Below are 72,089 nucleotides of genomic sequence, written 5' to 3' on the forward strand. Positions count from 1 at the left end.
AGCCTCCTAGGCCCACGGGAACAACGGAGCACAGCCTGGGTGCTAGAAGAGCTGCGATGTATCCTCTCCCAGTGCAGGGAGCTGGACAGCTGAATGCAAGGGGGCAGCAGGGCTGGTTGCTGCTGAGGGTGAGCCTGTTCCATGCCTCTCTCTGGGCTTCTGATGATGTCCAGAAATCCTTGCTGTTCCTTGGTTTCTGAATGCATCACTCCAATCTCTGCTCTGTCCCTTTCTTCCCCAAGCCTTCACGGGAGCCTGCGCTTAGGGTGGATGGAAACCTAGTGAATGTATGAAAGCCTCTTTAAAAATCTCTCTAGGACCCTGTTCTGATTATTTTCTGGCTTCAGGACGTCTATTTTCGAGCACTGAACTACAATTCAGGCCCATCTTCCCCTGCCTGGCCCTTTATTGAGGGCAGGAAACCAGGCAAAAAGGGATGCTGTCACTGCCTTTCCACACCAAACAGCAGAAATAGCTCCCTAATCCAGAGAGTTAGGAGATTTTCCTGCATCCTACGCTGTCTTGTTCCCAGGAAGGATTTTCTTAACCAAATACAAAACCTGACAAGTAGTTCTCCCAAATGAATCAGTGGGGAGGAGCTGAAGTGATTTTTATTTTATTTAAAGAATTGTAATATTTAAAGACAGTTTTCTACTCCCCCACCACCACCCTGGGGAAGGGAGCCCTTAATATTCCCATCAACGTTGACACGTGTGAATCCCAGCCCTTTGGTTCCTGTAAAAGCAATGTGATTCATCACGAACCCCACCAGCTGTGGGCTGCCCAGTACCGTCCTGCCAATGCAGGCTTTCCCCAGAGAAGGGCTCAAGCACACCACTCCCAGCTGCGCGTTATCAGGAGCCAGCCTGCTGTTTACTTCTTTTCAGACATCGGGGATGGCCTGGGATAACCTTAAGGCCGCTTTGAGTTTGTGACACATTCAGAGGGCTCTGCAGTAGGGCCGCTCTCTCCTCACCCCACGAACCAGGTCACCTTGGCTGAGAACGCAAACTGCATTTTGGTTTCTATTTCAAATTCTGTGCATAAAGAAAAAATGTATTATTTTTTTAATAGACTTTACTGAAGTATAATTTTCACACAGTCAGCTACACCCATTTTATGCATAGTTTGAGTTTCGATAAATGGGTGCACCTGTATCACCATCACCCTAATTAAAACACAAGGCATTTCCACCACCCCCAGAAGCTCCCCCATGCCCATCTGCAGTTAGTCTCTCCCATTTCCACCCCACACGACCACTGAGCTGCTTTCTGTCACTGTCGGTCACATTTGCTTATTATAGAATTTCATGCAAGAGAAATCATATAGTGTGTATTTTTTTTGAGTACTTTGGCAGGTAAACATTTGACCACCATTCCTGATTACTTCCCTTAGATAAAGTTTCAGAATCTTTATATATTAAAGCTCTTAAGCCCATATGCAACTTTTTTCCAAGTCTTTATTTTAATTTTTACATTTTAAGCATATTTTATTGATTCTGCTATTACAGTTGTCCCAACTTTTTTCCGTTTGCTTCCCTCTGCCCAGTACCCACCTTCCCTCCAGCAATCCCACCAACCTTAGTGCATGTCCATGGGTCATGTATAAAAGTTCTTTGGCTTCACCCTTTCCTGTACTATTCTTACCTGGTGTGTATTCTTTTGTGTCTGCCTTCTTTAACGAGCCCATTACCTTCTGGAACTGCTGTAAAATGAAAGTACATCAGGTCCTCAAATAACATCCTTTCATTGAATGTCGCTTCAATATGTTAATGCGATACCATAGAAACTTAACTCATTTATATTGATCTATGGTAAGATTGGTTCCTTATACATTGTTTCACTTAAAGTCGTAGAACCTATCGACAATGTTAATTGAGGACTTACTGCAATAAGAGCTGATCCTCACTTCACTGCACTTTTAGGTCATCTCTTAGAAAATGTGTGGGTCCTTTAAGAGAACTGGAGCTATAAAAAGCCAAGGTGACATACATTGTACTTATAAATATGGACTGAGTGTGGGAGGTCAGGCACAAAACAGACATGTGGTGGGAACTGTTGGCGAAATAAAACTAAAGCCAAAATCTTCTCCCAGTCCAGAAATCCTCTCCACAAAGGTGGCAGAGAACAAAATCAGTTTTCTTATTGAATAAGCACTAAATCAGTGCTCAGTGGCATAGGCAATCCAGTAAGAATTGCAGAGACAGGAAGGGATCTCACCCTCTTATAGAGCCAAGCAGATACAGCCCAGTACAGACATGTTCTCAAGACAAACCATCGCCAGACTTCAAATGAGAGGACTTGGTGGCATCATTTGTCACACAGAGTCCATCCTAACTTTACCTGTTAAGTGGGGTGACCACCTATTAGCTAACTGGCTTGATCCAGAGAAAAACAAACTTCTACTTTACAAGAGGAGGTCGTAGCTGCTTGGAGGAGGCACCCACTGAAGTTAGGCTCCACCCCTCCCTCCAAGGCTGGGAGGCAGAGATGCTGTCTCCCTCCACATTTCTGTTTCAAAGAGATGGCTCTCAAGTTTCTGAGGAAGACATTCCTGGGTCATGCAGCTGACAAAATGCCAATTCAGTGTTGAAAAGGATTTATACATCCTTCGAAGAGTGGAGAAGGCACTTATAATGACAAGTTTTCCAATGTCAATGCCCAAAGAAAAAGGAAAGAAAGGAAATTTTTATTTTCAACATGGGGAGTAAACCTCTTCTTAATTTACATTTGTCCTGATAGTTCACAATGAATGTTCCTTAAAATCATGCACACAAAACAAATAATTTGGGGGCCCAGATCCCAACCTTGAGCCTCCAGCTTTGGGATGAGCAGAGGTGAAGGATGGGAGTGAGCTCCAACCCCCTGCAGCCTGTGGCTCATGCAGTAGACTCTGTGCTCAGCCTCCTTCCAGTCCAGCCCCTTCCAGCTCCACTTGTTCCTATTCATGAGGCAGCTGCTCCTAACAAACCACCCTCCTCTCTCCTTCCACTGCCAGCTCCAAGGCTTTCAGTTTCGCTTCAGTCTCTGAAGGTAGAAGCCCCAGCAAAGTCCTGAATAGACCCCTCACCTCTGGAGGCCCCTGGGGTCAAGGACAACACAAGACTCACAGGGCGGCTAGCACCACCTGTGCGCCAGTCACAGGAAAACTCTAGATTCAAACCGGCCCAAGGCTTGTGCCCTTCTTCCTCGGCTGATTCCTCTATTGTTCTGTCTGAAAAGGGACAACACCTGTAAGCTACCAGACCCAATGACTGCAGATTCTCTTTAAAACGCTACCAAATTCTAGATGTTTTTAAATGAAATTGGGTGGCTTCCCTTTCTAATTAACTCAACTGGCCTCTTCATTGATGGTGGCAGCTATAATTATGTCCCACTTCACTCAGGGAGGAGTGTTTAAGATTTGGGGATGTACAAGGTGATCTTTCTGTCACCCCTTGTTTATCTGGGCTTGGTTTCTGGGGACGAGACGGACATTGCTCGACAGATGGGCTCTGTTTTTCCCGCTGGCTCAGAGGGCTGTGCTGTGATGTGCAGGTGCCATTCCCTTCATTTCAGCCCTTAGAGCCGCTGACTCAGGGTGCCTGCCGAGACTGTGAGTTCAGTGATGCGTGACACCGCGGGAGGAGGAAGCCGGTTGATACTGTCATTATTTAAAATCCCTGCCACCCACGGGGCTGAGTCACAGGAACGTCACTGCTTTGGGGGTGGCATCCGTCTCAGAAATACACCTCGGTGGAGCTTTCCACTCTCGGTTGTGTGCCAGGGCCCTGGCTCTGCCCCTTGAGAGGGAGGCTGTGAGGATCTTCTGCCCAGCTTCCCCCTCAGGCGCCTGCGTAGTCGTCCGCAGCTTCCTGACGACAGCGATGCCCACCTGAGCTCTGGTTGGCAGTGCGACCCCACGTCACACAAGGAAACTGAGATTTCAGGAGGATGAGGGACTTAACCCCAGGCAGCCAGAGGGGCAGCCTGGGCCCAAAACCAGGTGTCCTGCCTCCTAGCCTCATCTTGGACCCACAAGAGAAGAAAAAGGACTTTTGGGTCTGAAAACAGGACACCTGTTCTCCAATTAACCTGCCGCAGGCCAAGTGAGCAGAGACAAAAGGCCACTTTGGCTGAAATGATTTCAACACCTGACATTTGGTTTCAGATTTCAGGACAAATGAGACCATTTCCTTATTTTCCTTATACCTCAGGTTATGATAAATATTCCCTCCCTGCCCCTCAAAGTCCAAAACAAGAATATACTTACAAAAGACTTGGCTGGTTTCCAGAACACTTCATGACTATCCAAAAGGGAAAGAATGGTTTCCCAAGCAGTGAGTTCTAGTGGTTCCGGGAAGACAACTCCAGGCCAGGCAGGCTTGGGAAGAGCCCTGTGTGACCTCGGGCAGGTGATCACGTCAGGTGCCTTCATGATGTGATCTCTGATCCCGTGAGTCAGAGAGGAGCACTGTAGGCCACTCGAGAACAAAGGGGCTACATGCCAACGGCACAGTCCTCCGGAGTGACTGAGTCAGGATGCAGCCTATGGTATGTGACTTCCCAGAGCCCGTATTTCTTCCACCACGTCACACTCAGCAGGGGAAGGAGAAACCCAAAATCAGCTAAGACAGCACACATAGCAAAACAGAGGCCCACCAACCCACTGCAGGGGCCAAGGACACCGAGAGGCAGAGAGGGAGAAGGCTCCGCAGAAAAAGAGACAGCGCCTTGAGCTGGTCTGCAAGGAGCAGGCACTTCCTAGCAAAGGAGGAAACTCAGAGACAAGAAGGGGGTAGGGGCAGTGAATCCATCAGAGAGAGGGAGGGAGGGAGGGAAGAGTGTGTTGTAGGGAGGTGGGTGAGTGGATGGAGCAGGTAGACAGACATCTTGGAAAACTAGATCTGAATTATATTTCCCAAGAGCTTCATAGGCCATGCTACAGACTTTAAGTTAACTGCATGTCCGGTAGGGATACATGAAGATTCCCACGCACAGCGACCTGGCCTGGCTGCGTTTTACAAGCTCCTTCCGCAGGGAACCAAAGCAAGGGCTGGGCGCAAAGACGGGAGCAGGAAGAGGACAGCGCAGTTGTCTAGGGTAGAAACTATCCAGCCTACCTCATTAGTGTCAGGGGAAACTGCTCCACGCGTCTAACTCCTAATCTTCACATAACCCAGCAGAGGAGATCTGACCTGCTTTTTCACAGATCAGAGAAAAGGAGACTCAGAGAGGTTAGTTAGCTTGCCTAAGGTTACACGGTTACTAAATGGCCAATTTGGGATTTTAAATTGTACTTCTCTCAAGGAGCCAGACTTTAAAACCTGTGCTTTTAACTACACTATGTGTAATGCAAAGGAGGGAACGGAGTTAAGAGCTATTTTAGGAATTAATGGATGGTGACCAGTTAAAAGTTAGGAGGGCTGAGTAGGCGGGAGGGGCAGCTGCTTGAGTGACTAGGTGTGTCCCAGGGTGGGGGAACCGTGGAGGAATCCAGTGCTTCTCAACCAGAGGCAACACCATCCCACTGGGGCATTTAGAAATGGGGGGGGGGGTTGTTTTGGTTGTTCCAGTGAGCAGGCAGGACCAACCATCCTTCAAGGCACAGGGACAGTCCACTCAACAGAGAAATGTCAAATCCCAAATGCCAAACGTGCCCCTTCTGAGAGATGCTGAACACAATCTCAAAGGACATCCACCTGCCGGACTGGAGAGATGTGGGGATGCATGACAAACTTTCAGAAAAGAGAGGATACCAGACAGCATGACACAAAGGAGAACTCACAATACAGAACATTCTGAAAGCCCAGCACTGTCAACGTCGATGTCAAAGTGGGGTCTCTGCAGCAGCCCCACGTGGGCTCCATCAGCATCACCTGGGGCCAGTGAGACGCTAAACCACAGGCCCCACCCTAGACCAGCTGAATCAGAAGCACGAGGGTGGGGCCAACAACCTGCGATGTGACAAGCCCTCCAGGTGATTCTGAGGAGCAATCGAGTGTGAGAACCACGGGTGGAAGGGTTGGCCAGGAAATGGAGGGAAGCCATGCAAGAAAGGAGAAGAAATGAGTTTCTGAAAAATAAAAAAGGAGTGATAAAAAAAGTGGCCAATGCTATGGAGTCAAGCAGAGCAGCCACTACATTTGATTAAACAGGATGCTTTCAGTGACTTTACCAAGATTTAGTTCCTGTGGATGGACTGACAGTGGCTTTCAAAAGGCTGACGGCTTATTTGGAGTTAAAAAGAATAAAGAATAGGGTCCAGGGAGAGTTTATAGAATGAAAGAACAGATTTATGCATATATAAGACAAATGTAAAGAAGAAACATAAATAGGGAAGAGGAGAAAATTATAGGAGTAAAAACAGTGCCAGAGACCGGTGCGCCAAGAGGTAGGTGCTGGCCGGTAAGATCGGAGCAGAGCATTGCATCCGGAAGGAGCAGGGAAACAGCGATTGGAGCAGAACCTATCTTTCCAGAAATGGGGGGTGGGGGTGGGGAGGGGCATGGATCAGTCTGGAGGTGCTGGAAAACATGTGGCATGAGCACTCAGTAGGTTCCTGGAACTAACAAGCCCTATTGCTTCCAGTCGAGGGCGAATCTTAAGGGGATAGCAGAGGAGCAGGAGTTGGGACAGGACTTTTGAGAAATGGGGAAACTTGGAACAATTCCTCCTGGGAATGGGAGGCAATTGACCAGAGACCCATAAAAAGAGCACATACAAAACATGGCAGAAGATACGTGACCAGAATGCAGGAACAGAGTGGTGTAAACTTAAAAACTGATGTTACAGCTCTGAACTGAGATTTCAGGGTTTTTTTCCTCTTGGTTCAGCTTCTGTATATATCAAACAACAAATAACCCCAAATCCAGGATTGTGTGGTTACTGAGAAAGCAAGAGCTGCCTGTGTGGTGGTTAATTTGATGTGTCAATTTGACTGGGCTATGCAGTGCCCAGATAGGTGGTCAAACATTATTCTGGATGTTTCTGGGAGGTGTTTTGGGGGGAGATCAACATTTAAATTGGTGGACTTGAGTAAACAGATTGCCCTCCCTAATGTGGGTGGGCTTCATCCAATCAGTTAAAAGCCTAACTAGACCAAAAAGCTGACCTCCCCCAAGTACGAGAGACTTCTCCAGCCCTATGGCTTCCAACTGGGACATGAACTCTTCCTGGTTCCGTAGCAGCTTCTGGCCTTTGGACTCTAACCGGGACATTGGCTCTGGAGATTTTAGACTTTCCATCCTCCATAACCCAGTGAGTCAATTCATTATAAAAATCCTGTTCTGCAAATGTATAAACTGGTTCAGAACCCAGGATGTCAGGCTGCCCAAGATCACGCTCAGAGAGCACAGACCTGCACCTGGCAGGGGCCGGAGAGAAAAGCAGACCAACCTTTGGAACACTCCTCACAAACAACCCCATGATCTAGTTACCCCATCAAAGAGACTCAGGTTAAATTTTTTTAAAAACCAAACATTAAACAATATTCTGCTTTTAGAAAAGACAGAGAGCAAATTAAATTAAAAAGAAAAAAATTCCAATGTGAACAAAGGGACTTTGAGTGAATGAGGCGCTCTTCAGAATTTGTGAGCAGTGACTTGACATTGTTCTGGCACTGGTGCTAGAGTGTTAGTAGGCAGCTAGTTAGTTATTAACAAAAGAGAAAGGAGCTAAACTGGTTAAGCCTGATTGACTAGGAAGCTACAGCTTCCAGACACTCCAGGGGATAGCAGCATTGCCCTGCCAAGGGGATTAACATCCCTCCCCCTGCCCTACCCCCCCCCGCCCCCCATCCCTGGACTGGGGATGGGGGTGAGGGGAGCAGGAGAGAGTAAAAGGGAAAGTCAAGATGGCATAGGGAGAGGGCCCAGCACAAGCCTGCAAAGAGCCAGGAAAGGGATTGGATAGTTTGAAAGAAAGTTTACTCCCTCCCAAACCCAAGGAGATATAATTAAAGCTTAACAAAGGCAAGGGATTTGCTTGTTCCTTTGCTCATTTTCTCTCTCCCCTATAGCAGTTGCACGGTCATGACCCCAGTGCCATCAAGCCTTGGCAGCAGAGGTACATATAAGGAGATGAGACTAAGCTAGACTACAGAAGCTGGCCCAGCAACCCTAGGCCTTGGCCCTTCTCCTGGGACTGGTGAGGACAAGTATATACGGGCCTGTGGCTCCAGAGGCTGGACTTTTTTTCAGAGCGTGACGGAACTGAGCCATCTGGTTGTGGATGAAACATAGGACACCTGGGGACAGTCCTTTATTTTCACTCCAATAAATCTTGCCACAATACCGCCCCTCCTCCTATGGGTATACCCTTGAAATGTGTTTCCTGTGATGCTGTGAAAGAATCCTGTTTCCACCAGCAACAGGGGGAGCTGAAGGTGAGCAGAGAGGGGGACAAGAAGGTCACTTGGAGGTTGTCAATAGATTGGAGAAGGAGGGCCCCTGAATGCTGGAGGGCCTGAATGCGAAGGGTGAGAGACAAACCAAGAGCAAAGAGCAGAGGTGGGAGCAACAGCTAGAAGGGAGAAGAGTGAGCACCAAGTACATGCCTTCCTCCCTGGCCAGTTGTCCTGTGGACTGGTGCCAATGGACTCCAGAAAGGGGCAAGATCCATGCCAACATATCACTGATGAGGACCACCCGCAGACAAGGTGCTATCCCTTCTGTATACAACTTGTCTCTTACCAAGGGCTCCCTGTAACTTGCTAGTCTTCTTACTAGAGACCTGAACTGTTCACTATTTTATGAACCTCTGAAGCTCCTGAGAGTCAGTAGACAAATAATGTTCAAGAACATGTGCTGAGCGTCTCCTTGCTGTCTCCCTACAGAGCCAGACATAGCAAATGCCCTGCACACAATGAGCTCTCAGTGAGCACTGATTGACAGCAGAAATTATATTCCCAGCAGAACCACACAGCTGTGTTTTTGATCCCGCTGATTCAGTATTTCCCATCAGAAACAGCTTTTGGTCTTTCAATATTGCAATCGGTTTACCCTCATGCACATAAAGGCACAAAGTATGTGTTGTTGTCTTTTGTGATCAAAGAGAAAGAAAACTGTCTGTCTAGCAATCTGAGGCACATCAACAATAATTCAGAAAGCAATCCTTTCCTTGTTTCTCAGAGTCATGGGGGGAGGTCTGTCATTCAAAGTGAACAGAAGATAGGTTGGCTCTTCCAGTTATGGGGGGGCGGGGAACTAAAGGATATGGGACATACTGGGAACTCAAGAGCAAAAGGGTTCATTACTCAAATATAACCAACTACACCTGCACTATCTAATGCAGTAGGCACCAGCCACATGCAGCTACTTACATTAATTCAAGTTAAATTAAGATTTAAAGTGCAGTTCTTAGACCAGCCACACACATTTCAAGGGATCTACAGCCACATGTGACAGAAGCTACCACACTCTTGACAGACAGACAATGTCCATCATCACAGAAGTCTTTTGGACAATGCTGAACCGGACCAACTGTGTAGTCATATTTGAAAAGAAAAAATATGGGTCTATTCTGTATCCATATCCTTAAGTATGTTTTCAGACTTTGGATTTCACAGATCAGCAAAATACTCTAATTTTGGGTTGCCAAGTTTATTTTTTGTCAAGTAAGGCTGCCACCGGATTACTAGGCTACAAGGCCCATCAAGGCAGGCAGGCAGGAAGGCAGGCACTGTGCCCTCTTGCTGCTCAGCACCATATCTCAATGCCTGGTTCATAGTATATGCTCAATAACTATTTGCTGAATATGTGCTTATGTATCTACACACACATATATGTACACCTATACATATATCTTTATTTTTTCACTATACCTTTGACAAGTGAAAACTGTCACTAGCTGGCACCAGTCACCTGAAAAGTGTTTTGGTTCTATACACACATACACACACGCACGCACACGCTGGGTTAAGTCACCAAATGAATGAGTCATCTAATATTTTCTGAGAACTTGATGTTAATAAACACTTCTAACAAAATATTTCAAATCAAAATAGGCTTCTCTAAATTGCCTGTGCTTCATAACCACCATGAAGGGGAGTGAGGGGGAAGAAACTACCTGTTCACTTTTCAGTGGCACCAGAGTGCCCTCTAGTGGTAAAATTAGTACCTGTGTACACAAGTCAACTTTAATTTTAAAAACCAAGTTACTTTGTTTCTAGTAATATTAAAACCTGTACTAACGTGTAATTACTCTGAGAATCAGCCCAAATATGTACCTATATACTTAAATATGAAATCTGGCAGGTTGCATTGGTGAAAGATAAATTAAGGAGGATCTGTCACAGAACTATCCAATAAAGTCACCATCCATATACCTGGGAATTGGTGAAATATGAGAGCTGCTCTTTGGACTTAATATTCTGCATAGTTTCTGTTCATCCTCTGGCGTAAAAAAAAATACACTACTTTCAAGTTCAGGTACTGTTGTACACACAGTTTATTCCGGTGTGTGTGTGTGTGTGTGTCTAAAACCAACAATCTTTGCTGCATTCAACACCGTTTTTCAATTTTAATATCCTTATTTTTGTTTCCTCATACACAGCCTTCCTTGAGGATCTGTGTTTTGATTGTTCTTTTAAACTTTACAAGCAGTGATAAATCATTCCAAAGTGGGTTTTGAATTAAAAGATAAAAATGTGACCTTGATCATTTTAGGCAATTTTTGCAAATTTCAATTTTATATACTATAGCCTTGAAAGGGTAGCTATTCTGTATTTGGGTATATGGTTTTTAACATTCTGGGTGTTATTTCGTTTTGGTTTTTTTTAAAGGCAGCTGAGACTTCTGGACAAGATGAAGGCGTAGGTAGGCAGGCTTCACCTTCTTACCCAACCATAGAAAGAATTACAATTTGATCTCAAAACAAATAACACCCAGAACCATTAGAAAATCGAGCTATATGGAAATCCCACAACCAAGGATTTAAAGAAGCCACATTCATCCAGACGGGCAGAAGGAGTGGAGTCGCAGAGACCTGCAGAGTGGCACAGAGACACAGTGTGGTGCAGAGCCAGCAGCGATGGAACAGACCATCCCACATCCACTCACATTATGGTGGATGAAAATCAGGAGAGGTACCTTGGGGGCAAGCAATCTCAGGCCCAGGCCAGACTATGCAGCCCAGCGTTCCAGTGCCAGCAAGATAAATCCCCACAACTTCTGGCTGCAAAAACCAGTGAGGGTTGGGGCAGCAGAAGAAACTGTCACATTTTCAGGGGACTTGGCTTAAAGGGCTGGTTAAAAGAATGAGGTAGATCCAGATATATTGACATGTAAGGATGTCTTAGGCACACTGGTAAACAGCAAGGTGACCGAGTATGTGCAATATGTTCTTCTTTTCATTTAAAAATAAACTTTGTGTGCATGTGTGATATAGGCTGTGGAGACAGAGAAAGGCCTGGGAGAATACAGAAACCTCCTTGGGAAGAATTGTGCTGGGGAGTGGGAGGAGGGAGCAGGAATCACCTCTTATGTTTTACCTTTACAAGTCTCTATTGTTTGAAGTTAACAATTACTTGTGAAGTAAAAAGGATTCTGGAGACTAGTTTTCTAAAGAATATAGAATAGTTTATAAATGCCCTTAAAATAAAATGTAAACTTCTTTCTCCCACTTGCAAGGCAGTGAGGGCACAGGAAGGGCAGCACTGCCACAAAACCCTCATTTAAAAGCCCGCTCAGGCTGCTCAACTAAGACATCACTTCAGAGGTTTTAAAGGCTGGCAATGTTTCCATTTTCAGACTATGTCATAGATGTTAAAATAAAGGCTTTTATAATTATACATCTTAAAAATGTGTAAAATACTTAAGACAAAACAAATGACTAAAGCTGCATTATTTTGCTATAGTTTATTCAAAATTGGCCCTACTTCCTAATTATTGGGTTGGCCAAATAGTCTGTATGGTTTTTTTCCATAAAATAAGACACATTTTTCATTTTCATCAATAACTTTATTGATTTGGATATTAAGAGTATGTCAGCCATCTCCTGTGTGGTATTAACATTGATTGTTCACAATTAATGTCTCCATCTGATCGCTATCAACCTCACTGGTCTACCTGACCATGGAGCATCATCCAGCGAAAAATCTCCAGCATGAAACTTTGCAAACCACTTCTGACATGTTCGATCAGTCACAGCACCTTCTCCATACACTGCACAAATTGCTTTGTGTTTTGGCTGCATTTTTACCTTCCTTGAAATAATAAAGCATAATATGCCGAAAATATGCAACATTTTCGTCCATCTTCAATATTAAAATGGCTACACAAAAATTCACCAATTCTGATGCTTTTTTCAAATGCACACTGATATGACAGCTGTCACAATACAATCTAACAAAATTGTTTCAAATGAAGTTAAAGACAACTAAGTGCTACCAGAGCCATCTTACCAAAGAAAACCAAACTAACTTTTTGGCCAACCCAATATTTAAGAACTGTGTGTCTGGTGTCCAAATGTAAATACCTGTCACACGTGGAAAAATAATCTTCAAATTTGTGCTCTGATCCAAATTTGACACACTTAAATCATAACACAAGTCAGACACCTCATATAACAACAAAATCCTGAAAGTGGGACTTCCGGCCAAGATGGAGGCTTAGACGGACGCGCTAGGTCTCCCTCTACAACTAGAGAGGAATACAACTACTTCAAAACAAAGGATAACTAGAAATTCCAGAAAATAAAACTACACGGAAGCCCAACATATGAAGTTATAAACCAGCGGCGCCCTTTGGGCAGGTAAGGGGAGCGAAAGGGGGTGGTGCTGTTTGTGGTCGCACCAGGGACAGTGGCAGGGAGAACAATCCCAGTGGCAGGGAGGACAATCCCGGCTGCAGTCAAACCCCGGCGGCTCGCGACCCCAACGCTGGGGAAAGCAGCCACCACATCGCCTTGAACAGTGAGGCCCAGGGGGGCGGGAGGACGGATCCCGGTCTCCTAGCGCAATAACTGTGTGAATCCATCTTGGACCCCCGCCCCCAAAGAAAGCGCCACAGGGCTGCGAAATAGGTCGCGGACAGGCACCGGTCGCTGGATTGTGACGACAAAGCACCACGGCACAGCAAGAAAGGCTGCCGAACGGCGCCGGTCGCTGGGTCATTACGAGTACACAGGCACTGCCCCCTACAGCCAGCCCAAGAAAACAAAACGCATCTGTCAAAATGAGGCAGACAACTATAGAAATCCCGGTGGCACAGCTCACCAGGCAACAGATGGAGAACCTGACAGATTAACAGATAAGAAACCTGTCAGATGCTCAGTTCTGGGCCATTGTTATCAGGTGGCTTACAGAATTCACAAAAGATCTGGAAAAAGATGAGAAAGAAGCGAAAAACACTTATAACGAAAGGAACAAAACCACATACGAGACAGAGGGTGAGGAAAAAAAATCCAGAGTTCATTTCAACAAACTGGAATATGGAGAAGGAACAAGCAGTCAACCAGTGCAGCGAGAGGAAATGGGAAGCAACGATGAGAGGATCAGAAACCTCTGGGACAGCTATAAAAGGCCCAACATAAGAATCATTGGTTTGCCAGAGAGCGAGGAAGATGAACTAGAACTTGAAAAATTGAGTGAAAATATAATAAAGGAGAACTTCCCAGACTTGGGGAAGGAAATAGACTTACAGGTCCAGGAAGCACAGAGAGTTCCAAAAAAACTGGACCCAGGGAGAACCACTCCAAGACACATTATAATCAAAATGTCAAAAATTAAAGATAAAGAGAGAATCTTAAAAGCAGCAAGAGAGAAGAAAAGAATTATGTACAAAGGGGTCCCAATTAGACTATCAGCTGACTTCTCAAGGGAGACCCTGCAGGCAAGAAGGGACTGGCAAGAAATATTCAAAGTAATGAAAATCCAAAACCTACAACCACGAATACTCTATCCAGCGAAATTGTCATTCAGAATAGAAGGACAGAGAAAGTGTTTCCAGGACAAAATAAAACTGAAAGAGTTCATTAGATCCAAACCACTGTTATATGAGATGTTAAAGGGACTGGTTTAGAAAAAGGAGGATCAAGACAATGAAATCTAAAATGAAAACTGCATCACAAGAAACAACAGAAGCTAGGGAATTGAAACAAAGGCAAACTAAACAGGCAACGAGAGTGGAAAAAGAACTATAGGTACGGGGAACATATTGGGGGGAGGTCAACAGGGAGGGGGAATGGGGAGAGGGAGGGAGATGATATAGGAATTAAGGATCATGGTAGGAGGGAATGGAATAGACAGAGAGAGGTTGAGAAGAACTGTATGCACAACTAATGGACATGATCTAAAAGGGGAGGACAACTGGAGGGAGGGGGGCCACCGGGTGGAGGGGAGCAGAGGGAAGGGAAATTGGCACAAATGTAATATTATAATCAATAAAACACATTAAAAAAAAAATTCCTGAAAGTGGCAGAGCAAGTTAGCTGCAATGCATTTATTAAACTCTCAAGCTGAACTGTAAACTTCTGAAGTCACACACACCACAACAGACCTTTGCACAGGTAATTTTATTCTCTTCTGTGGGTGTCAACAAAGCTCATAGATTATAATTTAAAACATTCAGAAAGCACATATCTGAATATTGTCACATTTTTTTACATCACGATCCAGTAACTATTCAACAGTTATGTCTACTAAATACAGTGAACAAATGGTATAAATGTTTACACCATTCCCTTGTAAACAAGGCTTTTGTGCACAATAGTTACAAATGGAATTATGCCTATCACAACATTGATGAGGAAAGACCTCTTTAAATAAACTATTCTGTTTATAAATAGAATCTGATTTTTTTTCATACACATTTACAGACCTGACCAATAAAAAGAAATAAGACATACATTTTCCTTTAAAAAGAAAGGGTTCAGAAATGGACCACAATGGGAGATTCACCTAGGAAGAGGGGTCAGAAGCAAGCACAGGATAATAGAGTTAAGAGTACTGTCATACGTCAGCCTATTTCTGTTAGCACACACCAACACAAGGACAGGATTGTCTTGGAGGAGCTCATCTTTACTTGAATTCCAGCAAGTTGCAATCAATCTTGTAGTATACATAGGGGTAGTATTCCTGTTGACTCAGGTTTAAGCCTGGAATATCCATAGGCGCCTGTGAAAAATTAGACAAATTTTTCAATTATGTCCTTACAGAAAGCAAACAAAGAAATAAAGTATTGTCATTTACCTTCTATTAAACACCTACACAGGACTAAGTTTGTGCATTTATGCTAATTTAATCTGAGATACACATTATTATCTCCATTTCACAAATGAGGAAACAAGCTCAGAAAGGGTGACTTGCCCGAGGACACACAGACAGTGAGCAGTGAGGGGCAGCTTCAAGCCTGTTCTGACTCCAAAGCCTGTGTGTTTACCATGATCTTACCCCTTTTTATGTACTCTGTAAAAAAATTATTATTTTTTGAGTACTGAGTATATGGGATATAAGGCTTATAAAATATTGGATAAAAGTAAACCAAATATGGTTTTAAAGATATCATATATATACATGTTGTAAGAATTTACTGGTAGGAAATATGTACCAAATATTTAAACCTTATATTTTATCAACAATTCCATGAAAATGCAGAAGGTCATATTTTGCATTTTTTTTCTATTAAAAACCCTGATATTTCATGGTTTCTAACACACATGTGAGATATACCATCCTTAACTAAAGAAGAAAAAAATTAACATATTTGAAATCAAAAATATAAAATAAAGTCCACTACAAATTTAAACAGCAATGACAAAAAAACATATACTTTGTTTATATTTTCTGTTTAAAAGAAGATATGAATACATACCATTTTAGAAAAACAATTTACTTTATAATGCTCATCTGTTTAACTCATTACTCCTACCAAGTAAAGTGAAAACAACTACTACTTTTCTTCTCTGCAATTTATAATTTTTGTAAACAACTAGTATTACTGATTGGTTCTGTATTTCTGCAACTATAAACATCTGACTTATAGCAAGATAATAACTGGCTTTTAGAAATCCCCGCTCTGGGGCAGGCGCTCTATCAGACTCTCTGCCTCGACGGTGCCTGGATGACCGCGCAGCAGCCGCCTGCATTTTCCAACCGACGGCATTTTAGGTGGGAAGGAACTCTGGGTGCAGCTTAGGATCGGGCTGGCCTGGCAGTGCATGGCAGGATGTTTCTTCTTTGGGTGTTCTAGAAGGGACAAGCTCTAAGGCAGAAGCCTGCCATTCTTCCAGAATTGTGTAGCTTCTGTATCTTATGTTGTTTTAGTTTGTAAACTAACCCTATAGAAATAAGATAATTAAAACTAACACAGGAATGATAGAATTCAGGTGTTACAGCGTTTAGCCTTAGTTACAGCGTTTAGCCTTAATTGACAGGCTTAAGTGACTGATGCATCTGGAAAGCTGTTATTTCAAATTTGTGAAGCTTTTGATAAAGACTCCTTTCCTTTATCACCAAACCTTTGCCTCTGGAATTTTGCCTAGAGGGAGGCGGCAAGCAGCAGGGACACCAATTGCTGTTGGTAACACATGTACATATATATGCATTCTTATTCATGCATGAGGATAAAAAGTGATAGTAGTTGGCCCCAGGGATGAAGAGAGAGCGATGGGAGAAAATTATATCTTAATTTCAATTACTATATTCTTCTCTGAAAGTTGTAAGCTTTTAAATGATTGCCAGTCACTGAACACCTGTCATGTATCAGGTAATGTGTAAGATAGGTGCTTTATATATTATACTTCACATCTTTTACTCCTCATAATAAATACATATTGTAGATATTAGTTCCTTTCAATAGGTGAATAAATTGTGTCTCTGATTCAAAAAAAAAAAAGAAAGAAATCCCAGCTCTAACTAGCATAAAACAGGGTAAACAAAGAAAATTACTTGCTATATTTATCTAACAAGCTAATTGAGAATTTCAATAATAAAAACAAAATGGGTATCCTGATATTCACTATCCCTTTTCTATCTTTTCCAATAATTTTTTTTCCTGAAATTCATTTCAGTTCCTATTCTACAAGGCTATCTAACAAGTACTTACATCAATAATAGCTGCCGCACTGCTATCTAGATGTTTGTACAATTCATATAATACTTCTCTTAGTTTCTTCATTGTTTTCTTATTGGGCTGAAGTAGCATTGCTTGAAAGTTCACCGGCAGGCCATATCTTACAAGGAAGCAAAAATATAGTATGTAACACTAGCAAATACACAGACTTTTATTTTCAAAGCAAATATTCTCATACTCTTCCTGAAGCACAGCTAATGAATAGGTGGAACCTCATTTTAATGAGCATCTTTACAAGTTCAACTAATATACATAGACACTCAAGCCTTCTCTGATCCTCACTGTCCACTAGGTACTTTTCTTTAAAATTAGACGATCTGTCTACCGGGAATTACTTTAATTACTCTTCAATACTTAAGGGAATCCATGAATAAAATAGTGCTAATATGTAAACTTAGTAAATACTTCCACAATAAACAATATGAAGTTACCCACATCTACTTTAAAAATTCAAAGTAATTTAAAAATAGTGAGCATAGCTGCAGATAAGTCTTTAACAATTTCTAATATGAGTCACAAGTACAGAGGATCACGAGATAATTTAGATTTTAAGTATGTCAAATATTAACTATTTAAGGTTAAATAAAACAATGATTTCAAATAAGTCATGAGTACAATGTGTACCAAACTACATGTAAATATCTGAAAGATCTTCCTTTTAAACAAACATCGACTAATATTTTCTGATCTACTTTTAACCTAAATAAATATATAAGAAAAGAATCAGAGAGTACAGCAGCATGGATCTCTTTTTCTGAACCTGGTGTTAAGGGACATGACAAATATGCACGTGACAAGCTATATGACACTGACAGTCTCTCCTCATGACTGGCCCTTTGTTCTCTACAAACTAATCTCCTATTACTGTGTAATATAATAGAGGTCCAATATAAATGCACTTATGAACTCTTCAGATGGATCTGACTTTACCTTAAAACAGACTCAACAAAAACCCTCAATGCTTTCACATGAATCCACGCAATAAAGGCTTCACTGAAATTCACTTTCAGCCACCGCACAAGTGGTCCCTATAAAAAGAAGGGAAAAAAATCACCACAGGCTTGGTCTTGAAAAATGGCAATTAGGAACTATATGTATCAATTGGCTTTACAAGATTTCTCCCAACTGAGATAGTATAGTATATAAAGTAGTTAGAAATAACTTAAAATGAAATTTGCCTTTATTTTCTTTTTCATTACAAGAGAAACACCTTTGCGCTAAACACATCTCCCCTTCTATACAATCTTTTGGTCTTTACAATAATCCTACAATTGAAGATGGCAAAAAAATAGACACCAAATCCATTCCTGTTCCCCATTTTGCCCAGAACATAATCATTCTCCAAAGGCTTAAATGCAAACTGTTTCAATAAAACACTGTGGCATTAAAAAAATTTGCTTCAAGAAAATGAAAATTGTTACTGGAGAGAGAAAACTACTACTTAAATAATCCCTTCCTCTACAGAGGCTTTAACTAACACACTGCATTTAAAATGAACTTCTGGCCCTGGCTGGTGTGGCTCAGTGGACTGAGCACCAGCCTGCAAACAAAACAGTCGCTGGTTCGATTTTCAGCCAGGGCACGTGTCTGGGTTGCGGGCCAGGTCCTCAGTTGGGGGCTTGCGAAAAGCAACCAATCTATGTTTCTCTTGCACGTCAATGTATCTGTCTCCTTCTCCCTTCCTTTCCCTCTCCCTAAAGGTAGATAAATAAAATCTTAAAATAAAATAAAATAAAATGAACTTCTAATATGACTTTAGATGGGGTAATTAATTTTAGGTATGTATTTTAAGATAACTGTTCACAAAGCTAAACTTGTTTAGAGAAAATTCCTTCTGATTATTTACTAGAAAAATAATTAAAATCCAATGAATTAAAAGCAAAATCAGAGTATTGTTTTCTTTTAAATCAAATAAAAGCAACACCAGTTTTTCTTCTGCTTAACACTGATAATACTAAATATTAAGAACACATACAAATTGCTTTTTCTTGTCAGTAGAAAGCCTGTTCATTTCTTCTTTATCTGCTTTCATCTCCTCTTCATTATACTGGAAATCACGAACAATGAATCTACATTTGGGGTGAGAAAACAAAATTGTCCATACCATGGATAGGTGATTTAACAAGTTAAAAAACAAACAAAAATAATAATAATCTTACTTGTTTTCCCTGGCTTTGTGTCTGAAGTCATCAACTGCCTTCCTAAACAAGGTGACATTACAAAGGTAACTATCTTGGTCCTCTGAAAGAACACTGTGGAAAAAAGACAAAGTCCACTTAACACTCTTTGTTTGCTCTCTTCCATATTGAAGACAGAATTCAGAAACAGAGGAGGAGGAGGATGACAAGCAGGATATGGAAGCCCTTCCCAAACCTGCCTCACACACTGAAGACAGAGAGCACTCATGATGTTTTTGTTTACCAGAATAGCCCTGTACTACATTTACTGCTTCCTCACCAATAATATTAAACATTAACTCAGGTAAAGCATACAAACCCTAAGAACTGTGCTTTTCAATCTTCAGCAGTGCCTGGCTGGCTGAGGCAACTGTCCAGCAGCTGGCTTATTGCCAGGCTCCTCGCTTTCTTGCTGAGCACCCCCTGCTCTTCCGGTGACCTCACTCTCTTCCTCGCTCCAGCCCAGCCCAACGTCCCTGAGGCCTGGCCCACCACCCTCTCTGCACTGCCAGAGCCTCCTACCTCAGATCTTTCTTTTTCTCTCATCACATCCTAGATCAAAACTTGACTAATGCAACTGCCTAAATAACCTCTGAAAACACACACTTCTATGCACCTCAGGGCTCCTGGCTTTAGCACACCCCAGTGAGGCTGGCCCCTCTACCCAGATGGAGCTCTCAGCAGCTCTCACGGACATCACTGAAAAGACCTGCCATCCTCTCTGCTCCCTAGACCACCTACCTGTTTGTTTGTCAAGACATCTTCCCTGCTTTTCTTCATGAAAGTGGTCTTTGCAATCTCTGTTGTAAAACATGGGAAAGTTTTCTCTGCACAACAGCTAGTGTGGTTTTTCCTAGGTCTTTCTAGTTAGGCTCCTGTGCTTCACATGGAGCTCTAGCTCCTGAACTAAAGCCTCTATGAAGCGCCCATGAGTTTGCAGTCCTGTTTCTAACAACAGAGAAAGGCAGAAGTGAAGAGTGACCTGACCCAAGCACGCTATCTTAACAAGCAAAAGTAGACAGACAAAAAGGAAAGTGGCAATTCCGAAAGTATGAATCAGAAGCACCTCGTTCTCAACAGTTTTTCGACCAAAAAGCAGAAGAGCAGCCCAGCTTCCACTTCTTTGGCTGCTATATTGACCTGGCATTTATAGACACCCCTGCACATAACCACACAATATGGCAGTATTTCAAATTGTCCAACAGTTTAAGACTTTAGATAGAATCTTTTGCAATTAAGTAGCTTTTATGCATTTTTAAATAAAACTGTTTATTTCAGGTTTGAGATGGTATTTTTCAATCTATTCTTCTACCTCAGAATTCCACTTTCATCTTCACTCCCCTCAAGATAGTCACTCAAATATTGTGCCAAAACAACAAGTTAAAATATCACTACTTATAAATGAGTTAAAAATAAAGCACCTAGAACAATGACTAGCACATAGTAATTAGTCAAAAATGTTAGTTACTATGACAGCCAAAATAATCTAACCTCAAGTCACAGAGATCTTCCCTCAACAGTGGACAAAATTCCAGACCACCCCCTGCAGCCTGTCTGCCCTGCATGAACTAACCGTCCTCTGCTCAGCACTGGCTGCACTACTGCTCTGGTATTGATGACTAAATGCGAACAGCAAGTTTTCAAGTCAGTGATTCCCAATGACTTCTGAACTGAGAAATGGAGTAGAACAGATGTTTTCACTGGGTGAGGAAGGGCTGAGAACGCTCAGTTGGTCAGTGAGCACTTATGGGTCGTTCAGAAGACAGGTATAGCCTGCACTAAACTGTTACTGCCTGACGGTTTTTCCTTGAAGCTGCTGAAGTGATTTTCAAAAGATGTACATCTCTAAAGTAATATTTTAAAGTCCTTCTTTTAGAGTAAATCTGGGCCTACTTAACTAGCCTACACACCACTCCCCTGGAACTCAGGCATGGCACATGTACCACTGGGGAGGACATACTGTGTGCATGGGGTCCTGACTCTCGTCCTTTCCTTGCCTCCCAGACAAAGTCAACCTCTATGGCTTAATGCCCTACAGCACACAAAGGTACAGGAGGTGTTATCTGCCAGGATAAAGAGCTTCAATAGGAAACCAGTATCGAGACACAACATTAGTCTTCAGTTGACCATGTGAAGGGCTGGCATGACTGGAAGGTATAGCTCCCCTCCCAACACCCCCTCTAAAGTTCATGATCAGCACAGGTTTGTGGTTTAGGTCTCAAAAAATAAACATGTGTGAGACTATAGTAATAATCATATTACTTTATATTTTGTAAATCTTATCAAGTCTTATAATAAGCTCACAACATGTGCAAGACAGGTGCTATACTCATTGTACAGATAAAGAAGATGAGGCCCAGAGAAGTTAAGACTTACCCCAGGTCACACAGCAAGTTGGTAGCAGAACCAGCAATAGAACTCAGATCCCTTGGTCCAGGACTCTTCCCATTATACTAAGCTACCTGCCATATGACACAAAGAAACTGGAAAAGAAAATAGTTCATGGGCCTGGTCTTACTAATACTGCTTCATACCACCTCCTATGCTTTCTTTCACCATGCTACCACCTTTGAGGGTGCAAACACACTGCATTTAATATTTTCTCAGAGAACACCTGGTGTGGAACAGCAGAGTACAAGAAAAAGGACATGGTACAGTGTCAAAAGTGCAGGACCGGGAGTGCTAGTCCTAACTCTGCCACTGCACAACTATTCAAGTCTTCTGCTTTTTGACTTCCTCATCTATAAAAATAACTGCCCAAACTACCTCACAGAATTGTTGTAATTACACAATGTAAGTTAACCCATAAATTAGAAAATGCTTAATAAGAGGGTTGGGTTTTTTTTAATGGAGAATATAAACTAGGTAGAATCTATGCTCACTGGAAAGTGACGTGACTCTCTGGAGGTCAACACAGCACTCTGATAGCCGTTTTGGTACACTTCCTTCACAAAGTAAATGAGAACCCATCACAGGTATACAGTAATATTAAATAAAGAAGTTTCAGAAGGTAGCGCAGTGTAGCAGAAAAAGTGCCACACCAGAGACCTGGGTTCTAGTTCTAGCCCTGCATTAATAGGGTGTGTGACTCTGGGCAAACCACTTCACTTCTGTGGCCTCAAACTTCTACATCTGTAAACATGGGTGGGTGAATCAGTGTATGTCCCTTCCAGGTCTAAAATTATGATAACTAGATTAATATAACTTATTTATAAGGTGAAAAAGATGGTTCTGAAAAACTATTTATTTCCCACAGAGATATTTCCTAACCCAACATCCAAACTGTAAAAGGAATTCAAGGAAAGAAACGGGTTTTACAAAGACTACTACTTACTTGCTAGACCGTGGAACTACCATTTCAGCTAGTGTCTCATACTGCTTAATCCAGTCATTGTGGTTTAACCTGCAGAAAAGGTACAATGAGCATTGGAAAAGAAAAGTCAGTCCTACCTCCTGCCACATCCAGAAAAAGAAAAAAGGATGGGACAAATATGAAATCTGGCTACAGTAAATATATGTCAAATCTATTTAACAAAAATATTCGTGTTTCCCACTGAGAACGAATTTCAAACACACTGAGTGAAGTGGTAACTACAGTTCCACTACCCACTGCAAAGCAGACACATCCTAGAACTAAGTTTGGAAAGGAAGTCAGTAAGGCAAAGTATATTATCTAAGTTACTTTCAAATTTTAGGGTTGATATATATTACCCCATAAAAAATTTAAAGAAAGAAAGAGAGAAAGAAAGAAAGAAAGCGGCCATGCCAAAACCACTATCATTTCTTTTCAGTGACCATTGTGAAAGGCTGGATGAAACTATATTTACTGAAAGTACAGAGTACCAGGAAGTATTGGGTAAATAAAGTGCCAGTAAACCATGCTGCCACAGAACAATTGTGCAACAGCCTTCTCTAGAGAACACTGGCTTTTGGGGGTGTGGGAAGATACAATTATGTTTGTAATTTAAAATAAAGAACTGTAGTATTTATAGGCCAGGACAATTAATAATTCATTATTTAAGCTGCCTAGGTCTATGTTTCAATTATGGTTACAGAATACCATGAAAACTTCTGGTTTTATTACACAATGGAATACTATGTAGCAGAAAGAAAGAAGGAACTCCTGCCATTTGCAACAACATGGATGGAACTAGAGAGAATTATGCTTAGTGAAACAAGCCAGGCAAAGAAAGAAAAATACCATATGATATCACCTAACACAGGAAACTAAAGAACAACACAAACAAACGAACTGAATAGGACAAAGAGCAGAATAGCAGTCAATAGGGGGGAGGGGAGAGGGAGAGAAGGGGGATAAGTAAGGGAAGGGTTTAATTAAAGAACCCGTATAAAAGACTCATGGACATGGACAACGGGGAGGGATATGATTGCGGGAGAGGGGGTGGGTTGGGTGGGGGAGAGAAATTAGGGGAAAAGGGGACAACTGTAATTGAAAAACCAAAATTAAAAAAAAAAAAAAGAAAGTAAATTGTGTTAAAGAAAAAAAAAAAACTTCTGGTTTTAAACATAAACTTTATTTATTTTTTAATTTTTAATTTATTTATTTTTAGAGGGTGGGGAAGGAGAAAGAGAGGGAGAGAAACATTGATCGGTTGCCTCTCGCACGCCCCCAACTGGGGACCTGGCCCGCAACCCAGGCATGTGCCCTGACTGGGAATCAACTGGCAACCACCTTTTGGTCCACGGGCCGGCGCGCAGCCCACTGAGCCACACCAGCCAGAGCTAAACATAATTTTAAAATAAAGGTTGAATGACACAAATCTTATATCTGGGCAAAAGTTATTTTCCTATGTATTATAAAAACACAGATACACAGAAATTTATTAAAATAATCAGTGTTCTCGCATAGCAAGGGTGAGTTACGTAACTAAAACACAAAAACCAGTTAGGAGCCAAACCCTTAAGTTTTAAGCCCCTCTCACAGGCAAAGAATAATACATTCTGCAATAAGGGCGGGGGGAGCAGAAGTCACATAATATTGTAGCCACTGTAAATTCAATGGAGGAGTTTTCTCTCCTCTTTCCAGGACGCATCATTTTCCAATATTCTGTTTCCTAACCAAATAAAAATGGAGAGCACAGCAAAGGAAGACTTTATGCAGTGATGTTCCGAAAAGTCCCCAAATCTCCCACTTCAGTCTGGATCCTCCAAAGATTCCCTGAGCAAGACACTTCAGTTTAAGTCAGAAGTAAAAACATCAGTAGTGTTTAACACACACATACACACACGCGCGCACACACACACAATTATAATCTTCCAAGTGTCCAAAGGTTTCATTTTACCAAGATTAACTATGATCAAATGTTAATTAATACAGGCCTAATCTAAAAAAGGATTTCAGAGGGTTAGCTAATCCAACAAACTATGCCCACAGCCCATGCCTGTCTTATAGTTTTATAAAAACACAGCCACACCCATTTGTGTACATACTGTGTATATGGCTGCTTTCAGTAAAAACCACAAAGTTGGCGTGGCAGACTTGAGTAGCAAAGCCTAAATATTTTCTCTCTGGCCCTTTACAGAAAAAAATTTCTAAGCCCTGATCTATGATCTACTCCATCCTTTGCTTCTTATATGGTTTAATTCATCTTAACCAAGCAGAAAGATTTAAAAAACAACAACAAAAAAAAGAGAAAACACAAAGACCTTTTTGTATTTTGAAAATTTTCAATCTATTTTCTAAATCAAATAATTTAACATTACTTTTTAATGAGCCAACTCTATTAAGGCTGCTAAATTCAATTTGGAATTTCAATTTATAATTAATGTCTCAAGCTATAAACTAAATTCTACCATCCGCGCCACATGGGTATGCTGGTTGACAGAATGAATGACAGGTGATAGTCCCTTTACAATATCAGATATGAGCATTTTTCTTGTATTTTAACAAGTAAAAATCTTTGTAGTAAAAAGACATACTTGGGAACCACGACCAGTAATGTGACGAGATACTCTGAATCGAGAACAAAGTCATCCTTCTTCACAATTTCTGCCAGACTTCTAGTTAGCAAACTTCCTCTGAGGAAGAAGAAAGAAATCATTAGGCTAATAATTATATGCTCCCATAACACAAGTAAATAAACAGCAAGCTAATTATATCCACATATACTATACAGATATCTCAAGAGAGGCATTAGTCAGTTAACATTTTTACTTTATAAGTTGTCAAAATTTAGCTGTTTCTCATCCCTACATTTGATAAATGTCAACATTTAACAAAATAGGTCTCCAGTGTCTCCCTTTGTTTGCTTTAATTAATGTAACTCAGGTCTTCTCTTGATTACATATGTAATATCTAGACTGGGAAAGTGTTATTCATTAGATATCAATTAAAGTCTATTTCATTGTAATTATGAAATTATATCATCTAAGCACAACCCTTGGTTTTCCTCCCTCTCCCTGAGTATCATTTGATACCAGGCAATTTTGGTTACTTAACCCAATAATCAACTCTTTCAAATCAGTCTTCATTTAGTCTTCCAGTAATGATCCTTTTGCTAATGAAAATATCTTTCCTGTCTGCATCACTGATAGCATACATATCAACCAACTTTTCCTCTGGCATATAAATGCCTAACGGTTAAGTGCTTAAAGCCACGTTTGTAGGAGTCATGCTACGAGATCAACCAAAAGAAGTATGTTTCTTTTAGGTTTTTAAGAAAACCTAATGTGTAAAATACCTAAACTGGGAAAACAAATAAAGAATGAGTAAATTACGTTATAAAAGGATTCTTCTATAGAAGTCTTATAACCAGAGTATGCAATTAAACTATGATTTGATTTAAAGTAATTAATTTTAGACATTTTTTCATCAAATGAACAAAGGGATACACCAGCACTGAGCTCTTAAATATCACTTGCAAGTGTTATTTATGAAACAGCATAATACATCAGTCTCACTTCTATTTTGACTAGACTCAAATAATAAACTTTTCTCCATAAACTGAAAAAATACCATTTTGATTATAGAAACAGCTGCAACTTACTAAACCCCAACATTTCATTCAGTGTATACTAGAGTGCTTCTCTAATTTTTTACTAAACCCTCACCCAAGAATATGTTTATTGATTTTAGAAAGAGAGGAAGGAGTCGGGGGAAAAGAGAGAGAGAAACATCAATGTGAAAGAGAAACATCGATCAGTGGCCTCCTGTTCGCACCCCAACCAGGGACTGAACCTGCAACCTTTTGGTGTACGGGACAATGCTCCAACCAACTGAGCCATCCAGCCAGGACACCTCTCTAATTCCTAATATTCACAAACACTTGATATGCTTACGCATTCTTTCGTTCCAAATTCTGAAGATTCCCTTTCAGGTTATTATATGCGGATGCTCGAGATTTCAGGTCATTGTCAATCTGAGTCACTCCCTTTGAAAAAAAAAGAGACAAGATTTTCCTAAATCCACATCTAACTAATATAATTAAAGTAGCTGTACTTAAACATTAACTTAAAAAAACAAACAAAAAAAAAAACTACTACTTCCTGATGTAAAAATATTCTATTTTAAAAGCACAACTTTAAAAGGTCATTTAAGAAAATAACCTAATGGAGGTAAGGGGGTAAAAGGGGACTACATGGTAATGGGAAAAAAATATAACAAAGATTAATTTTTTTGAAAAAAGGAAGAAAGAAAATAACCTACTTTATTTTTAATAACCATGGTAATTTCCATATGAATCTTTTCTACTCAAGATAGTGTTTTAGTCTACATGAATTTTAATTATTTACTGTATTACTTCTTAAACCTAAATGGAATCTAGGCCAGCAGGTTTAGAGATTACTAATTAAAAGGCTTTAATTCACAAAGCTGAAGGATTAATTCCCAAAAGGGACTAAATCAGTTTTATTATTCACAACTCCACTATTATTACACAAAAAGTTTTCTTCGTGTAATTCAAATTGTAATTGAATTTATTTATGAATGTTACAAAAGCTGATTTTTCAAAAAGATGACTAAAACTACTAACAATTTAGGGAGAAAATGCGAAGCAGTGGATTTCATATTTGAGCACCTTGAGTCTGGTCCCCTAAACCATTTAGCCATCCTGACATCCTGATTTAATACAGTAGTCCCTCTCTATATCGCGGTTCACTTATCACAGCCTCACTGTATCGTGGGATTTTGCAGTACTGTATACGTATGTTGTTAAAGTTACTTAGGTTTAAGAGTGTAGAATATGTTTAAGAACATAAGTAGTGTTTATAAAAGTGTGGAAAAGGTTAATAAGGGACTAGGAATGGTTTTTAAGTGTGTGAGAAGGGTTTATAAAGCCTTAAAATATATATGTAAATACTAAAATAAATGTAAGGTTCCTACTTCGCAGATTTTCACCTATCACGGGGGGTGGGGGGTGTCTAGAATGTAATAACCACGATTAAGTGAGGGAATGCTGTATTTGAAAAACTAGCTTCAACGCAGCTCTACAATCATTATTTAGCTGTGTGATACTGGGGTAAGTCACTTCACTTTCTCTGAGCCTGTTTCCTCATCTATAATAGTATCAGGAAGAGGAACGCTAAATCCTTGATAAGAACTGGAAGAAAATAGGCTAGGCTCGGTCATAGGAAGAACACCATTTTAAATTATCAAACTACTCATTTTCATTAAATTTCATGACTTTAGTTAAATCCTTGATAATCTATTCAGTTACATTTAACTACAGAGAACACTATTCAAATAAAGTCATTGCGAATCAAGGAAAGCCTGTCCAAGTAATTTACACCATACTTTTTATCCTATAGCCAGGTCATAAAAATGTTGACAAACAGAAAGTCCTTGTCTATTTTCCTCATTATAATTTCAGGTAAAACTTTTACATCTTCTCTCAAGCTCCACAACTTTATAATATAAAAGGAGCTTTCAACTTAGCAAGTTCATGGATGGGCTTCAGGATTTGTGTACTTCCTGGAACTGTACATAAAGTCATGTGGTATATATATGGGCATCTTTCTGGGTAGAGAAGCAATACTGAACGTCAGAAGACATCAGAGAACTCATAAGTTTAATGTCTAAATCAGTACTGTACATAAACATACCTAAGTGACCGCTGCCATCTACATAAATCCTATTTATTAGACTCCAATTTCCTGTTCTACATCTCAGTTACTCTTAACATTTGTATAAGTAATAATTGTAGAACTTTAAAGTTTCTTTTCTTATTTAAACATTGTTGATGCAACATTCAAGTTAACTATGTAAAAAAGTAAACTATACAACTTGGATAATCTATACATGGAAGTGCTACACTCTTTTTTTGCAAAGTTGTAGTAAGGGTACCTCCTGTTTGTATCAATCACATACAATTAAGTTGCCTTGTCAGAACCTAAAGTGTACTTCCATAGCTCAATGCTTATAAAATAAATGAAGTCACTATAATCAATGTGTCCTACCTGTGTTATTTTTTATCTTACCTTGGCAATTATTTCAGAAATATTTTTCAGGGACTGCTTGATTGGATATTTAGCCATGTCCCACTGAAACCTTGTTATATAAGTAACCAAGTCAACTGAAATAAGGGAATAAGTTAATTACTGAGGAGAAGCAACAGGGTATTTTGTAGTTTGCTACACAGTAAACATTCAGATTTTAATACTGAAATTGGCATTGGAAAAAATAAAGATGTCATCATTTTTGAAGCGTTATGATTAAATATATGTTGAACTATATTAAGTACAATTAATTAATCAAAATTTTCCCTGCAATCTGATTGGATCTCTTATCCTTACTCAAAATTTAATATATATTAAAATGCCCCTTCTAATTTGATGACATGGTATGCCTCATATTAGGCAAAAGAGACATAAGGATTAGGAAACTGCTTCAAATTTGTCCTTAATTAGCAGAATTTGACAAAAGTATGTTGTCTCTTTGCCCAATTACCCAAACAGAAAATAAGTTTGTCTGTAAAAACCATGTGATGATTGCTTCTAGGAGTCTATACTTAACAATCTTCAAAATACAGATCCTTTCATTTTCAAATAAAAAGAATTACAAATTTAGAGCCAAAGAGACACTCAATAACTATTTTCCTGAAAGTTTAGTAATCAAGATGACTCTACCCCTCAAGTCTGATGGGATCAAGATCAGAGAACCCAAATGCCACTTATGGCTAACTGGCAAAAATAATTCGTATCTAAGTATCTTTCTCTCCTCAACTTCTCTCTATTTAATACCAAGTCAACAACATAGATGACATTTCCAGAAGCGAGTTTAAATGCACTGCTCCCTAGATTGTCAACCCCCATTCCACCTACTAGGTAGATGGCCCTAGTTCATCAAATACCTAAAAGATCAGTAAAACTACCCCAAATTAACATATCTACCTTCTGTCCTTATGTCCCAAACACAACTTAACAGAAACAGTATATTAGATCAGGAGCACTATTAAAACAAAGAGCAAAAATAAATTCCATGTTTTTACTGATTACATATTTACTGAGCATATATTATCTGCAAAGAGAAGAAATGAGATCAGAGAAACATTGGATTAAAATGCTGTTGCTTTTGAGAGTTTAGCCAAACTACTCCATGCTGCTGCCTCAAGCATCCATTTTGTGTGGCCAAGTGGCCTGTAGGGACCTAGAAATTACACTACCCCTCCCTCAATAACAGTCCTATATAACAGCCTGCAGAGTCACAACTAAATGTAATTTCCTGATGTAACTCTCCCATTGCCTAGGGCCTTCCTCTTGTGGACCCTTTAGATAAGACCCTCTCCAGGTTAACAAAACCTTACTCTTTTTGGTTTGAACTGACCAAGCTGGACTTAGCCTGAGAACCCCAAAGCACTCCACCTACAGACCCTATTAAAGGCATGTGTCCTGACGCTGTACCCTCTCCTGCCTTAACCTTTCAGCCAGCCCTGCTGCCTCCAGGACCTGTGAGTAATGCACTTCTCTATTTCACTTTCCCTTGGGGTCTTTTGTTGAAGAGCAGCTCACCATCCCATGACATCCCCATCTCATGACACCCTGGAGCTCTACTTAAATGTTAATTTAACAAAGTTATCATAGCAGGCAATACAGGATAGAATGAAAGGAAAGGGTTATTTTGTATTATAAAGACATAACTAGAGATCAGTTTAATTTAAAATGAAGCAAATGCTAATGTGATATTCCCTATGAAAACAATAAATCCAAGTACAAATAACAACGATGTCAAAGACATCTTTACAAAGCCATTATTACACAAAGCAAACTCTATGTAAATATTAGTTTCTAGCTACAGAGAGATCAGTAGATGACTATTGTATAAGTACTGAGGTAAAGAAAAGCCATATTCAAATTTGAAGGGAGGGGACATTACTCTGCAATAAAAAAAATAATTTTTATTCTAAGGCTTTAGCATTTGTATGCTATTAAATTTTTAAAAGTTAGAAAAGCAGAAAGTATTTAACTAAAAAAATGCTGAGACACATAACTTGGAAACACACTTCTAAATGTCAGCTAACAAATAAATCCCAGAAAGAACTAAGGTAAATCTGGAAGTCCTTGGCACCCATATCGTAAGCTATATTACGTACTATGTAGGATTGTTTACATAAGATTGTGTTTCAGGGGACAGGTTGTAACTAGCATTATCACCAAATTCAGTAATTATTATCTTTTAATGGCCTTCTATTACATTTAAGATTCTTATCTATAGATTTAAATTCTTTTTTGTTTTTGTAGTTTAGTCATTCACTTTATACAAGTCAACATCAAATCATGAAACAGTAGCTTACCTCCATTTGCCAATAGATTCTCCTGAACTTTATCTTTACTGTCCTCTAATACATCAGCCATATATTGAGCCACTTTCTTAACCACCCTTAGGAGGAAAAGAAATCATTTTCAGAAAAAAAGAAAAAAAGACCTAAATTCCATTCTATACAATGAACACGTTACATAAAGATATGAATTTGATTATATATGTTACCATTACACATATCTATATAATCTAGAACTAATGGGTCCTAACGTCTATAAATGCTTTAAGAATAAATTGGACCAAAATTTTGTTTTATGCAAAACTCAGTTAAATAACTGTGTTTAATAGTCTAGAAAAAAAAAAGTAGTAAGAGCGAGCCTATAAATAGCCACATGTTATAAACTGAAAAATTAAGCAATGGATCTGACTGTAAGGACCAAGAGCAAAGGAGGGGGCAGAGAGCTAGCATTCACCAATGACATGCTTTTTCTTAGAACAAAAGCAATCCAGCAAGCAACAGAATATAAGCAACTTGTAACAGCACAGTCAATAAAATATACTTAAAATATATATATATACAAGCAACAATAATGATGAAGAATTAGGTCCTACATCATTTATTAACTATTTATTGAGCATCAACATTTGCAAGACACAATCCTATACAAGAAACCTTAGTGCCAAAACTTCTAAGACACCTAGATATCACCCTGATGATCCCTCATTTTATAAGTAAAGACACCAAGTTACAAAGAGAATAAGTAACTTAGTCACAAAAGTCACAGTCACAAAACCAGTTAGTGGCAGATTTGTGATTAGAAACATGGTGTCTTGACTCTGGAGTTTGGTGTTCTTTCCCCCATCCATGTGTGCCTCTAGGCCCTGGGTAAAATTCCAAAGTCTGTAAGACAAAAATCACCAACTTCACACTGCTTAAAGACAAACTGGAGAGCTACCAAAATATACAAATGATTAAATACAAAGCAATCTGTGGTAAGTGCCAGCTGAGATTACCAGGTTAGGGAAAGAGAGAAGCATAAAGGAAAAAGGGATCACTTACAGCTACTTTAATCAAGGAGCATATGGCTCATGAACAGGGTAATAAAGGATAGGAAGGGTCTTGAAAGGATGATTAGACAGGAAGAAAGTATACTCTTTCCACGTGGCATCAGAGGAGTCAAGACCAGGAGAGGTAGAAAAGCAACTGACATTCGGAGAATGATGGAGTCCAGACTGCCTGGAATGTCGTGCTGAGGAGGGGATGTTACGCTAGGAAGGCAGGCCTTCACCAGACAGCAGATAGACAGCCTCTGATGTCAGACTTTAGAGAAGTGTAACATGGTCAAAACAGGGCTACGGGTTATCTGATGACTGTACTCAATGGCAGGGAGGGTAAACTGGAAGACAAATTAAGACACTCCTGCACAACAGCCAACCAGGACCAGAAAAATTGACAGAAGGGCTAAATTTGTAGACCTCAGCCTAAGATAGTGGAAATTTCAGGAAAAAAGTGTAAGCCGTAAATCTTCAACATGTTTAATGTGGGATGTGTACATACACTTGGCTGTGTCTCCAAAATTTCCACCTATTCCTTCAAAAGAGGCAAACTAGTACTCCCATGTAAGTTAGCAAGTATCTTGTAAACAGAACCATTAGCTATGAACATTCAAAAATGTGCATACGTTTACCTTAGAAATAGTTCGAAGTGTAGAACTTTCTGGTGTCACATCTATAAACTTAATGTAACAATGACTCAGAACTTTACAATCTCCCTATGCATCTCTACAAGACTATGTCAAAGTACACATGGTCACCTTTTTAAAAAACAAATCTGCTCTAATGACTAGATTACTGAAAAAGAATAAACTGTAATTTATTCCACACAGCACAATGTTGAGACTTTAAAACCGCATGATTTTTACTTTCCGCATACCCTTCAGGAAGACTGACAAGACAAGACTGCACCACAGTGCAGAAAAAAACAGCTGACAAACTGTACAGGTGACTTTCAATTCTACTGACTAAATAAACTACATTGCCCTAAAATTTTTCAGATTCCTTCCCTAAAAAATGTGGCCAAGTCTTAAACTACATTCAGAACATTCCACTGACAATTTAAAGAAAGACCTATAAAGTCATAGAGGTACTTAATAAGGATCCAGGTAAGTGTTAATACTTATGTTCTCAGGAACCACCCTTCTCAATGTCTCTGTCATGCCCTGAACCTGTAATGAGGTAGATGAAACTGTGGGAAGACAAATCACCTCAGGAATGGCAACCACAAAAAGTTTCCTCAAACTCTAAATTATATACGTGTACTCAAGAAACCAAGAGGTGATTCTTAACACCATTTAGTCCTTTGAGAACATAAATATTTTCACATTTGCTCTATATAAATGCATAGAATTATTAACCTTTAAGTAATTTGCTCATTTTCTTTCATCCTCTCTTTTCCATTCTATTGTCAAGTGCCTGGCCTTTAATATCTCTTGCCTAATCTACTGTAAAACTGTCTCCTAACCAGCCTTTTTGGGTCCAGTATCAAAGACTATCAGCATACCTTTGGGTCTGTTTATTTCCTTACTACGTGTTATTATGTTAAAAGGTCTCTCTGCAACATCTCAGCCTCTATTACCAGAGCCATCGCATTGCAGTGGTTCTATCAATTCAGAAAAGCCTAATAGCATAAACAGTACATTCTTCTGCACAGGTTTCAAGAATACATTACCTTATTTTCAAGCCTGTTCCTTAAAGCTTTAATCAAATGTACGTTTCCAAGATTCTCCAAAACTCTGCATTTTACAAATTATGCCCATTTACCTCAGCCTAAGTATCTAAAAGCTCTGTGAACCAAAACTCAAAGGAATTGTTCTGCCAGTTAATCAAAATGCAGAAAGTTACCAAGGATTACCATACCCATTTTCAGCTAAAATATACAGTAACTAAATTTCAAAAGTTACTGAAACTGTAGTTTTAAAAAATTCTGAAAACAAAAGCATCACTGTCTTCAAATAAAGTGCACAGCACCCAATGTTCACGGATCAAAGACTTATCAGTGTTATTAGGATGGCAATACTCTTCAAATTGAGCTACAGATTCAACATAATACCCATCCAAAGCCCAGCTGACTACTTGGCAGAAACATGATACAATGATTTTAAAATTCATACAGAAACAAACCAGAATAGCCAAAACAACCTTGAAAAAGAAAAACAAAAGTTGGAGAACTCACACTTCCTAATTTCAAAAGTTACTACAAAGCTACAATAATCAAGACAACGTGCTACTAGCATAAAAGTAGAAATATGGAATAAAGAGAAATAGGAAATAGAACTGAGAGCCCAGAAATAAACTGTCATTTATGCTCAAACTGACTTTTGGCAAGGGTGCCAAGACAACTCAATGGAGAAAGAATAGCCTTTTAAACAGACATTGCTAGAACAACTGGATATCTACATGTAAAGGAATGAAGTTGGACTCCTATCTCATATCATATACAAAAATTAACTCAAAATGGATCAAAGACCTAAATGTAGAAGCTAAAACTATAAAACTCTTAGAAGAAAAAACAGACACAAAACTGTGTAACTTTGGATTAAGCAAGGTTTCTTAAATATGAAATTAAAAACACAAGCAACAAAAATAAATTGGACACAAATTAAAAATCTGTGCCTCAGAGGACACTATCAAGAAAATAAAGACAACCCACTGAATGGGAGAAAATATTGTCAATTTAAAAACACGCAAAGGATCCAAAATAGACATTTCCCCAAAGAAGAAACATAAATAGCTGATAAACACATGGCAAAATGCTCCATCAACACATAATTAGCCATTGGGAAAACATATATCAAAAACAATATAATACTAAAATGACAACAAATTCACAACTATCAACAACTGAATCTAAAAACTAAAAACAAAATCCAGCTAAGCAAATCAGAATAGGCACAGAATCATAGGTATGAGGATCATTTGGAGGGTTATCAGCTGGGAGATGTGGGGAATGGGGAAATGGTGCAGGGACTAAGAAGCATAATCGGTTGCTACAAAATAGACAGGGGGAAGTTAAGAATAATATAGGAAAGGGTGAAGCCAAAGAACTTATATACACGACCCATGGACATGAACTAAGAGGGGTGGGATTGCTGGAGGAAAAGGGCAGAGGGGAGCAGAGGGGAGCAAAGGGGGAAAAAATTGGAACTACTGTAACAACATAATCAATAAAATATACTTTAAAAAAGTAAAAATAAAATAAAATACTATTTAATATCCACTAGGATGACTCTAATCAAAAAGGCGAATAGTTAACAAGTATCGTCAAGAATGTGAAGTAATTAGAACGTTCGTACACTGCTGGTGGAACTGTAAAATGGTGCAGCCACTTTGGAAAACAGTGGCAGTTCTTCAAAATGTTAAAAATAGTTACTTTATGACCCAGCAATTGCACTACTAGGTACATACCCAAGAGAAATGAAAATGTTATGAACATACAAAAAAAAATACACAAGTATTCATAGCAGCTTTATTCATATTAGCCAAAAAGGGGAAATAACCTGAATGTCTATCAACTGATGAATAAATTAATAGAATGTGGTATATCTACACAATGAAATACTATTTGGTAATGCAAAGAAATTAAATATTGAAACATGCTACAACGTGGATGAACCTTGAAAACATTGTTGTTAGGTTGAATTTTATAGGTATAATAATCCTTGTAAATTAATTTTGTCAGCATTGTGGTGGCTGAATGAGATAATAATCATATTCTTGTGCACGGTAACAGTATTATTGCTTGGAACTTAAACTATTTTAGAGTTAGATATAAGGAAACTAAAATTAACTGGTCACCATCTCCTTTTTTTTTGCCCTTAGATATCACTCAACAACTAGTTTATCTCCCTTTTGTCAATTCCCATTGCGTATTTTTCTAAAGAAGTACTATATCCAGGTGCCAGCCAATAAATTTGTCACACAATGGAAAATAATATGCCACAACATTGTTAGGTTTAATAAAATAAAAACTTTTTAAAAAGAAACCATTGCTTAAAAAAATGCTTTCCTTATGCCATGTATTTGAAGATGGTCATAAGAGACCACATATTGTATGATTCCAACAAAATGTACAGATTAAGCAAATCGATTAGGCAGAAAGTAGGTTAGTGAGCAGTTGGGAGGCAGGGAGTGACTGCTAATGGGAATAGAATGTTTATAGCTGATAAAAATATACTAATATTGATTGTGATAGTGGTTGCACAACTCTGGGAATATACAAAAAAATCACTGCACTGTACATTTTAAATACATGAATTGCATGATAGGTAAATTATATTTCAATAAAAATGATAATTTCACATTTCAAACAGGTATATTTTATTGTATGTAAATTGTATCACCACAAAGTTGATTACAAAGGAAAAGAGAGTAGTCATTTCTAAAAACCATTCCAATAAGCACAGTATACATGTAATAAAAACCCAGTGTCCATGTAGCCTGATAACAGTTACTCTCATTTTGCTCTGGTCCATGTATATAAGTACATTACCCTTCTACAAATGCATCCAGTTTAGCCAGCTCATCCGACAAACCAACCAAGACATCCAGTGTGCCGACCTAGAGGGGCAATACAGCATTTTAATACTTAGGTTTCATCTTTTTTTTTTACAAGATGATACAACACTTGATTTCAAGGGCCCACATAACTTAAGTTCTCCTTTTTTATTTCATAATGTGCAGCAAGTGTGGTTAAAAAATGTTTGCCAGACATTTCAAAGCTATTTATATGTACACAGTAATCCTCAAATGCATGGTTACAACCACCATTTAAGACATGACAATGCTGCAATGGCAGACATGTGCCTCGGCTTGTACTGCCCAGGAACAGTGGGTCACGTGAAGCCATGGTTTACAAGAGCAGCTCTTAAGCACAGGTCCAGGACTGTGCATTAGAGGGTACGGAATTGAATTTATATGCAAAACTGTGTGTAAATGAGCATATTTTGGAAGTGAAGTCCACGGTCTATCATCAGTGTCTTGAAGGAATTTATAACTCCCAAAATATTACTATAAAAATCAGTAACTTTAAGTATTTCTTAAATAAATGAGTGCTGTGTATAATCATCTCACTTCTTAGTAACCCAGCAAAATACAAATTATCATGATCTTCTCCATTCTTTACAAAAGTTCAATCAAATGACTACTGAACCTAGAAGCCTGCTTCACTTTGAGGCTGCTAGGTTACTGATATTTAATAAATGTTAAATTGATTAACTAGATTAAATAATTAGGTTAAATTTCCCAAGTATGATTAAAGAGGTGCAATGGTAAAACATTTACATTAGTGAGCATTATATGAATTTACAAAAAAATGGATTCACTGTGATGTTTAAGAATATATATTACTAAGATTTTTTCCCTCCTCAAAGTCATATTTGTGAATGTAATATATCTAATATTTTCAAAAGACTTCTCATTATAATTTAAATTACAATGTAAAAAGGACAAATGTTTAGAAAAAATGTCATTTTGCTTGGTAGTTCACTTCTAAAATCTCAATTTACTAGAAAGAACAAGATAAGTTTTAAGTTATGCCAATGACTCGAGAGAGAACCTATAGATCTCATTTATACCAGAGATAAGTAGAAACACAACTGTCCTCCCCTTCATGATGAACTCACACACTATTTTTCACAGTGCAGTTTTACCTTTAAGTCAGGAATGTTGAACTTGGAACTAATAGCAAGGTTATTGTTCTTTGTAGTAGCTGCATGCAATTTCTCCCATGTTTGTTGACATGTTTTCTCCCCAGGAGCTGATATAAGCCAGAACTCAGTCATGTTCGTTACTAGGTATTTCTTCCAAAATCAAGAGAAACTCTGAAATATAAAATAAAACAAAAAGTAAATTTAATATCACTTGTTTCTGAAGTATTTTATTAATCACAGGATAAGTGAAAAGCATAACCTGTTTCAAAACTAATCTACCACTGACATATGATCCCAAGCAGGTCAAATTTACTTAGCTGGAAGTAAATCCATATAATTGGTAAGAGGTCATTTATTTATGATAATATAAAAGAGATGATAAAGACCTAATACATGAAGTACCTAATTTTTTAAAAATTATAAAACATCCTAAAATGGGAATTACAAGATGGACTACCCAAAATACCAACCACCAATAGTTTCTTCATTCCACCAAAGTCAGAGTCACAAATTTATAAGTTTATCTCAAACTTTTAAAACATAAACCAAAACAGGAAATAGAAAATATAAAAAATATGCATAATGTGAATCAATGCATTTGAACAATAGCCACCAAGTAAATTTGCTACATCTGGCTTAGCAAACCATACAAGGTTAGCCAAATTGGGGTTAATTTTAATCCATATTTCACCCTAAGGAATTCTCCTCAAATCCCTGGTGTATACTTAGCAGCCATAAAACATTTATAAATTTGCAAAAAAATCTTCCCAATCAGCCTTGTATTTAAAAATATGATCTTAGGTAGGGGATACAACACTACTGGATCTGAGTGAGAGAGGTTGTGGATTTCCTTTTCTAAGAGTTCCAGATCCATTAAGACACAACCAGTGCTGGTGTGGCTCAGTGGATTGAGTGCTGGCCTGCGCACCTCTGAACCAAAAGGTAGCAGGTTCAATTCCCAATCAGGGCATGTGTCTGGATTGCAGGCCAGGTCCCCAGTTGGGGGTGTGTGTGAGAGGTAACATCGATGTATCTCTCACACATGATGTTTCTCTCCCTTTCTTTCTCCCTCCCTTCCCCTCTCTCTAAAAATAAATAAATAAAATGTTTAAAAACAAAAAAGGATACAACCCAACCTTCTAGTCTTTCTCCCACTTCCCTCCTTCTCTCGCCACCCCCCCATGCACATGCACGCAGGCGCACATAAAAAAGTCCAGAGCCAAATGCATTCAAAATTAAATAGGTAAAGTACACAAGCCAAAAAGAACTCATAAAAATGAAAATATAAGAGTATCATTATTTCCACTTTAATATGCCTTCACTTGAACCACTGTTAGCTTTCTACTACCACTCCTTATTTAGCCTGTCCTGAAACTTGAAGTCTATCTTAGATAGGAGATAGAACTATCTTACAAAGTTGTCTTGTTAACAAAATCAGATAGTGAACTTTATAAATAACTTGATAAATTTAAATTTCCTTTAAAATGTAAGTTATAATCATAATTTACTTCCATAATTTCAGAAGCCCACTGAAATCCTACATAGTCACTACACAAATGAAAGTGAACTTAACATAGATGCCATTCTTGTGTGTGTGTTTTTTGAACTTCAGTTTATAGAGCATCTACCATATACCAGGTATTGCTCTAAATGTTTTATGCATTATTATCCCAGTCATCCCAACACCTCTGAGACATATCATCCTCCCACTTACAGATCACAAATTCAGAGAAGTTAAACTGGTATAAATTTAGACAGTGGGATTAAATAAGTTATCTCAAGAATTGTACTCTAAGCTGATTTTTCCAATATTGATAAAGCTGCACAAAGAGCTACAATCAAATGGCCAACAAACTAAACACGGACTTGTTAGTGATGACTACACCAGACAGAGTACTTGGTCTGGCCAGAAAACAGTACAACTTACCTGGCTGTCCAGTTCACTGGAAGCGACTCAAAACACCAAGTTCTAAGGAGGCCATCTAAAGATAAGCTTTGATTTAAAACAAAAGTAAAAACAAAATCCTTACTAGCCTACACGATAAATTTCAAATGTTAAACTTCAAAGTTATTATATAAATATAATTCTACCCATATTCCTTCCCAACTTGTTTTCATTCAACCTATTTTTACAATTATTCACAATGATACCTATCAATGTAATTCATTCATTTTAAGTGCCTTATGGTATTCTATGAGAAAACTAAAATGCATTATCCATTTTCTGGAAGAATAGTTATAATTTATTTTTTGCTTTATAAACAAGTCTGCAGGGAACAACTGTGCACTTCATGTCTGTTTTTGTGAGGTTCTCCAGGACAGACAGGAGTAAAACACCTGAACTAAAGAGTATGAATCATCTCATGCTCTTATGCAATGTGACTGCCACTCCTGGCACCAAAGGATGGAGTCAGCTTCCCCTCACCGTGAACCCGGGACAGCCTGTAACTTGCTCTGACTAACAAAACACCACATTATTATAAGGTCATGGCCCAGGCCTCAAGAGACCTTGAAACTTCAACTTATATTTATCGGATGGCTGCCCTCAGGACACCATGGAAGGAAGCCAGTCTAGAGTACTGTAAGATAAGAGGCTACGTGGCACAGAAACCATAACACTGTAGCTGACAACCAGCATAAACTAGCAAACATGTGACGCCATCTTGAAGCTTCCAGCCCATCCAATATCCCAACTGAATGCAGGCCCATCAATGAGCACAGGTGAAACAAGCAGAAGACAAACTGAAACAACCCAGAAGAAATAAGAAATCATTGTGTTAGGCACTAAATTTCAGGGTGGTCTGTCATATACAATGAAGTCTGTCTGGACAAAGTCCAACCATTGTTAATACAACGAGAACAGTTTGCACATCAATGTAACCTGGCAGCCAAGGAGAGTGGACTGGAATGTGCATGCGTGAACAATGACGACTTCACTGTACTAGTCAGTGGGGGCAGTAGATGCCATTGAGTGAGCATGTGTACTGTGTAGCTGTCACATTCAAATGACTGAGCAAGTAGGGCAACGAATCTGCATACCATTTTGTGTTAAGCTTGAACATTCCTCCACAGAAACCATTCTGATGATTCAGAAGGCTGCAGTTATGGGCAACTGGTGACTGGCAGCTTCACAACAATGCACCCACTCATGTATCACGTCTCCTGCAGAGCTGTTTCGGTAAACATCGGATCACCCAGGTGACTCAGCCCCACTATGGCCCAGATTTGGCACTCTGTGCCTTCTGGCATTTCCCAAAACTAAAATCACCTTTGACAGTGAAGAGATTTCACCCCTGGCTGGTGTGGCTCAGTGGGCTGAGTGCTGACCTGTGAACCAAAGGGTTGCCAGTTAGATCCCCAGTCAGGGCACATGCCTGGGTTGCAGGCTAGGTCCCCCCAGTTGGGGGCGCACAAGACGCAACCACATATTGATGTTTCTCTCCCTCTCTTTTTTCCTCCTTCCCGTCCCCTCTCTCTAAAAATAAATAAAATCTTTTTAAAGAAAGAAAGTGAAGAGATTTCAGACCATCAATGAGACTCAGGAAAATACAACGTGGCAGCTGATGGCAACTGGGAGAACCATGTGAGGTCTCAAAGTGTCTACTTTGAAGAGACAGAGGCATCACTGTCCTATGTACAATGTTTCTTGTATCTTTTATCTTCTTCAACAAATGTCTCTTTTTCCTATTACATGGCTGTATACTTTCTGGACAGACCTTGTATCATGAGATAATTGATAAAGACCAACGTCAACTCTATTGGATATTGCCAAACTGTTCTCCAAAGCAGTTACCAACGTAAGTTCCCACACAATGGTATACATTGTTCCTAACTATATGCTTATAAGGAGTACAAAAACATGCATAGGAGAAAGGTGCTTCTTTAGCTTTTATTTCTTCAATAAATTATCTGGGGCAAACATGGCAAAATGTTAATACCTGTTAAATCTGGGTGGTGGGTACGTGAAAGTCTGTTCATGTGAAATATTTGAACTTTTTTTGTAGAAATACTTCAAAATTAAATATTTTAAAACTCGTTAAAGAGCATAATTAATTTATGATAAATTAGAACAATGCCTGGAAAATTTATAAAAATAGCGTTTTAGTGAAATTTCAAATGGAATAGCCAGAGAACAGTCTAGTTACCAAATTAATCCTCCAAGCACAACTTTTCTGTTTAAACCCCAGTGGATATGCATTCTAATCTCACGACCACGTGTAATATACTGAACATCAACCTTTCTGATGTTTCAGGATTGTTTTTTTAAGAAGTATTTTCAGGTCATTATATTTAACAATTCTAATTGTATAGTATTGCAAAATAAGAGCTTGGGCTACACCTGTTCTAAAAACAGAATTTATCTAAGTTGCTTTTTAAATTAAATTCCTAATGAAATGGTGTGGATCTATCAGCTGCTTTCTTGTTCATACTATTCCTGTTCTGCACTGCACCACTGCACCTGGGTCACCTCAGCTAAGCTGCTCCAACACTTTCCGTTGGCCACTTTGGCTTTGGCCATTTCCTTACTCTGGTCTATCTAATATTCTTGCACTTAGCAAATCTGATGCTTTTTTTAGCTGAAACACCAATTACAGGACTACCTTGAATTCTGAAGTTCTCAGTTGAATCCAATATACTGTATCTGTAAACCACTTTTAATAATCCAGATCTTCTAAGTGATAGTAGTTTTGGAAAATTAAGGTTTTACTGTAATTATTTATACAAGTGGTTCTGTTAAACAAAGTATAGTTGATGACACATTTTTATACCTCCACGCTCCCAAAAAATGGCAGGTGATGAAATCAATTTTTAAGTCCTTCCTGATGATACTGTTAAATTTATCTAAACTGCAGCTGTAATAATATGTGCCATCACAGTAGATGTCACTATCATACCATTTAAGAGTTCTAGAAAATCTTTCTCATCCAATAGGTTTTCAAAGGATTTCAAGAACTTAAAAAAAGGATACTATTTTCTCATTATAAATATCTGCCCCGTCCTACTTCACTGAGCATTTATCAGAATCAAATAAAATGATATCATGAAATGCTTAGGAAAATTAGAGAATATTCTCTAATTCCATCTTTTAAATGGAGGCCTCTCTGGAGCCTGTTTGGAGATAAGGAGGAAAAGATGTCTTCCGTGTTTATACTGTATTATATACACTCCTCATTCATTATATTAATTCTCATGCCAGCCCTATAATCTAGGTAGTAATACTCAAGAGAGGTTAGTCATTTACCAAGGTCACACAACTAGGTTCAAATCTCATTGCGTCTGACTCTAAAGGCCATGTTTTTTCTACTGTGTCATGCTAGGAGAAAACGTTCTGTACCCAAGCCTGCCTGAGCTCTATTATTTGAAGAGAGATCCACACATAGCCTTAAAACCTTTTACACCCCATTTTTGAGTGAATTCTGCTACTAGATAAAGGGATCTGGACTTCCTTTCCATTTCTAAAACAGTATCATCAAGCCTCCAAAACTATCATGTCTCTTAGAACAAACAATGATTCCTCCAAACAGAAAAGCATTCTTTTTTAATTAGAGATTCAAGAGACCTGGAGCTCACCAGCACAAACTATGAAGTCTCTCATTGTTAAAACCCTAACTTCTCCCTACCCCCTTAACTGGTTTCCTCACCTGTAAAGTAGAATATTACGAATCTCCTCGAAAGAACTGTTGAAAGGAATAAATAAAATGATGTATCTAGATCTTCTCCTTTCCATTAGACCTCCCTTCCTGAGGGTGACTGTATTAGCTGATGCCCCAACTCATCCTACCTCCAAAGGCTGTTCCCAGTATCCCAGATGGGAAAGATCTTGTTTACCGAATATCCTAGAAATGTCACTATTAATGCAATTATCACACTATCTTCCCTCTTTAAGAACATATTTTCTTCTTCATTATACTGGGAAATCCTAAAGGACCAGAATCGTATCATCTCTGAAGCCCTAAAAGCCAGCATATACAATTAATACTTATTTAATGAATCAATGAAATGTAATTATAACAGTGACTCAGTTAATCAAAACATCTGATCAGAGAAAAAACAAGGACCAAAGAAGTAATCATTTTTTATTTAGAGGCTTTCAGAAAACAAATCCTAATTTTAGTTTATAAATTAAAAATTGGTTAAGCTGCACATCCCTAAGCCTCTATCTTTGTTATTTAAGGGTGAATTCAGTCAAACTATAAAAGAGGGCTTGCAAGAAAACTTATCTGTACGTTACAAAGCCATGGCCTCACTTCTTTTATCCCCTAGTCAAAGCAAACTATAAAAAGAGCCTGTAGGAAAGACAAGTTTATTTAAATATCTACGGATAAATGTAAGAACTGCTCATGAAGACAACATCAGTAAGTCTTTTGCAGAATCCCTGTTTCCTTAGTCTTTAAACAATGTCCATTGTTACCTGTCATCTATGCAAGTCACATAAAAATATTCCCTTTGAAATTTAAGAACAATTTAAGCTCAGTTCCAAACAGAATTTATCTTTGCAGATGAATATACAGTGTACATCCTTTTTTGGTCAGAAAATAAAATCCACGTTGCTTAACACACTTCCCTTCTCTCAGCTGCATGGAAACAGTCAAAATTGATGTCCGCCAGTTATCTCACCAAGAAACTGGGCACCTCCCTCCACCTCCTCTAGCTGCTTCAAATAACTTTGTTTTTAAATTATATTTTATTGATTATGCTATTACAGTTGGTCTGGTTTTTCCTGCCTTGCTCCCCCCCCTCCACCTTGCACCCCCCACTCCCTCAGGTAATCCCCCCCCACCATTGTTCATGTCCATGGCTACTCCATTTCCTTTACTGTACTTTACAAACCCCATGGCTATTCTGTAACTACCAAGTTGTACTTGTTAATCCCCCCTCACCTCATCACCCATTCCCCCACACCTCCTCCCATCTGGCAACTATCAAAACTGCTTAGTTTGTTTTTTAGATTCAACTGTTGATACTTGTATTTTTCTTGTCATTTTATTGTTCATAGATTTAATCATCTTCTTTTTCTTAAATAATTCCCTTTAAAATTTTATATAATTATGGTTTCGTGACAATGAACTCCTTTAGTTTTTTCTTGTCTGGGAAGCTCTTAATCTGCCCTTCCATTTTAAATGATAGCTAAATTAAACATATACATCTGTGTAACCTCCACCAAAACCAAGTTTAAGAACATTTCTGCCATCCCAAAGCCTTCCCTCACACCCAGTCCTAGTCAGTCCCTACCCCAGACCTGGGTAGATGCTAATCTGCTTCCTATCACACTACAGATAACTTCTGCCTGATCTAGAATTTCATTGCAAATTCATGGAAGCATACATTATGTCCTCTTTTATATCTGGCTTCTTTTGCTCAGCATGTCTTTGACATTTGTCAATGCAGAGTGTATCAGTAGTGCATTCTGTTTATTGCTTAGTTTTCCATTACATGAATGTACTATTCTGCTTATCTATTCATCTGTTCATGGAAATTTTGATTGTTACTGGTTTGGGACCATTAACAACAAGGCTGCTATGAAAAAATATTTTTTCATTTCTTTCAGATAAACATCTAGAAGTGGAATTTCTGAGCTGACTGATAGAAATATTTAACTTTATAAAAAACTGCCAAACTGTTTTCCAAAGTAGTAATAACATTTTATATTCCCATTAGCAAGGTATGCAGGTTCCAGTTGTTCCACGTGCTCTCCAACATTTAGTTCTGTGAAGTCTTCAATTCTGATCTCTAATATATCAATGTTTTTCTTTTATAATGAAGGGTGAGGCAAAAGTAGGTTTACATTTGTGAGTACATAAAACAGTTTATTCTTGTATTATTTATTAATTCTTGGTTTACTTTCCATATGAACTGTAAACCTACTTTTGCCCAACTCTGTATATACTTTCTGTGGCATAAGAAAAATGTGCTTCCTAGGAACTAACTTCAAAAGATACAGACTCCGACCTTCAGGCATTCCAACTCTGGGAGATCTGCTGACCTTTCAGAATGACAAGGACCAGGACTGACCAGTTTCCAGTTCCTTGAGGTCCTTAAAATAATGGACTGTGTAGTCTGTACTTAAAGAACTTTTCAGCCTCCTCCCCCCTTGATCTCTTTGTTCTGCTTCCACTCTCCCTCCTTATAAAAACCTCTGCCCGCATTGAGATGTTAAGATGGGCTGAGACAAGAGTCTCCCATCTTCTCAGATTGCTGGCATCTGAATAAATCTTTTTCACCAGCAAAAAACAACAACAACAAAAAAAGTGCCAAGGTCACAGCATTTATCCTGCTTGGACTTCACTGAGTTTCTCTGATTTGTGTTTATAGTTTTCATCAAATTTGGAAAAATTTCATCCATTATTTTCTTCAAATTTTTTTCTGCTTCCCTTTTCCTTCTTTTGAGACAGAAATTACATGTTAAACCACCTGATATTGTCCCATGGGTCAATGAGCTTCTATTCTTTTTTATTTTTTAGTTGTTTTATTCTCTGTGCTTCAGTTTGGACGCCCTCTTGCTGTATATTTTAGTTTGCTGACCTTTTCTTTAGAATAATCTGCTATTCATCTCATAAAGTGAATTTTTCACTTTAAATATAGTTTTCATCTTTAGAAGTTCCATTTTTTAAACCTTCCATTTCTTTCCTCATTATGTTCATGTATTCTGTTACATCATTGAGTATATGTGTAATTCACAATGTTATAATGTTGATCACTGGGTTTTGTTGTCTCCCTATTTTAAGAATGCTATACTTTGTTCTGACAGGTAGTCAAGTCACCTGAGGATCAGCCCGATCCATTCAAGACTTGTTTTTAAACTTTGTTCAGATGTCAAAGGCTGCACAATAGGCTAATTTAGCTCTACTACTAAGGTCTGACCTTCTGGAGATTCTACTGAATGCTCCAGGTACTATTCCATAAAGTACTCAAATGCCTTTCAGCCCCCTGAGCCCTGGAAATTATTCAGTTTAAAGCTCTACAGTGATTTTTTTGCTAGACTTTCTGCAGAGACCCCATAGAGATTCCTGTCTGGGTCCCTCCTCTCTGTCAATCGGACCTGCAAATTCCAGCCAGATAAGCCTTCCCCAACTCCAGTGTCCTCAACTCAGCAAGACAACACTCTTTGCTTGGTTTCCCTTCCTAAGCCATGGTATACAGAGAGTGACTTCTGGCAGAAAGCAGGAGGATTACAGAGCTCACTTCCTTTGTTCCTTACCTCTCAGTTCCTATACCACCTGTTATCCAACATCTGGAAGCAGTTTTCTAGTTTTTTTATGGTGGGAAAGCAAACATGTTACCAGTTATTCCATTGTGGCCAGACATTAAAGTCTTATCTGGTTTTGTTGTATGAACTGTTCATTTTTGGTTTTGATATCGAATTGCTGTTTGTTTCTATGCAGGAATTCAGCCACAACATCCCAGTCTCTCTCAGCCCATGTTTTAACATTTAACAGGAGTAACAGAACATGATAAATGTAACAAGTCTAGGCTGAAAGATTTTAGTAATACTGTGTGAATAACAAAACACAATCATGAACATGTATTGTTTTGGTAGTAAGGAAAAAAATGGTCATTTTCATTAAAAATAAAAAGAACAGATGCAGCTTGAATAAATGTCCCACACATGCACATATGTGTCATTGATTTGTAGATGTATGGCATGCTACCATGACTGATAAAGTATAAATTCATTTTAAAGCATTAGTAAAGATTTAACTTGCCATTATTAATATGTCCTTAACCTAAAATTTTATCACGAAAGGCCCCAAAAAGTATTGTGATTAAAAGATGGTAGGGGGGATAATTTATGACAGTAATATTGTTACAGAAACAGGGGAGTCCAAAAATCCCCGGAGATTGTGGCTGGGGGATGGGGAGAAGGAAGCAGCTTTCAGAATGCCTCCACACGCCTGAGGCTGGTGGCTGGTGTCTTTCATTATGCAAAATTGCTTGGATGCTGCCAAGGCCTCAGGTGGATGGGAGGAGTCTTGAACCAGCGGATGGTATGGAAAGCACACAGAGCCTACGTGGGGTTCTGTGAATGGTCAGAACTGTTGGCAACACCCACTGCGTCAGAGGACGCAGTCAGGGATATATAGGCAGCTGCGAACACTTTAGGGGGGCGACGCGCTCTGGGGCTGTCTCCCTCGCTGGCGGGTGTTCGCAGGGGTGCTCTGGAGAAGGAGAGGAGATCCATGTGGTTTACAGAAAGAAGACAGTTTGCAAGGAGGCTGAGAATCCCGGCGGTTTTGTATTGAGAGCTGGAGGGCACCACAGCCCAGAAAGGACCTCCCCAATCAGATTGAATGATTGGCAGCCGCTGGTAAAGCTGAACTGTGTTTGGGAAGTAGGGAAACAGTATTTCTGACCTTCCTAAGACTGGCTAGGTTTGGTAGACAAGGATATGTGTAACTGTTAAATAAACAATTTCCTTTTCACTCAACTAAAGTATTAAGAGTTGTAATTCTGGCGGCGGGCAATCGGACCCCTAACTAAAGAGCCCATGGGTTTGTTTTCAATTGGAGCAGCCCAGGGGTTCTGTAACAGTATGTCAGTATTTATCAAGAGCCATAAATATGTGCCCACACTTTGGCCCAGTTTTTTCTAACTTTAAGAAAGGAAACAAAGACATATATAGGTATTAACTTTTTTTTTTTAACTTAAAGATTATCTCCTAGGAGTGGTTTATAAATGTTTGTTTACATTCTTTCTGTGTATTTCTATTTCTTAATTTTTAAATAATAAATTCCTGCATGTAAACACAAACACACACACAAAAAATAACCCACAAAATACCCACTTAAAAAAATAAAGTAGCGTACTATCCTCACACTTGAGAACATTGAGACTTCCAGACAAGATGGAGGTGTAGACAGACACACTGTGTCTCCCTCTACAACTAAGAAGGAATACAACTACCTCAAGACTAGAAACAACCAGAAGTTCCAGAAAATCAAGCTGCATGAAAGTCCAACAAACAAAGATATAAAGAAGAAATATTCATCCAGACAGGTAGGAGGGGCAGAGCCAGCGTGGAGAGGACATGGTGTGGTGGCAGCAACAGATGCGGCAGCAGCAGCAGTGGCAGGCCAGGGGAAAACGCAGTCACACATTTTAAAAAGTCAGGAGGGACACCTGGGGAGCATTCCCAGCCCCAGACCAGTCCACACAGCTCACGGCCCCAGCGCCGGGGAAAACAGAGCCTCATTGCTTCTGACTGTGCAGGCCTGTGGTGACTGGGGCGGAGGAAACTGCCAGTCTCTCAGCAGAGTCCGCCTGTTGGAAGGGCCCCCACAATCCTACAACGTCTGCAGACCCACCCACTCTGGGAACACACCCTCGGCAACAGCTAGAAAGGCGCCTGTCCCATACAAAGGTGGGAGAAGTGCCTGGAAGAGGGGCAAGTGCTGAGTGAGCAGCTTTGTTCCCTCTCGGACCCCTCCCACACACACAGCGCCACAGCATGGTGAAATGGGTCACTCTGTACTGACGAATACCTAAGGCTCCGCCCCTTACAACATAACAGCAACAATAGCTTACCTAAGACACAGAGGCAAACAAACACAGGAGCCTGTCAGGATGTGGAAACAGAGAAGTCTGGCCCCAAAGAGGGAATGGATCAAGGTTCCAGTGAGAGAACTAAGCGATGAAGAGATAGCCAACCTAACAGATGCAGAATTCAAAACACTGGTGATAAAGATGCTCACAGGCTTGACAGATATGCTTGAGTACGGTGGACGCATAAGGGAAGAAGTGAAGGCTATGCTAAGTGAAACAAAGGAAAATCCACACAAAACCAATGGTGAAGGGAAGGAAACCGAGGTTCAAATCAATGATTTGGAACATAAGAAAAAAACAGTAGACCAGAAAAGAATGAGGAGAGGCTTAGGAACCTCTGGGACAACTTTAAACATGCCAATAATGAAGTAAAATTTCCCAAAACTGGTGAAGGAAATAGAAATACAAGACCAGGACGCACAGAGAGTCCCAAACAAGCTAGACCCAAACAGGACCACACCAAGACACATCATAATTAAAATGCCAAAGGTGAAAGATAAAAAGAGAATCTTAAAAGCAGCAAGGGAAAGGAGAGAGTTACCTACAAAGGGGTCCCTATAAGATTGTCAGCTGATTTCTCAAAAGAAACTTTGCAGGCAAGAGGGGACTGGCAAGAAGTATTCAAGGTGATGAAAAACAAGGACCTACAACCAAGACTACTCTATCCAGCAAAACTATGATTTAGAATGGAAGGGCAGATAAAGTACTTCCCAGACAAGATAAAGCTAAAGGAGTTCATCATCACCAAGCCATTATTATATGAAATGTTAAAGAGACTTATTTAAGAGAAAGAATATCAAAACTATGAACACTAAAATGACAACAAACTCTCAACTATCAACAGCTGAATCTAAAAAATAAAAACAAAATCCAACTAAGTAAACCAGAATAGGAACAGAATCATAGGTATGGGGATCATTTGGAGGGTTATCAGCTGGGAGGGGGAGGGGGAGAAATGGGGAAGTGGTGCAGGGATTAAGAAGCATAATTGTTTGGCACAAAATACACAGGGGGAAGTTAAGAATAATATAGGAAAGGGTGAAGCCAAAGAACTTATATGCACAACCCATGGACATGAACTAAGGGGGGGGTGAAATTGCTGGAGGGAAGGGGGTCCTGGGCAGAGAGGAGCAAAAGGAAAAGAAATTGGAACTACTGTAACAACATAATAAAATATACTTAAAAAAAAAGAAAAGACCATTGAAAAGTTTAGAAACCACTCATTAAATGGCATGGTAAGAGAGAACTCTGATGATAATACAAAAGGGAAGAGCAAAACTGATTGGTAGTAGCTACTCTGAAGCATGAGATCAAGGCTGGTAAGAGCATTCTTATCTCACAGGGAATTACAGCCAGAGAAAACCCAAATGCCAACTTCAGGGAGCACACAGTAAACAGCTAGAGCACTGCACTGGGAATATGAAGACTTGGAATCTAATCACAGTTCTGCAAATCACTGTCTGCATAAATTTCATTTTTAAAACGAGAGGACTGGATTCTGATATCCAGGGTCTTGATCTGCTCCTATATACCACGAATCTATACTGGGTGAGACCCAAGACTCTTGTTTTTCTATTTTCCTTTTAAGTACCTCAGATAATTCAGATGATAAGTCAGGTTTCAGAATCACTGCACTAAAACAGGCATTTCTGTGGTTATAGTGATTATGTAGTGAATGTTACAAGAAATGGCAAATATGCTTTAATAAGATGGCTAAATGCCATTTCATCATCAAGAATCACACACTATTGTTAGCCCTGTAATACAGAAATGATTTTGTTCTATGGAGTTTAGAAACCTTAAATATGTCAACTGACTTATTGCATACTGTCCACGGGAGCTTACAAACCTAAAAAAAAGTGAAAAGCAATAGGATATATAAAATCAAGTACAGGGCCAAACAAAATCTGGGTAAACTTTCATTGCTCAAGAAATGCACAATTTTATTTAATTTATGGAGGACAGAATACAGAGGATTTTAAATGTTAAAAAATTTCTTGCAATTTCTGGTAAAGCTGGATAAATCAGTAGACAAGGCAAGGAGGGCACTGTATACCTATTACTCAAGGTCATCATCAGAACCTTCCAAGTTCCCAGAGACTTCCTCTCTGCCACAGGCAACTCAGCAACCACCCAAGGAGCAAACAATTCCTTCCATGCCACGGGATTTCTTGAATGTACACACTCATGGCTCCCAAAATGTTACTTCCCTTTTCTGTCAGACTGGTATTTTAGAATAATGATTGGACCACAATACCACGTTTCATTAGAAGGTACTAACATAATGTATTCTAACCTGATATTCATCAAGTAAAAGAATAAAAACATGTTAGTTTTCCTCAACTCATCACTGTAGTAAGCTTGAGATTCTGTTTACTGGTAACAACACTCAATTATTGAGTACATCCTATGCAATAGGCACTTTAATTATGCTAATCAACTTTGTACTTAAGTTTTTCAAGGATGTTATCACCACCCCCACTTGCAGATGAGAGGACAACAGTTAATGAAATTACTTGCCCAAGGTCACACAGCTAGTGACTACATACATTTTACATGCTAGTTTATTAAACTACTCTTAACTACTATAGTCCCAACATCCAGGAGAGTGTCTGTCACTAACAAGTGCTCAGATATCTGTCCAACACGTAACTGATGACCACACATAGCATTTGCCAACGAAATGGTACCTCCCTCCTTCAGGAGTTTGGAAATGGAGCATTTTAGGTTGTCCCAATGTGAGGGTCACTATCAGCATTTAGTCCTTTATTTAGGACTGTCCAAATGCCAATAGCACCCACAGAAACACACTAACCTATAGGCTCATTCATTAAAAAAAACCTTTCATGGTAAAGTTAACCCACCCATTAATCAGCTTAATTTACAAGTAACAGCCTATTTATTGATAGCCTGCTTAAATATCCTAAGATATATCAATCTCTTTTTACATAACACCAATTTTTCATTTACCTGGCATTTTATTTTGAAATACACATGCATTTCATTTTAAGTATAGAGTCAATGCTCTATCTTTTATTCTCTGATGGAACCAAAGCACCTCTCCTCCACTGTCCACCTGGCTCTTTTTAGCAGGCTTGCACAATGACATAACATCTGAAGTAGATTTGCCACTGGAAAATCACTTTGCTTCATTATTAAGAATACAGTTGGAAATTTCTAGTTTCAAGGGTCACTCATGTCAACAGGAAATTTTAGACTGCCCTGGCCCATTGCCTAAGCTATCTTTCCAAAAGCATTATGCTAATGGTTTCTCCTATGTCTTAAAAACATCAGTGAAATGGGAATTTAATATGAATTAATTTACAACTAAAACTGTATAAAAATCCATATCCAAAGAGTGAAAAAGATTTACTCTTGCAGACAGATCAGAATATAGACAAGAACAAAATTTAATTAAGAGGTACTTAGTTACATAACTGTAGTCGCCCCTAAGCAGATTCAAGTTCAAAAGGAAGACTGACTGTTCAAGGACCGGTGGACCATAAGGAGATCCTTTTGCAAAGATTTCTTCTGGCATTCCAGTTTTGTTCTTTTGACAATGGAATTATTTCATAAGTGGGGGTGGGGGGTCAGAGAATCAGACTTTTGAAGCCCAAAAGTTCCTTTTTAGATTGTAAAAACTAATGTTAATGAGGTTCCTAAAGACTAATGTGCCAAAAAATTTAAATGAGCATTTCCTGCACGGTTTTAAAAGCAGAATTACTTTAACCACCTAGCTTTCAGCATTTATGTTAGTCAGACCCCAGATACTGTTTCTTTAGATTGTATCTAGTCTAGTCCCCCGCAAGACATACCAAAAGATAAAAAGATCCAGGAATTCTGAGACACAACCCTGAGGCTCAGTTTTCAGCAGTCTGAGAGTTGCTTCTTGCCAGAAGAACCGATTGACAACCTGAGCACTTTCAGCTCACCTTTGTTGTTCACTATCACCGCCAACTGAATAGCTTTACACAAGTGTACAGAAACCAGTTTTTAAAGCACTGACCACCAGCTGCCAAATCTCTGGAAGCTGTCCTACTAGAAAAAGTTCACCCAAAGTTTGGGTAACACTGCACTTCAAGAAACTCACCATTCTCTCTAGATGTGACTGTGTTACTGTGTAGGTAACCAGCAGGAACAATATACCAGCTACTGTGGAAGTTATGCCAGACTTAGACAAATCACTTCATCTATTTCCTAGTTCCAAAGTCCTAGATAGGTTCCTATTTATACAATGAATAGCATTTTCACCCACTTCCCTCAAAGACCTGTGCGAATAAACATGAAAGGTAGTCGAGTCCTTCCTGTGACTATTGTTCAACAAAAGATATTCTGGAGTAGATGACTTTATTAAAGGGTAAATTTGGAAAGCCAAAACAGATTTTTGCAAGGGATTTTTTTCCATCAACCCCTAAATGATCCAGCCTCCCCTGTGCAGACTCAGGACTGCTTAGGGGTAGTTGTAACAACCCTCAGTGAGGGGTGCAAATAGAATCCTTCTTTCCCTTCCCCAAATCCTTAGCCTCTAAAAGCCAGTATACTTTAACATTCTCTTTAATTACCTCTGGGAAGACATAAAGTATTCTGCCTTCAAAATCTTTCAGGAAAGTTTCAACTGCTTTGCCGTCTCCTGGTGAAATTACAGCGATGTCCTCCCGAAGCGGCCTCTCTTCATTTACTCTTGCATCCTCCATTCTCAACATTTTCTCTTCAAATCCACGTCTGACTCACTTCACTGCCTGTAATCGTCACTGGTTTCCCTGTTTTTAAGAATAAAAGCCCTGCTGGGCCTGACCCCAGGCTTCCCCCACCCGCCTGCCTGGCGTACGTGGCTCCCTCCGGAGGCCACCATGCTAGTCCCCCTACAGCTTCTCCAAAGCCTGATTCCTCCTCACATCGCAGAGCCTTAACATCCGCTGTCCCCTCAGCCTGGAATGATTTCACTGACACCTTCACTTCCTTTTCATATGTCAGCCTGAAAGCCACAGCCTCCAAAAAAGTCTTCTTGGAACCTTCTATTAAGGCCATGTCCTTTAAAAATTCTTTCACATCACGCTATTATTCCTGCAAAGCAAATATCAAACTTACACGATTATTTACTGAAATCCATCTCCTCCGCTTGACTGTAAGCTCTATGAGAGGCCGTTTTCTCAATCCTAGCCTCCGCACAGGACCTGGCGTATCGCTCAACGTGTATGTGTTCAATTAATAAGTAAATAAATCGTTCAGAAGTCTTCATTACCTGACCCCAACTTTATTTCCCACTTCTCCATAATTCAAATCCACCACAAAACTAGACTTCTGACTCCCCTACAAGCATTTTTTTCCCTCACCTTCAGGCTTCAAATCCTGCGGCTTTCCTAGAAAGTTCTCCCCATTTCTCTCCACCTGTTCAAATCCCACCAGCGTGCCAAGACCTAACCCCAGTTATCTTTCCTCCAGGATATTCGTGACAGTGCCAGCTCATACGCATCTGCACCTGCTCCACAATTCCAAATCACTTAGCATTCTTTTTGATAATTACATATAACCTCATACTATGTCAGGGTGTCATGTGTGTCACTTATCTCCCCCACACTGGTGCCAACTCCTCGGGCTGAGGTGTTGACATCCCACCCCTCCACTCCCAGAGCACTGCTAAGCACGGAGCGCTCACTGCAGTGTTTTTCCCCTAACACACTCCATTTTTCCTCTGAGAAGAACAGTAGCTTCCCCTAACTCCTCTGGGTCAGGCGATTCAATTTGCCTTATGTGACTCTCCCCTCAAGCTTCTTTTCAGGGGTTTCTTGCCTGCCCTTCCCGCATTCTAATAAATGGTTTGAATTCTCTGGATTCTTGTTTTCCCCTGCCTACAAGGACCCTGGGTCCTCTGTGAGGGACCCCTACACGGAGGGACTCCCAGCCCCTTTGAACTGCCATCCGCCAACACCCAGTAAAGGCTTCTGCGCTCGCCATGCCCTCACACACATCAGCCCAGGTCCTCATCTGAGCAACTCTACCACCTCCATCCCCATCAATCAAGGGGGCGTGGGGACGCTGTGACCACCTCCCAATCTAAGGAGAAATGTCCCAGACCGCAGTGTTTCTCCTTTCTGCCTCTGCCATCGAGGAGCCCATGGGGCCCTTTCGCTTTTCCCCTCCTTCCTCTTCTTTAAAGACGGAGCCCGGGCCCAAGGTTACCACGAACCTGTGCAGAGAAACCAGTCACAGCCACCCTGCCAGTTCCAACGCCACAGCCTCGGGCCCCGCGCCCGCCCCCATCCCTCCCAGCCGGCGACAGCAGCGCAAGCTTCAGCCTGACCAGGACGCCCATCGGGGAGCCATCGCTCACTGACCCAGGAAGGTGTCAAACGAGGAAGTGGCGGCAGTAACAGGTACGGAGGCAGGCAGCCTGGCAGACGTTAACAGCTCAACGCTCCATCCCTCCCAGACCTAAGCTCCGGCCTCACAGCTTCCTCGACCTCGGCGCCCAAGGAGCAAGTCACGTGCCAGCCGGAGCAGTCAGCTGACCGCGGTGCGCGCCGCTCCGCCTCCGCGCGCGCTACTGCGCAGCCGCAGCCTCTCCTGCGACCTCCCAAGAAGGGCGGGTCTGGGAGGATCCAGGGGACCTGGGAGACCCGGGAGTCGGCGCCGGCGTCCCTGTCCCGTGGTGGGTGGAGTTTCTGGCGGAGTCTCGTTCGTCCCCTATAAGTGTCACTGCCACCGTTGTTAACGTTGCCTCACTTCTTCAGGCTTCTGCCGGCTGGTACTTCTCTACAGAGGGTCTTCCACTCGGCGTTTGTTCAGAAGCCCCGTTTTCTGAGTAATGTCCTTTTCACTTCAGCTGGTTCACATTCCCCTTCCAGTCCACTTGCAGTTAATTCCATAAAAGTTCACGCGGTATTTACTGTGCACTAGGCGTTGAGCTAATTTTTTTAGGATTATCTGCTGGAGCTGATCACTCCTTGAGCATATTATCTAGCTACGTTATCTAGTTAAGGGCTAAGTGCAGTGTGTGATAAACATAAATAGTTGAAACCACATCAGAATGGGAAACCAAGGAAGGTTTCAGGACAAAGGCAGGGACAGGAGGAAGCATATCATTTGGGGGTTGGGCAGGAAAGGTAGCAAGCCTCTCTTCTAAACCCTATATATTTCACTGGCATGGGAAGATAGATGGTATTCTAATTTTGAAAATAGTTGCAGAAATGGTAGAGAACTTTGTGATTTTCTAACTTAGTTCTTTAAATTTACAGATGAGAAAAGTGAAGAACCATAGGTCAACAGCTGTTGTCACAGAAGGGAATAAATGGACATCTGGTTTAAATCCGGGCTCCACTACAGACTAGCTGTGTGATCTTAGGCCTCTAAACTTCAAATTCTTCAACTGTAAAATGGTGGTAATAATACGTACCTTGTAGAGGTATTGTAAGGATTAAATGAAGTCTATATTTAGCACAGCACCTGGCACATAGGAAACACCTAATAAATGGTTCCCTTTTGTAAAAAATTTATTATGGACTTAAAAAAAATAATTTTTTTGTTTTCTTTATTTATTTACTTATTTTTAGGGAGAGGGGAAAGGAGGAGAGGGAGAGAAACATCACTGTGTGGTTGTCTCTCACTCACACCCCCAACTGGGGACCTGAGGTGCAGCCTAGTCATGTGTCCTGACTGGGAATCAAACCACCAACACCTGGATCGCAGGCTGATGCTCAATCCACTGAGCCACAGCATCCAGGCTTAAGTGGTCCCCATTTTTACCATATAATATAAGACCCAGGTTTTCTGACCCATCCTATGCTTTTTCTGCTGTTGTGTTCCTGTAGAAATTCACCACAGAATTTCTTAGAGCCTCAGTGTTAGGTTGGACAGAGAGTAACAACCAACCAGCCTATTCCCAACTTGATGCTTTTCACCGCTTTTGAATGAAGTTCCGGCAATTCCAACAACCAGTTCTATAACACAGCTTTGGAAACTTGACAGAGGGTGTTCTAAAGATTTTATCTAGCATCACAACATGGGCCTAAAGGCAATATTTTGTTAGATCTGCACTGTTCAATAAAACTTCCTTCGATGATGGAAATGTTATTCTGTGCTGTTCATGTGGTACCCACCAGGCTTATATGGCTATTGAGCACTTGAAACATGGCTAGTGTAACTGAAGAATTGAATTTTAAAGTGTTATTCACTTTAATTAAAATTTAAATACCCACAGGAGGCTAGTGGCAACTGGTTTGGACAGTGCAATTTTAGGGTCTGCATTTGAAACATTTTGGTTTCTTTATGCTTGTGTATGGGCCTAAGGCACAATTCTCATCTTGATTTCTTAATTTTTCAATTCAAGTACATCCACTTATGACCTGACATTTTCCAATGTTTTAAACACCGTGTTATACATGAGAGGCATTATAATGCAGTGTTCAATAAATGTTACCTCTAGGCCTCTCATATTTCATGCAAAAACCTAGCCAACATGTTGAATATAAGCAGAACATGATTGCTTTCAGATGACTTCTAATAGTATGAGAATGTGTTTTATAAAGAGAAAGGAAGCTCACTTTTCTATACTAGTATGTTAGAGCATACATACTATGTATCTAAGTATGTATAAAAGGCATGGCACACCTTTCCCTCCTTTTCCAACCATCTAAATATTCTCCATCTAGAAGCACCTTTTAAGCTCAAAGCACTGAAAAAAATGCATAGAGGTTTGTTTTTTCAAAGGAAAAGATAAATGTATTAATTAAACAAAGGAAATTATTTAAAACTAATAGCACAATAGGAATCAAAATCATTTTTCACCTCCCCCCGCTACAATATCAAAAAATCTTGAATTGGTAGTGGTATTCCTTTAGGAAAGGAAATGTCCTTGTATAGGAAATACCTTGATAAACTAGTAGAGTGGAAGATATACTGAGAGCTTAGGTAAATGGAGACAAAGTAAGCAAAGACATAACTAAACTAGTTTCCAACAGATTGGAAAGGAACAGGAATGGTGAGGGGGTGGGGTGAAGGCAGGAGTGGAAACTTAGGCAAGTGAAAGGAAAAGAGAAGAGAAAGAAGCAACACAATAAAGGGCTTGTAAAAATAGGAGTGTTTAGAACTCCATTAGAGATTTGCTTCAATTGCTTGATGTAAATCCTTAGCTATCCACCTCAAACTTTAATAAAGACTAAGATCATATGCTTTATATGAGCTTCTTTAGTAGAAATATATGCTGTACAAGTTACGTAATATAAAGAGCTCAGAGTGATAAGAACCATCAATATGACCCCAACACACAAATGAGCAAAAAGTATGAACAATTGAGAAAAGAGGAAACATCACTGACTAAACCATAAGGGAAAATGTTCACTCTCATTAGTGCTCAAAAATATAACACAATATAAATATAATCATTTATAAAAAAAATATAAATAAGAGCTTATATTAACAAATATAGAAATATTTACACAATAGCCAATGCTGGTGAAGGTGTGATAAGATAGAATCTTACACTGTTGAAGAAATGTACAATAAATTGATACAACTTTTACGGTCAGCAATTTGAGAGTGTTAATGAGAAGCCTTAAAAAGGCTCATTCGGAGAAGAAGAAGAGATCCACATGAAAAATAAAAATAAAAATAAAAATAAAAATAAAAAAAGGCTTATTCTATTTGATCCACATTAGGATAAAAATAATGGAAAAGACAGGGAAATATTTATGCAAAATATGTTCATTACATCAAAATGTCTGTTTTTATCATCAACAACATTTAGTAGACTTAGTTGAAGAACTAAGCCCCAGATGGAGATGAAGTGTTGAAAATGGTTTGTAGTTTATATCTTGAATTTTTAGAGTTAATAAATGGTCAGGGTTAATAAATGGAATATACTAGACCATTGGTTTTCAACCAGAGGACAATTAACAATGTCTGGAGACATTTTTGCTTGTCACAACCTGTGGGAGAGGAATGCTACTGTTATCTAGTAGATAGAAATCAGGGATGCTGCTCAACATCCTACCAGGCACAAGACAAAGAATTAACTGATTCAAAATGTCAATAGTGCCCCAGCTCAGAACCCTAGTACTAGTCCCATGATAGTCTCAGATTTCCAAATTCTTGATTAACAACAAGAGTATATAATACTCTCAGTTTGTCTGTAAAATTGAAACAATATCTCCCTGTATTGTAAGTGTTCATTGGAATCATGTAATAACTTACGGTCACATTGCCACCTTAAGATGTTAGCTAGGCTCACTCACTAGCTCAGAGACTGGTACTTATATGCCAACTTTATAGTGAATTCCTGACTTGTCACAATCACAAATTTCTGCATATCTCACCCCTTGCTTGAGATGGTTGTGACAGATGTTTGCAGATGACCTATTTCTGGCCAACGAAGCAGGAGGGGAAGCCTGTTGACAGGCTTCTGTGAAGTTTCTTCACTTCTAGGAGAGAGTTACAGGAAGAAGTGGTCTCTCCTTTTCTTACAAATAGTTATAGTTCAGTTGTGATATCTGGAACTGCAGCAGCCATCCAATGGGGAGAGCAGAGAGGAGAAATGAAATAAAACTGGATCCTTAATGACTAATAAGCCAACTGCAAATTCTACTCTACCTCAGGACTTCCAATGTATTGTTTACACTAGTTTGAGTCTGTGTTTCTCTACTTGCAGCCAAAGAATCCTAACTGATGATTCAAGATAGTTCAAGGTGAAGTTGACAAGGACTTAAATGACAGACTTGCTGTATTCAAAGATGGTGCCCCTGGCCATGACTAAGATTCATTTTGGGGGCTGTGAATAAAAATATTAATGCAGGACCTACAATTTTTACTCCTCAGAGCTTTTCTCTTTCTCCTTAGCCCTTATAACCTTGGCTTGTGTGTCATTCAGAAGCAAGAAGGTCATCAGAAGGTGAGTGGCCCCCACAAATGTCTATTGGTTACCATGGTTGCCTTCCTTTTTGACCACCCTCCCCTACTCCCTATCTTCCATCTGTCTCCTCTCTTGGCTCACCTGACACCTGCTTACATTGTCACTTTTCTTTCTACATGTCAAACCTCTCCTTCCTCTCCTGCAGTGGCTCCCTTTCTCCTTTACACATGAAAGATGAGTTTTCCCAAAGGATGGCTTCTCCATTCTTCGTTCCTTCTACTAGAAGTTAAACTGTTAACTCATCCCACATTTGCAACTGCTTAGTAGACAGCTTAACCTAGATGTTTCATTCTCATCAATATCAATGTGTTCAAAGTCAGACCTACCCCTTTATATCTGAAAACCATCTTCTTTCTTGGGAAATAATACTATAAGTTTTTCAAGATTAAGACTCAAACTCCTCTTTGATTTTCCATTTTCCTCTTAATTTTCACCTGGCTCCAGGTCCTAGCAAGTCCTTTTTCATAATTTTGTTCACACACACCCCTTCCTTTCTGTTCTTACAGACACTATCCTGGTTCAGGCTCTGACTTTATCACTTTAAACCTGGAATACTGCAATATCTCTAAAATGAATTCCTTTCCATGTCCTTCCCTTCACCACCAAATCCAGAACAATAAGAAACCTCCAGTGAGCTCTTACTGCCTTGAAATTCATGTCTAAACTTTCCAGCCTACAAAAGCTTCAAAATTGGACCCACAGTTATATTTTCAGGCATGGATCCAAATATGCCTCTATACAAACTCTGCAATTCAAACAAGCTAGTTACTCCTCATTGCCCACATACTCCTTATAGTTTCTTTCCTTCATCCTTGGCTTCATATTAGACTGCCCTTTGCCTCCTCCCTGTTTCCATCTATCAAAACTAAATCTCTTTTTCAAGGTCCAAGTAAGAGTCTGAAATTGTCCTGATCACTGCCTATGGACGTTTTTCATGGAAGTAATAGCAATGATTTTAAACAATAGCTACTGTTCAGTGAGTGCTTATGCCATGACAGCCAGTGTATAATCCCATCCTTGCGAGCTATGGATGATAAAAACCCACCTAATGGAGTTATTGTGAGTAGTCAATGAACTAATGCACATAAGAGGCTAAGCCCAGGCCCTGGAATATGTAGAACGTGCCCAATAAAAAATGGTTGAATTGTTGCTAATTATATTGCCAATTGTGGGGGACAGACAGGCATGGGGAGATGAAGGAAGCAGACAGGTTTGGTTTAAAGACTCTGACCACTGTGCGGAGCCACGCCCCACCAGACCCTTAGCCACAGGTTGTCTTCCAGGCCTGCTCTGAATCCCACCCTTCGGGGAATTTTAAAGATAGAATAGAAATACAAAGTGGCTTTGAAGGAAAAGGGAACCTGCTCTGTTTTTCTCTGTAAAGCCTCAAATCCTTGTCAGTAAAATGTAAAGAACAGAATGATTAAGTAAGAGGAAATGCTTTTGACCTTGTGTAAAATACCTGGATGTTTCAACCCTGTATTGATCTGCATTTCCCTTTCACTCCCTACCATTTGGGGAAGGGCTGCATGTTTTTCTTAAGTACTTCTGCATGTGGAGAGTGGATAAAAACCCTGTCTAATAAAGAAACGAGGGCGATTTTCCACTAGAGAAAACCCCCTCCCTTCCTTCCTCAGATGGAGAATGAGTAGTTTCTTCATCCACTCCGAGGGACCCAGAGTCTCTCTCAGGTGGCGCACCAACGTGGGGCAGAGGACTCGCTGAAGTGCCACCGGCTACGATCCGAGGACTGTGGGCAGCACGCCTAGACAGAGGGAAAAATTGGCAAAATCATTCCGAACGGAGGGACAGCGGCATCATCTTCATTGGTAAGGCCGCCGGCATGCTCAGTTAAAGGAAGGGAGCTTTCTTTTCTTTTCTAAATTTTCTCCTTTCTTTTCTAAAAATTTCTCGGCTGTTCTGTTCCTGTCTATATACTCACATTCATTTTCACTCTCTCCTCTCAAAAAATTGCCACAACACTGCGGGCACGGGACGAGTAGTTAGCACGCCCGCTAGGGGTACTCGCCAATGAACAAGAATCTGTGACAGGATAAGCTGGAATGTGGACCAAGAGAGAAACACTAGGTTTCCCGCCAGCCAGAAGACAAAGTTCATGCAACTCTAGACACACTGTAAAAACGACGACAGCCCCAACCCTGTGGTGTTTCCCAACTTAGGATTGATATATAAGAGAGAGGGAGAGAGCTAAATAACTTTCTTTCATAAAAATTCTGTTTCTGTTTTCTTTCTATCATGGGGACGGGTCTTTCTAAAGAACAGGATGTTTATTTCCACCGGCTCTTTCGGTTCCTAAAAGCTGCAGGATGTCAGGTTGTTAGAAACAAGGTCATAGTGACTCCCAAACCAGTAGCAAAGTCATTGGTAACAAAAGGCAAATGTAATTAAAGGGTCTTAAGGGCAAATGTAATTAAAGGATCTCTGAGAAGGGAGTGGATAACATTAGCATATTCACAAATCACAATAGGGGCATTTAGATGAACGCGTTAGATTGTACCTCCGGAGTATCCGGTCATGGAGAAACGGGGAAGGAGGAGAGGGGAGGGGAAACTAGTTGCGCTAGGGTGGGGAAGCTAAGACTATAAAACCAGGTTCCTTTGTCTACTTGGGGCGCACATTCTCCTGGCTATGAGGGTGCGCCCGGCTCTGCAGACTCGTGAATAAAGGCCTCGTTTTACTGCTCAAGTCCTGTGTCCCAGTTTTTATTGTGAGCGTTTCTCACAAGGTGGAACAAAAGAATTTACTCAATCTATTACGAGCAGTAAATCTACACTGCCCCTGGTTCCCAGATAAGGGGTAATATGATTTAGAGGTTTGGGAAAGAGTAGGACAGAAACTTAAATGTCTCCAGGAGAACGGGATTCCTATAGGTCATCAGAATTTAGTTACTTGGGGCGTAGTTCGCACAGCTTTAACTCCCCGGCATGTTCCTTCAGTAAAAACTGAAAGCAAAGTAAGTGGGGAGGAAATTTTCAGGTTGGAGGACGGTCCCGCCATCTCAAATATTCAGAAGGAAAAGGAAAGAATAAATATCTATGATGAGAACTTTGTCAAGAAAGCATTAAATCTGCCACCCACAGGGGTGTGGAAGCTAGGGCCACCCTGCCCAAGTCACCTCTCCCGCCCTGAGACAAAGAACCTGAAAGCTGGCCCGCGCCAGAACCAGCGCCCCCACTCCCACCGCCGCCTCCGCTGCTTGTTAATGAAACCTCCCCAGATATGCACAGCTGCTTGCGGGAAAGGCAAAAGCCAATGATGGGAAAGCTATTTCAACTTTTCCCATAATCGTGAGGCAAGGCCAGAGAAGACAAGTAACTTATGAGTCCTTACCTTTTGGAATATTCAAAGAACTAAGAAAGAGTGTTCAAGAGAACGGGCTCCAGTCCCCTTTTACATCTGGAATAATTGAGGCAATAGCAGAGGGGTACACTATGACTCCTTGTGACTGGAAGAGCTTAGTTAGAACCATTCTCACTCCAGATCAGTACACAATTTGGCTCACTGAGTATACTGACTGCTGCCGTCACCAAGCAGCAGTAAGGCAGACCACCAAATTCCTTTTGAATTTGAAATGCTCACTGGCACTGGCGCGTATAATACAGCCAAAGCTCAAGCTGCTTTAGATCCCCGGGTTTTTGCCCAGTGCTCGGCCATCGCCTTGAAGGCATGGAGGCAAGTCCCGGAATCCAATGTCCATGGTCTGAGCTCATTTGTTAACATTCGCCAAGGGGCCATGGAAGCGTATATGGATTTTATAGATAGATTGCAACAAGCAATCCAAAGGCAGGTAGAAAGCCAGGAGGTGGCTCAAACCTTATTGCTGCAGTTAGCTTATGAAAATGCCAATAATGATTGTAAAAAGGTGCTACCCCAGTAAAACCTACTTTTACTGACATAGGGCAATATTTAAAAGCATGCCAAAATATAGGGACTGAGGAGCACAAGGATACCTTGCTAATTGCTGCCATTTCTACGAACCAAAAATGCTTTCGGTGCGGCAAGCCCAGCCACATGCAGCGAGAATGCCGTTCTGTGCCTAAGAATTCAAAAAAAACCAAGAGCTCCTAATCAGCTGTGCCCCCAGTGCCGAAAAGGCAAGCATTGGGCCAATCAGTGCCGATCAAAATTTGATAAGATGGGAACCCCTTACAACAGCAGGGAAATAGATGGGGGTGGGGGGGCTCCGGCGCCCCACCCCACAACAGGAATTCTGCAGAGACAGGCAGACAGTTATTTTGGATGCAGGGGAGGTGTCCAGTCCCAGAGCTCAGTGCTGCCACAGGGAGAAATGCAGAATGGACCTGGTCTCCACCAGGGAATTAATCTTAAAGGAACAGGATCAAATTTTCCTGGCTCCTCCTGGGGTATGGGGGCCATTGCCTAAAGGCACAGTAGGACTAATTATAGGAAAATCTAGTGTCACTACTAAAGAAATTTTAGTTCAACCAAGTATTATTGATTCAGACTATGAAGGAGAAATTGAACTAATGCTGCAGGCTTCAGGATACCATGTTACTTCTCCAGGCACCTGTATAGCGCAGCTCCTTCTCCCCTGTATAGCACCTAAAACCCAGAATGCTGTACAGAGAGAGGGGAATATTGGAAGTGCAAATAATCAATCTGTCTTTTGACAACTTCTATTCAATTAAATAAACCTGTAATTTAGGTTAAAATTAAGGGTAAAGTCTTCCCTGAACTATTAGATACTGGAGCTGATGTTTCAGTGATTTCTAACCAATTCTGGCCCTCAGAATGGCCCCTAATAGAGGCTGATACTCCCCTAACAGGCATAGGAGATCTTGCCCAGCCTAAAAGAAGTGCCTGGTCGCTTCGGTGTTATGGCCCAGGTGGCCAAGAGAGGCGTATTCAACCCTTTGTCCTCCTGGCCCCATTAAATATATGGGGAAGGGACCTTCTTACTCAATGGGAAATGAAAATTACCCTGCCGCATTATCCCTAATGGCCGCTGTCCCAATATCTCCTCTACTTCTCACCTGGCTTAAAGACATACCAGTGTGTGGGTTGACCAGTGACCACAAAAGGGTGATTAATTGGAAAAACTTCATGAATTAGTTCAACAACAACTTGAGGCAGGGCATATAGAACCTTCTAATAGCCCCTGGAATACTCCAATCTTTATAGTTCCTAAAAAATCTGGAAAATGGAGACTTGTACATGACCTTAGAAAAATTAATGAAATTCTTCAACCAATGGGAGCTTTACAACCAGGCATCCCTAACCCAGCCTGCATACCTAAAGACTGGCCACTCTTAGTCATAGATTTAAAAGACATTTTTTACAATACCTCTAGCAGAAAAAGATAGAGAATGATTCACTTTCTCCACCCCAGTGCTTAATAATTCTCAGCCACTGCAACGGTTCCAGTGGAAAGTCTTGCCACAAGACATGCTAAATAGTCCTACTATTTGTCAGCATTTTGTACATCAGGCTTTACAGCCCACTAGAGAGCAGCATCCCAAGTCCATCATATACCATTATATGGACGATATTCTGGTCGTTGCCCAATCTCAAGGGCAATTAGCTAATACCTTTGCTCATTTACAGCAATCTATAGCCCAAGCAGGCTTACAAATTGCACCTGAAAAGGTACAGCAGTCAATGCCTTAGAAGTACTTAGGTTATGTGATCTCTCATAGAACTATTCGGCCTCAAGTAATTCAAATTATTCCACCAAGACCCTTAACTCTTAATAATCTCCAACAGTTGTTAGTCACTATCAATTGGATATGGCCAATCCTTGGCATTACTACCCACCAATTAACTCATCTTTTTAGCACCTTAAAAGGAGACTCTGATCTAAACCCTGTCTCCACAGGCAATAGAAGAGTTAAACCTTGTCTATCAGCATATAAGTAATCAGCAGCTAGAAAGAATTAGCCCTCAGTGTCCTGTCAGGCTCTTCTGCTTTCCAACCTCAGATACTCCTACCGGATTAATAGGCCAATTGCAGCCACACCTAAGCATGATCCAATGGCTATTTCTCCCTTGTCAGCCTCAGCGCACTATCATCAAGTATATAACACCTCTTTGCCACTTAATTGTCAAGGGCCGTGAGAGGACTCAGCGACTTCTTGGCCAAGACCCAGCGGTCATTCATGTTCCTCTCACGTAGCTTTATTTACAGCAAATGTTTAGTCAGTCTTTAGAATTTCAGTGTGCTGTGGCTGATTATGTAGGAAAAATTGAACTCAGTCTTCCTTCTGACAAGCTTTTGCAAAATATTCCAAAATTAAAAATTTGGCTAAAGGATAAATTAAGCCAGGCACCAATATCAGGAGCAAAGACAATATTTGTAGATTGGTCAGGAAAGTCAGGGAAGGCTGCCATTACCTGGCAAGAGGACCTAGAATGGAAACATTGTGTCACCCGTGGACATGCAACTACTCAACGGGCGGAGATAGCAGAACCCATTATGGCTCTGCAGCAGTGGCCCCATGAGCCCTTAAATTTAGTTTGTGACTCAGGATATACTGTATATACTGTTATTCATCTAGAGCAGGCCCTAATTAAGGGGTCTCTTGATCCTCAATTACTCAATCTATTTTTGTCTTATCAAAAACTATTGGATAAAAGGGAGCACTGTTTGTTTATCACCCATATTCGCTCCCATACAGGCCTTCCTGGCCCTATGGCAGAAGGCAACCTTTCAAAAGGCAGTTGCCTCCCATCAGTTTTATCATCAAAATAGTCACACACTTTGCTGAGAATTTAGCCTTCCATGCTCCCAGGCTAGGCACATTATCAGAGAATGTGCAGACTGTCAGGCTGTGGGCAAGCACCCCCCAGCACGGGTGTAAACCCTCGGGGACTAGCCCCACAAATAATTTGGCAAACGGACGTCACTCATTACCCTCCGTTTGGAAAATTTAAATATATTCATGTTTAAATTGATACCTATTCTGGAGCATTACACGCCACTGCTCTTGCAGGAGAGTCAGCAAAGCATATTCAAACACACTGGCTGGAGGCGTTCAGCTACTTAGGACGTCCACAACAAATAAAAACTGGTAAAGGACCAGGCTATGTAGCTCGCTCCACCCAGGAATTTCTACAAAGACGGGATATTAAACATAAAATAGGCATTTCTTATAATCCCACAGGCTAGACCATGTTGAAAGAGCCCTTCATACTTCAAAAAACAAAGAAGGGGGAGTATGCAGTCCTCTCCCAAAAATTTAACTGTGTATCCTTATAATTTTTTTAAACTGTGATGACTCTTGCGTCAGCTATTGAACGGCATTTTTGCTGCCATGGACCAGAGGATAGGGGAACTCGCCCCCTAGTGTTATACTGGGACCCTGAAGGAGAAGGAGCTTGGGAAGGCCCAGTTGATTTACTGACATGGGGAAGAGCGTATGCCTGTGTTTCTACCCTTTATGGCTTCCTGCAAAGTGAATAAAGCCGTTCCATGGGCGATGAGCATCCGCTGCTCCCGTGGGAAGCATCCCAGGACAAGCAGATCAGGTGCCTGGAGAATATGATGAAACAACTAAACAAGATGTCAATGGATGAGCGACGCCACCAATGCCAAAGCCGTTGGAAGCGTAATGCAAAGAAGCAAGCAGAAAATCTTTTCCCTGGAATAACTTGGGAAAAGTTAACAGCTCTCAAAAAAGAGGCTGAGAAGGTTCTCCAAAACAAAGGTCAGAGGACACCCCAGAGAATAGATTCCTGGCCTATATGACCATAGTGTCCTCTAATTCTGCTAAGGTGTTACTTATAATTGCCTTACTGACTTGCTTTGGAGGCTTAGGCCTAGCCTCAGAGCCCCATCATATATATTGGGGCCATGTTCTGGACCCACCTACCTTTAAACTTCAAACCTGGTGGCACTCAGAGCCCTCATTGTCCTCTAATGACACTAAATGGACAGGGGTGACATGGCTCCCACCCGATGATGGGCCTCTGGAGGAAAAACGACATTGGTTACATGCCCTGACAGCCACCACTTTTCTAGCAGAACAATTACCCACCTGTTTTTCTATCCTAATACTTTGTTTACCCCTTAAATTTCAATGGCATGCTTACACAATTGTCGAAGCAGCCTCCTCTCCTTCACTGTCTACTGACTGCTTTCTAATAGGTTCAGTTGGGATTAACCTGACTCAAAATGGAAACAGCAATAACCCTCCTGATATTCCCCTTTGCCAGGCCAAGGCTCAAATTCCCACCATGGTGGCTTGGACTTCGTGTCGAGGCGATGAGCCTTCATTTAAACAAATCACCCATACCCCATTAATAGCGCAAGACTGGGGTGCAGGATGAGCCATGTATATCAGTAATGGTCCAGCAAAACCTAACGAAAAAATACCCCGCCCTTGGCTGTAGTAGAGGAGGGTTGGGAGCTCCAATCATTAGAATCGTTGTTCCAGAACATACCAGCCCTTGGCACAGTAATTTGTGGCATATAGGCCTTCTGTTTATTGAATGTCTTAGAGGCCATGCCCATTATGAGGGGAAAGAACCATATATGTCCTATACTCTTGATATTACTGATAATTCCTGGGTCACCATTTGTACTTCTCACCCATATCTCTTTTTAGCCACTCCAGGACTGCCTGAACTGACTTATAACAATGTTTGCAACTTATATAACCTCACTCTCTCAACAGGTTCCATTTATGCCAGCTGTCTTTCTCACAGCAATGTTACCCAGCTCAATTTAACACTGTTTTTATAATCCATACACAGGCCGAGTTGTGGCTGCCAGTCAATGTTACCAGAGAATGGGAGGACCCAGGAGGACTCACGGCCATTAACCATGCTCTTTCTCACTGGTGTGAGTGCGACGATTTCTAGGTGTTCTCATCACATGCATTGTCTCTGCTATTGCCATTGTAGCGACAGCTGCCACCGTCTGACGGAGTCCATTCAGACAGCTCATGCAGTAGACATTCTCCTTACTAACTCCACACGGGAAATGCTCCAACAAACATGGATTGACCAGGAAATCCTCACCCAGCTTTCAGCTGTGGAATCTGCAATGATATGCTTGGGGACCAGCAGGATGCCCTAGTCACCCACCAACAGCTCACCTGTGATCCAGAGTTTTCCAGACTCTGTGTCACCCCTTTGAAATGGAACTCCAGCCAGCATTCATGGGAGGAGGTCCAGCGTCATCTAAAAGGGGTCTTTCCCACTAACCTTAAAGGCCAGGTGAACCAGTTGCAGTTTGAGCTCCAGCAGCAACTTCAGGACATTAAAAACTGACTGAACAAAAGGTTTTTCAGATTTTGCAAGAAAACTTAAAATGGATCAACCCTAAAAATTGGTTTAATGAACTAAGTTTAAGACTTTGGGTGATGGGAGCTATTGGGTGCATTCTGGTTATTGTTATACTCTGTGTTGAGATGCCTTTGCAAATTGTTTGCTCATGACAAAATACATGAAAGACAAGTAACAGGTTTCATTGATCTTACCTCAATATCTCAGGAACTTAATAGAGAAGGGGGAGGTGTGGGGGACAGACAGGCATGGGGAGATGTAAGAAGCAGACAGGCTTGGTTTAAAAGACTGACCACTGTGCGGAGCCGCCCCCGCTGGGCCTTTAGCTGGCAGGTTGTCTTCCAGGCCTGCTCTGAATCCCACCCTCCGGGGAATTTTAAAGATAGAATAGAAATACAAAGTGCTTTTAAAGGATAAGGAAACCTGCTCTGTTTTTCTCTGTAAAGCCTCAAATCCTTGTCAGTAAAATGTAAAGAACAGAATGATTAAGTAAGAGGAAATGCTTTTGACCTTGTGTAAAATACCTGGATGTTTCAACCCTGTATTGATCTGCATTTCCCTTTCACTCCCTACCATTTGGGGAACGGCTCCATGTTTTTCTTAAGTACTTCCACATGTGGAGAGTGGATAAAAACCCTGTCTAATAAAGAAAAGAGGGCGATTTTCCACTAGAGAAAACCCCCTCCCTTCCTTCCTCAGATGGAGAGTGTCTGAGTAGTTTCTTCATCCACTTCGAGGGACCCAAGTCTCTCTCAGCCAATGGAAGTGGGGTTCTTGTGGTGTTGCATTTTCAGGGACCTAGAGAAGAGTATGAGGTCTGATAATAAGATTTATTCAAGAAGAAAATCAAAAGGATGCCCCTCCAATGTCCCATGTCTGTCTAACCCGCCATGGAAAATCAGGGCCAGAAATAGTCAATGTCTAGAGATCCTGTGCCATATTAAATCTTAGTCCTTTGGAGGCCACGTAGTCTGCTGTGGGTTCCAGTAGCTGCTAGACCTGCATGGTCATGTGCTTTGGAGACACACAGAGAGAGAGAGAGAGAGAGAGACAGAGGGAGAGAGGAAGAAAGAGAGAAAATGAATATGCATGAAAGAATGGCAGAGGGCGGGGGAGGGAAAGGGACAGAGAGAAAGTTTCTTTATTCCCTTGGGTTTTAACCAGGAGTTTTTTCAAAATAATAAACTTCTCAAGTTTTGTGGGCTTTTGATGGGTCCACCTCCTAACCAACCTCTTCTTTCTGCAAGGTCTACTGATGGGCCAACAATCTGTTACCAGAATGGGAGGAGGGAAGGGAGAAGTGTTAATCCCTCTAGCAGAGCAATGCTGTGATCCTCTGGGGTGTGAAACTGTGAATTCCTGGTGAAACAAATAGGCTCATGCTTCCCAGTATATTAAACTCAATGTCTAATTCCCTTTATTCTCTTCCTTATAATTAATTAATTAATTAGTTAACTACCTATGTTAACAATTATGCCATTGAAAAGACACGATGAGGTTTTGCTACCAGTCTAAATGACATGTTTTGGCCACTTAAAAAAGAATGAGCACCAAGAGTATGGCTGGAAGGCCCCATAGGGTTTGGGAAAGGAGAGGCCCAGTTCTAGTTCCTCACATTATTCCCAGCAAGACTTTCTGAGCCCTTGGCAAATAAAATGTCAATGGAAAAAATGTCCAAACCTTTGGGGAATTTTTGAGTTTATCTGAGCCAAACTAATGACAATTGCCAGGAAGCAAAATCTCAGTGGAGTGAGAAAATGCTCTGGAGAATGGCAGCTTTACTGCTTATTTTATATATTAGAATCAAAGGAAGTTATTCAGGAGGTTATATGTAATTTCATTGGTGGTAGATTAGGGAGGCAGGAGAAAGCAAAGTGGGGGAAATCTCTGAGACTGAATAAAAAGTAAAATGGAGAGACAAATGCTTTTTACATTGGTGGGTATGGGATAATTAACAATTAACATTTACAGCACATTGAGGTGGTATTTGGGGAACAAGATACAATGAGGGGTTTAGGGGTCTCATGCTCTAGTGGGAGATTGTGCCCTGAGGGGCCTGAAGAAAAAAGGGATTACTATGTCATTCCAAAGGTATGTTGTATAGATGCAAAAAGAGAATAGACAGGCTCAGTTAAGGTGAAGACTGACCCTCCTCAAGGAAGCTACAGGCCTAGGACATGACTACCCACTGTGACCCTCCTTTAGTGAGGAATTTTTATGTTCAGACCATCCTATGTGTTTACCTACTTTCAGTCTCTGAGTTTGTAAGGCCACCACGCAGGCCTCTCCTGAGCTTGTCAGGTTTAGTATGTGCCCCTTTCTGTCCACAACATCTTTGTTTTAAATTACATACATTGTCTGATAATATGCTTTCTCTTTACACCTCTATCATGTGTGTGTCTTACATATGTAGCCCTTCCCTTCCTTGTTCCAAGTGCCAAAATGCAGAACTCAGACAGGATTAGGAAAAAAAAGAGGTACTTTCCGATGTGATCAGAGGTACAAAATCATGTGGGAGGCTAACGAGAAAGCTCTTGGGCAGAGGCTCTTCATACATCTTCATTCCCTTTAAAATAAAGAACAATATTTCCCCATCCTGCTGACTTTGTCCTTGCAGTTTCTCAAGCTAAAATGCAACCTAAGAGAGACAGTTACCACTTAGGAATGTTAAACACATACGTGGCTTTCATGCTAAATCTATGGCAATCCTTCCTTCAATGCTGGGAAATTA

At 40.3% G+C, this 72,089-nt stretch overlaps 1 protein-coding gene and 1 long non-coding RNA gene across 2 annotated transcripts; both read right to left on the bottom strand.

The window, feature by feature from the left end:
* Positions 1-605: 605 nt before the first annotated feature.
* Positions 606-4,479, bottom strand: LOC150004130 (uncharacterized). The gene is made up of 4 exons (XR_016512272.1): positions 4,252-4,479; positions 1,887-1,967; positions 1,647-1,701; positions 606-1,037 (listed from the first exon to the last, which is right to left on the bottom strand). It is a non-coding gene; the product is annotated as an uncharacterized LOC150004130 (long non-coding RNA).
* A 9,994-nt stretch (positions 4,480-14,473) lies between these two features.
* Positions 14,474-55,692, bottom strand: ATP6V1C1 (ATPase H+ transporting V1 subunit C1). Its single transcript, XM_090283478.1, has 13 exons — positions 55,524-55,692; positions 37,648-37,818; positions 36,489-36,556; positions 30,975-31,060; positions 28,663-28,757; positions 26,527-26,618; positions 25,168-25,266; positions 22,562-22,630; positions 19,210-19,302; positions 19,026-19,119; positions 17,981-18,078; positions 17,024-17,150; positions 14,474-15,093 (listed from the first exon to the last, which is right to left on the bottom strand). Exons 2-13 carry the CDS (start codon positions 37,777-37,779, stop codon positions 14,998-15,000), a joined length of 1,149 nt encoding a protein of 382 aa, XP_090139604.1. The 5' UTR covers positions 37,780-37,818; positions 55,524-55,692; the 3' UTR covers positions 14,474-14,997.
* Between the last annotated feature and the right edge of the window lie 16,397 nt (positions 55,693-72,089).

The sequence above is a fragment of the Furipterus horrens genome, unplaced genomic scaffold (assembly GCF_987537825.1).
Source record: "Furipterus horrens unplaced genomic scaffold, mFurHor1.1.pri manual_scaffold_7, whole genome shotgun sequence".
NCBI classification, from domain to species: domain Eukaryota; kingdom Metazoa; phylum Chordata; class Mammalia; order Chiroptera; family Furipteridae; genus Furipterus; species Furipterus horrens.

Bases quoted from the DNA above. Each gene is read 5' to 3' on its own strand.
- ATP6V1C1 (XM_090283478.1), bottom strand. From the start codon at position 37,779: ATGACTGAGTTCTGGCTTATATCAGCTCCTGGGGAGAAAACATGTCAA. The intron at 31,061-36,488 runs GTAATGTACTTA...TTTCCTCCTAAG, and splicing joins CTGGATGCATTTGTAGAAGG to GGTGGTTAAGAAAGTGGCTC. The intron at 15,094-17,023 runs GTAAGTACTTGT...AATTTTTCACAG, and splicing joins GTGCGGCAGCTATTATTGAT to GCGCCTATGGATATTCCAGG.